This window comes from Taudactylus pleione, unplaced genomic scaffold (genome assembly GCF_031769625.1).
Source record: "Taudactylus pleione unplaced genomic scaffold, aTauple2 ptg000199l, whole genome shotgun sequence".
NCBI classification, from domain to species: domain Eukaryota; kingdom Metazoa; phylum Chordata; class Amphibia; order Anura; family Myobatrachidae; genus Taudactylus; species Taudactylus pleione.
Window position 1 is genome coordinate 5,961,995 of NW_028284601.1, and position 72,089 is coordinate 6,034,083.

At 43.6% G+C, this 72,089-nt stretch overlaps 1 protein-coding gene across 4 annotated transcripts; it reads right to left on the bottom strand.

Moving 5' to 3' along the window:
- Window positions 1–28,462: 28,462 nt before the first annotated feature.
- CRX (cone-rod homeobox) lies at window positions 28,463–40,622 on the bottom strand. 4 transcript variants are annotated; one of them, XM_088477177.1, is made up of 5 exons: window positions 40,488–40,622; window positions 37,292–37,346; window positions 32,845–32,973; window positions 31,549–31,700; window positions 28,463–30,278 (listed from the first exon to the last, which is right to left on the bottom strand). In XM_088477177.1, the coding sequence occupies exons 3-5, from the start codon at window positions 32,939–32,941 to the stop codon at window positions 29,655–29,657; spliced, it is 873 nt and encodes a 290-aa protein (XP_088333303.1). In that variant the 5' UTR covers window positions 32,942–32,973; window positions 37,292–37,346; window positions 40,488–40,622; the 3' UTR covers window positions 28,463–29,654. The 4 variants fall into 4 exon arrangements, with proteins under 4 accessions (XP_088333303.1, XP_088333301.1, XP_088333302.1 ...); XM_088477175.1 differs by having other exon boundaries at window positions 32,845–33,062; XM_088477176.1 differs by lacking the exon at window positions 40,488–40,622 and adding an exon at window positions 39,442–39,489 and having other exon boundaries at window positions 32,845–33,062.
- Between the last annotated feature and the right edge of the window lie 31,467 nt (window positions 40,623–72,089).

Sequence of the window (72,089 nt, forward strand, 5' to 3'; positions counted from 1 at the left end):
AATGATAATCTGCTTTTGATTGGATGGCTGCCCCTGCCATTTTTTCAGTTAGCTGTCATTTCAGACAGTGCATCCAATTCCTCCATTTCTGAATTTCCTCAGTGGCTGTCATTGCCCGAATCAGCATAGGGAATAGCTACATACACAAATAGAAGATGGGGACTCTGGGCATGATTCAGAGCCGCTCGCTCTGACAGAACGCTCGCTCTGAATCAGGGCCGGGCTTTTTTTTTTTTTGAGCGGCCTCTTGGCCGCTCGCATACCTGTGGGTGACCACCCACAACTAATGCGAGTGGCCAGGATGATGGTCGCGATGGTCAAGACCATCGCGACCATCGGGCTTGCGACGAGACCCTTGTGGTAGGGTCTCACCAATCGCAAGCCCCAGAGAGCTTTCGGCTCTAACAGAACCGGAAGCTCTCCACTGGCATCACTTGTGATGTCAGTGGGGCCGCCCCAAACGGCAGGCGTTCTCATGGGAACGCCTCCATTTGGGCAGCCACCCCCCCAGCCCGCCCACCAAACGGGGCGAGCTGTCGATGTTTGGTGCGAGACCCGGAGCGACGGATTGCCCGTCGCTAGCCGGGTCTCACACATGCGCATGACGGAGCCGGCTCCGTTGTGCGCATGCGCTGTGGGCCACCATTGACCCAGTTGCGAGCGCTCAGCGCTTGCGACCGGGTCTGAATCAACATGTTCTCAACATGCAGCAACATTGTTTCCACAAATTAAGAACACACAGGGTTATTTTTGTGGGAAAATAGGTTCAGGAACTGTGGGTGGAGCTATACAAAAAAAACTTATAAGGCACTATAAAAGGAACTTTAAAATAAAACTTATCTTATGGGAAATACATTTTGGCCCAGGACATTACGTCATAGTTAATGAGAGGTTCAGGAACTGAGGACCTGACTCACACCCGCTCGCTAGGATGCGTTCGCCAGCCGATTGTTTCATTCTGCGCATGCATACGTATCACAATGCGCGTGTGCGAACCAGTACTAGCCATTGGGAAGCATTTCCACACTGCGCATAGACAGCTCGGCTAAATGAGCGACAGGAAAAGTCGTTTGTGGGTGGTGACAGCGGCTGGCTGCTAGGAACAGGGGAGTGGGGGTGCAAACGCCGGCGTGCCTGAGCGTCTTAACGCCGTTTCAGAGGGGTACATAATTAAGAGGCAGCGTCATAGTACACGTCACTTGGTTGTATTTCACACTAAAGCACTCGCAGTGCTTGCGGCAGGGTCAACCACAAGTGCTGCGATCGCATCTGATGGTACCGATGGTTGCATACACTTCCTGGAGATGACGTGCACAAGTGGGCGTCTTAAGGCAGGCTGATGGGTGTCTGCATACACAATGCGATCGCACACTAAGACATAGTGGGCGTGTTAGTGCCTTGCCGTGCGATTGCCTGCCTTGCAGAATTTGCATACGCATCTAGCGTGCGAACGCATCTAGCGGCTGAGTTCCTGCTGAAAAATAGCACTAAGAATACAACATTAAAACTGGATACACATTGCACAATGCAATGTAACGCTACATAGTACGCGCCGTACAAACTGCTTGATACATTGTACGATGGCGCAATGTGTTGTCAAATGCTGCATGTAAAACCACTGCATCGTTCAGTGTGTCGTCCCATCGGCTGTGCAGAAGAGCAGATGGGATAATACGACCGTCGCTAATGACAGATCGGACGTACACACCTCACGATTCGCACAATATATTGTTCTGATCCACGGCAGAACAATATATGGTACGATATAACGTATAGTGTGTAACCGGCTTAACAGAGGTTGCCAGAGTGTTTTATCTGAGGAGGGGGCTGTGTGCAAACCCCATCCCCCCTCCTGGAAGAAATGAACGCCTACACATTCGCTGAAGTATCTGTCATTGTGCCAGAACCGACTGCGCAAGTGCGTTATGGTGCCGGCACCACTTTTCTGGTGATGTTCAGAAATATGATGAGAAAATGTAAAGGGTGCTGTGGTTTCCAATGTTATATTGGAATGAATGTAAAATGTGAATTACAATAGGTGGGTTAATGTGAGAGCTGTGCCTCTAACACACAAGCTCATTCTCTCTCACATCAAGCCTCTGAGATAGCAGCATGTCCAGGTGTCCCTGAAGTTCATGCAGGTGTAGCCGTGTGCAGTTACTTGTGTTGTAATAAATGGGATTGAAAGCTAGTGTGTGCCCGGAGTCTATTGCGCATGCGCAGATCGCAGAGTCTATTGCGCATGCGCAGATTTTCCCGGTGATTTACTCACTGCGCATGCGCAAAACACCGTAAAAATGTCCGCCGCGGCCATTTTCCTGTGTTTGAGTAGCGCTGGGAGATCCGACGCGGGACCTCGGAGAGGTAAATTTTACATAATATGAGTGCAGGGTGTGCACACCCTGCACCCATTAGAGATACGCCCCTGTCTCCCCTAGTGCCTAACCCTAACCTCTCCCCAGGGGTGCCTAAACCTAACCCCCCTCCCCGCACTCTAAACTTAAGTCTCCCGGGGGGTGCCTAACCCTAACCTCCCCCCTAGTGCCTAACCCTAACACCCCCTTTCCCTAGCATAACCCTAACCTACCCCGGAGGGGTGCCTAATCCTAACTCCCCCCGGGGGTCCCTAAACCTAACCCCCCATCCCCGGGCTAAGTGCATACTTAACCAGCATGAGGACGATCGGTCTGGTGTCCTTCGGCGTTCCGGCGTCAGGATTAACATAGGCGTCGGTATTTCGATGCCTAGGTTAAATCCCTTGCCGGGATGACACTGTCGGGATTGAGACCGGCGGACATGCGGCCGCCGGTCTCATAACTACATCCCGTAATAAATGGCTGCAGACCATCTGTTTTCATGGAAATAAATGTGGTTTGACTTTATTTACATTTTCCAACTTCACACTCCAGCACGGCTCACTTAGGGCCCAATTCAGCGGTGGACGCAGCTCATCTGCGCTGGTGGATCCGATCACTCACTCACTGTGACGCGCCACCCGGGGCTCCTTCATCTGCGAATGAATTTGCAGCTCTAGAGCACATCCAGGAGACGCGGTACTGACATGCCTACGTTTTTTTCAAGCTACCCCATCCCATTATTTCCCCCAACCGCTTGTCACCTGTCACTGGCTTTGTGAATATATCCTAGCTGTGACTGTCAGCGCTAATTCATCGCTGCGCAGTGGCAAAAAAACAAAAAACGCTCCACAGCGTTGCAACATTGATATTGCGCCTATCTCTGAATCAACCTATAGGTTGCCAATTTTACTAAGGCAGGGACCTATGTGACTGATATATTCATATATACTCTGCGGCGTAATATGCGTGCTACATAAATAACGGTTTATAAATAAATAAGTTACTGCCAGCAGCTTTTACATGGCACACAGATGTCTGTGAGCACTGCTCTTGAGCTTCCTTCCAATAACACACTTTAAATCAGGCTTAGCCTTGCCACCATGGTGCCCCTCCCTGGGGATTATAGAACCAGCGTCTTGCTACACCTCCTCAAGGTTTCCCTGTTCATGGCTCCATCTGTCCCTGGGGATAATAAAAGATTACATATCCCAATCTGTCCGCCTGCCCTACACTAGTTTTAAACTTGCTGACAGGTTCAAAGATTAGATGCACCTCCTCCCCACCTGTCCACTCTCCTCCCTGCCACTCTGGGGTAGAAGAAATGATATCGCCGATATATATACATTGTATCACTAGATTGAAACACTTGGTGGCCCATGATCGCATTGCATTATGGGATCATAGCGCTGGCATGTATTAAATAGCGCACGCAGTGCCAGGGGCTCCTTGCGTTGTGCTCGGAGTGAAGTGACTGCATCGGTCTCTTCACTCTTCTATCGGGACCACTCCACATGGGCGGTCTACGTACCACGTAGGTGCGGCGGCCATTGCCACGAGGGTTCCAGAGAAGCCCTCATCCGGTATAAATTGCAATGTGTAGCCCATAGGCTAGAGCAGCACAATGCCATCTTCAGATGCCGTTAGCTTTGGCCATACTTGCCTACTTTTGTAATAGCATTTCAGGGAGATTGTGAAAGCAACACCTATGAGCGCGGTGGTAAAGTGGACGTGTACTGCTACGTGTCATAACATTGACCTACATCTACATGTAAATGAGCCCCAAAGCAGTTAGTAAGATTTACTTGTTGATGAAAACACACTGACACTTTCAGAAAATGCATATAGCCATAGGGATCATTGTGCCTGATTCACTACGGATTGCAACTGCGAATGCAATAGCGATTATGCACGCAGTTCAACTACAATAGTATGCTAGTCCACTGCGATCACTATGCCGTCGCAGTACTACATAAGGACGCCCACTTTACCTTACACACATCCATAATGTTTAGCAAGACTGCAAAAACATCGGTACAATGGAGTACCATCGCAGCCTCACGCACACTTGCACAAGCTCTGACCCTACTCAGGACTTGCTAACTTCCTCGCACGCTGTGAGGCCTCAGGCTGTGTATGGCATCGCAGTGCCTAATTTATGCACACCCCTGCAACGGCGTTAAAATGCACTGGCACGCCTGCTTTTCTCCGACCACCTAACCCCACGCCCGCGGCACCACCCACGAACGGCACTTCCTGTCAATCACTCAGCGATGGGTCTGCGTAGTCACTGCAATCGCAGTCCCGATCACAGTGGCCAGTTCACGCATGCGCAGAACGCAACAATCGGCTGATTGCGTACGTATTAGCAACTGCGATCCAAGCTGAATCAGGATCATTGTGCCTTATAATCAATGCAGGGAAATTATACCAATGGTCCCATTTGAATGTACATATCTCTGTTGCTTTCTTTTATGTGACAGCTTCATAATGTGGGTAAGATGCAATCAGGGAGATTGCTGGACCCTTCAGGGAGTCAGGGAGGTTAGTACTATTTTAGGGAGTCTCCTTGACAATCAGGGAGAGTTGGAAAGTATGGCTTTGTCTGGGGGCACTGTATTAGGGGCACTACTGGGGGCACTGCAAATGGGGGGACTACTACTAGGGCCACTGTATAAGGGGCATTACTGGGGGCATGCATAGGGGGGACTACTACTAGGGCATTGTATAAGCGGCACTGCATAGGGGGACCACTACTGGGGGCACTGTATAAGGGGCACTACTGGGGGCATGCATAGGGGGGACTACTACTAGGGCATTGTATAAGGGGCACTACTGGGGGCATGCATAGGGGGGACTACTACTGGGGCCACTTTATAAGGGGCACTACTGTGGGCATGCATAGGGGGGGACTATTACTGGGGGCACTGTATAAGGGGCACTACTGGAGGCACTGCATAGGGGGGACTACTAGGGCCACTGTATAAGGGGCACTGCATAGGGGGGACTACTACTGGGGGCACTTTATAAGGGGCACTACTTGGGGCACTGCATAGGGGGACCACTGCTGGGGGCACTGTATAAGGGGCACTACTTGGGGCACTGCATAGGGGTTCCACTACTGGGGGCACTGTATAAGGGGCACTGCATAGGGGGGACCACTACTGGGGGCATTGCATAGGGGGGACTACTACTTGGGCCAATGCATAGGGGGGCCCAAAGCATATTCTTGCACCTGGGCCCACCACTCTCTAGTTCCGCCACTGCTTTGGGGGCCAGACTGCTTGGTAAATCTGACAGCATCACATCCCCCTTAGAAACCTATGGAGGCTGCGGCTGCTGTCAGAAATGCTGCGATCCCTCCATAGTACATTTTGGGGATACCTAATATATGCGGCTATCCCCCGAAAATGGGTGTTTTCGGGGAATATGCTGCAAACATTCAGTGATAAATAGGCCCCTTGGGCTCTTACTGTTTGGTTTTCTATAGTCTCTTACTAGACATTAATCGGCCATATAAAGCGTGACTATCTCTTATCACCTCTGCTTGGAGTCCACACATCAGACCTGTTATTAGTGATTCAGTTCATGAAGGTCCTGATGATGACAATAACTATATATAGGCCTTATAGTCTCATAAGAAAATGGGCCTCATTCAGAGGTGCATGCTAATGTAGCCTCAGTGACTCGGTGTTTTTCCGCAGCACAACTGCGCCTCTATGCTAATGCCGCCTCCGTACAGAATTTGTACAGAAAAGCCCACCATCCACTAATCCGCCGCTTTGCGTAAAAAGATGCACCATGGGACATAGCACTAGCCCTACGAAGTCGCAGAATGTCCGTCTGAACATGGGCGCAGAAATCAGTGCAATTCTACAAAAAAGCCTCAGTCGCTGACTGCGACATGTCCGTGTCTGGCTAGCCACCCCAAATTCATTCTGAGTCCCCGGCAGTAACCATCTGGGTGCATATGCAATGTGTCTCAGACGAATGCACACACTGAAAACACTATCTGCTTGCGCCCAATGCCGCGCCAGCGTAAGCCTCTGAATCAGACCCAATGTAATTTCCTAAAACTCCTGTGACCTAGTGCAGTTCCAAGAATTCCCCATTCCACATTTACAATCCTGTCTTTCCAGGGCAGCAAATACCTGAACATGATAACTAGTAAGACGACCGTAGATTGGAAAACATGATTTATAATAGCGGTAAACATGCTCCATTTGCTGCAATCAAGGTTTTAATATTCCATATTGAATGTGGACGTGCTGATTGCAGGGGGGGGGGGGGGGGGGGACAGGCCTTCCTCCGCCGCCTGCTCTGCTCATGGAAGAATTTAATTAATTTGAAAAAATAAAAAATGAAGGTTTTCAATAATTTACACAAGAGGAAAAAAAATCAGAACAAACAAACTGTTATTTTTGTATGTTAAAGAGTTTGTCCCTTAATTAAAAGTGGTTACCCAGAATTCCCTGCATATCCCGGGCAGCTGTCATCCTTTATTGCAGAACCTATTTGTCATGTTGCCGGGATAGGTAATCCCTCCTAATTCAGTTACCAATCTGCTGGGGGAGCACAGAACGTAAGAGGATTGGGACATTTGCTAAATTAGATAAGTCAAACTAACATATAGGGGCGGATGGGGTACAGGGGGATCGAGGGCACCAATAGGGTGTAATTCTGACCAGCAACAAGGGGAATACGTGTACATGAGATATGTTTAATTGGTTCCAGTCTGCTGCCTTATAAAAATATTTACCGAATATTCAGATTGTGTATTCATGCAGAAGTTGTGCAGCTCTGCCTTGTAAGACGCTAGTGATAAACATAGGTCTGGTATAACTATTATATAAGATAGGAGGGTGCCTTATTGGAATAAAGTGCACTTTCCTGTGGAACACAGGCAGATCAGGTGTAAAGTGTAGTGATTACTTAGATTTATCACTTTCACTCTACAGCTTCCAGAATCTGGTGATCTCTAGATCTGATTTAGAAGTTTTCTGTAACAACAAGATTAAGAGGTTTTTGGGCTAAAATCTGGGATATGCCAATTAACAATGAGCTCACGTGACTGAGCCTTGAGTTAATTGGTCGATCGCAAAATAAGGAACTATTCATGAATCCGTCTAGAACACAGGTTTTCAAACTCGGTCCTCAGGTCTCCTCACAGAATCGGTGAAATAATTAGCTCCACCTGTGGATCTTTTAAAATGTGTCAGTGAGTAATGAATACACCTGTGCACCTGCTGCAAAACCTGACCTGTGTGTGGGGTCCTGAGGACCGAGTTTGAGAACCACTGGTCTAGAACACAGCATACTTGCCATCTCTCCCTGATTGTCCGGGAGACTCCCTGAAATTGTAGCAATCTCCCTGTCTCCCTGAAGAGTCTAGCAATCTCCCTGATTTCAGTTTACCCCCATTATGTAGCTGCTATATTAAAAAAAAAAACAGAGATATATACATTCAATTGGATCATTAGTATCATGTCCCTGCATTGGTTAAAAGGCACAATGATCCCTATGGCTACATGCATTTTCTGAAAAGTATCAGTTTGTTTTCATCAACAAATAGATTTTACTGACTGCTTTGGGGCTCGTCTACATTTGGATGTAAGTTAATTTATTGGCGCATCTCTCATATGTAGCAGCACAGTCCACTTTACCTCCGTGCTCATAGGTGTTGCTTTTTACAATCTCCCTGAAATGTTTTTTCAAAAGTAGGCAAGTATGGAACACAGGTTCTCAAACTCGGTCCTCAGGACCGCAAACAGTGCATGTTTTCCAGGTCTCCTCACAGAATAACAAGTGAAATAATTAGATCCACCTGTGGATCTTTTAAAATCTGTCAGTGAGTAATGAATACACCTGTGCACCTGCTGGGTAACCTGGAAATCGTGAACTGTGTGGGGTCCTGAGGACCGAGTTTGAGAACCACTGCTCTAGAAGTTTAAGGACCAGAATACTCAAATTTGCCAAAGCATGTATCATTAAAGAAGGACTGTATAAATTTTACATGCTTCAACATTTGCCTGATCGTGATACTCAAACTGACATGAAACAGACAATACGCTGTGATTCTGTGTTGGGAGCAAGTTCAAAAGCAGATGTGCAAACGCATTCTACGCATGCGCATCCCGAAGCATCCACAGTGTCAAGAAACTTCGGGACTGATTCATCAAGGATGCAGTCTCTTATACGCACGCAAACTGGCGGTGAATTCGTACTGCGCATACGTATGCATCGCAGTGCGCGTGCCCGAGACAGACACTGCAATCAGGAAAGAGATCGCAGAGGCTACGCAGACACATGGCAGAGTGATTTCAACGCCGTTGCAGGGGTGTGCATAAATTAGCCACTGCCATACCAGACGCAGCCTGAGGTCTCATCTGAAGTAAGCAACTCCTTGTCACGGCCAGGGTATTTCAGCATGGCGCTAGGCGGGTGTTACCTGTGAGGTCGTTGTGGCGCGGGCTGTCTGGTGGCGGAGCTGGTGTCTGGCGGGGGGCTTTGGCTGCGCGCGTTGTTGTGCGGCCCTGTTGTCACTCTGCGCTGGTGAGGCCTGGCGGCGTCTCCGTTCCGTTTGGCATGGGCGCCGCCATCTTGCCTTCTGGCCATGTGATGCGGCTGGCCAATCCTGTTGAGTCACATGTTCCCTCCGGCCAGTAACAGCACGGCATGGGGTATTTAGGAAGGGTCAGTGCCTTCCTTCTTTGCCAGTGCAACGTGTATCTCAGCCTAGCTGAGAGGGAGTTCTCTGTGCTTATCCTGTTCCTGTGAATTCGCTGTCTGCCAGTCTGCCTGTCAGCTCCTAGCTCCCACCGGACTACCCTGCTTCCTCCATCACCCTTGCCCATACCTGAGTGCCTGAGCCTGCTGACATCCTGCGTTTCAGTTCACTACCTGCAAACCTGGCTTGATTATTTTCAGTTTCACTACCTGCACACCTGGACAGCTCTAATTGTTTCTACCTGGACATTAACCCTTTTGCTCCCACCACAGAACTCTTGTGCACATTTATATATTCCTGGACTTTTATTTACTGCCACATTATATGTCTACTCAAGCACTTATTAAAAATCCTAGTTTTATTTTCAAATCTGCTTCTGTGATTGCTCCTGCTACCACCACGGGTCCACAAACAACCCAGAACATAACACTCCTGAGTTTCCTCTAGGCCGTTTGGGGGCAGGGAGTGTGTGGCGCCGGTCTCCATTCCAGAAAACAGGGGCATATTGCCCCCATTTTCTGGGAGTGTCAAGCCTAGGGTCTGCGTTTTCCGACCCAGACTTCCTGGCCTCGCAAACGGAGCTGCGAGGGACAATCTGAGTAACCTCAGGGTTACCCAGATGGCCGATGGTCTCACAGAAGATCCGATGCTACGTGTTAGTATGCATCACTCTGATCTGTGATACATTCAGGAGGCATCTATCTAAACCAGATGCCTCCTGCTGCATTAGCATATTAGTTGTATAGTATTGCACAGTCGCTAACCTGTGGCTGTGCAATACAGTACAACTCTGGATCCGTGTGAAATAGGACTTTCTGGGCGCAATTGAGCCAGTACTGGATATACCACTAAGCAAGTGAAGCACATGCCTAGGGGCCTCACTAGCTGGAGGTGGCACAGCAGCCACCCTGCATCAGAGTTTTTCAGTGCCCCACTGAGCCACGACTGTTTGGATACAGAACAAAGACTATATCCTACATGGCGCATCAGGGGGAGTCTCAGGTGCAGGCACATGTGCAGAACAGAAGCCTAGAAAATTATGTTAATATTAAGGGGAGTCTCAGATGTGGGCACTTGTGCAGACCAGGAGCCCGAAAAAATTAGTACAGATGGCAGGGGCGTAACTAGGGGTTTTGGCACCCAAGGCAAGGGAATAAATAGTGTCCCCCTTCCCTATCAGTGCCACAGGCCTAATTACACCACAACCTGGTGATCTAGGGAGGGATTAATGGTAGTCTACCTGTCCAGTTCTCAGCCACATAATTCTGGCCAGTACTGGCCAATGGCGCTGCTGCCGGAGCACTTCGGTGTTGAGCCTGGTGTCTTCTGGCCTCTTCCCACGATGTCCACATCCTCAGCCCGCTGGTGCCAAACTGACTTCTCTGGCCAGTGGCGTCTGATGTCAGATGCCGCGGGCATAAGCCGTAATTGGCTCATGGCCAGCACCAAATTCAAATGTCCGCCAGTCCGTGAGCTGCACCCAGTTCACAGCAGGCACCAAGTGTCACCCGCCGCTGGGAACAGTGCAGTGTCATCTCATCAGACTGGAGGACTTCCAGTGCCGGGATCAACATTTGATCCCAGCGTTGGACATTGCCCAGGCCAGTGGGTTCCCCTCTGCCGGGCCTGTCAGATGGCACCCAGGATAAGGTGCCCCACACGCACCCCCTGGTTACGCCACTGACGGATGGTGACATTGACATAGTTAGTAAACCTGACTGCCGTGCACTTCAGTGCTTGCAGAATCAGGTACTCTGGCCCTCATTCAGAGGCGGTCGAAGGATGCAAGCGGTCGCTCAGAAACTGGGCGGCCGCTTGCATCCTGACCGGCCGCCTCTGTTTCGGTCGACTGCTAGGGTGCTTATGACGAGAACCTAGGGTAGGGTCTCACTTGTCGTAAGCCCCAGAGAGCTTCTGGCTCTGTCAGAGCCGGAAGCTCTCCACTGACATCACTAGTGATGTCAGTGGGGCCTCCCCCAAACGGCAGGCGTTCCCATGGGAACGCCTCCTTTTGGGCTGCCATCCCCCCGGCCCGCCTTCCAAACGGGGCGAGCTGTCAATCAACATCGATAGCTCGCCCCCTATGGAAAGAGACCCGCTACGACCGGCGCTGTCAGTCGTAGCGGGTCTCACGCATGCGCACGAAGGAGCCGGCTCCCTCGTGCGCATGCGCACTAGACAAACATCGAGGCTGCCGTGCGGTCGAAGACCGTACAGCCGCCTCTGAATAAAGGCCCTGATTCAGACCCACTCGCGAGCGGCTGTCCGCTCGCAAGTGGGTCGATGGACGACGGAGGGAGCTCCGTCGTGCGCATGCGCGAAACGCGACGAGCGAAGGACTTTCGTTCGCTCGTAGTGTCTGATCAAAGGGGGCGTGCTGTCGATGTTGATTGACAGCACGCCCCCTTTGGTGGGCGTGCCGGGGGCGGCGGCGGAATGAAAACCTGGTAATGTAGGGGAGCCGATGACAATCGACCATTTGCTCACAAACACTGGAAAGCAGACAAAAATGGTCAACCAGACAAATTGGTCAAATTGGTTAAATCATTTGATTTAACCAATCATTTTTGTCCATTTTCCAGTGTTTAAGACCATATGGTCGATTGTCATTGGCTCCCATTCATTACCAGGTTTTCATTCCAACCAGCCAGATTGTAGAGATATCTGACAGATAATTGTAGAGTGTATGCCCAGCATAACACATGGTTTAAATTAGCCACAGAACTTGTATAATTCATGAGAGTTCCGGTTTAAAGTGTGGTAATCCTATAATTGGGTAGGTGGGTGTGTATGTGGGAAGGGGGATGGGGTCTGACTCCTTGGCTGGTGATTAGAATATCAAAGCATTAATTTCTCATTAGCTCGATGTGAATGAAAATGTGCTACTATAAATATTGTAGTTTTATAGGTTTTATTTCATTTGGAAATGTCCCAGAAATACTTATTTGTTTCATGGTCCAAAATAAACAAGTCATCTCTTTTAGTAAATCATTGTATTGCTCCGATTTTGCTCGTATTAAATGTTTTGTGATGTCAAATAAAATGATTTATTTGCACAATGGAATGTGCAATATTATGTTTATGTCTGGCCGATGCCAGTTTTGTTCCTCGTGTGTTTCTGCTGCTTAGATTGTTTTTGTAATCATGTTTTTCTTTTAGCACCTTTTGCTTTTCAGAGCAGTTGCACAATCACCTTAAACCCAGTAATCCAAAGCAGCTGATTTCCCCTTATTCTTATTTTCTCCTGAAAAACAATGTTTACTGCACTAGCCAGGAATCAGGAACATATCTGCGTGGATACTTGGAGCATAATAAGATCTCAAGTTCAACCACCGATCAGTTCTAGACAGAGAGAACAGTCAAAATGGTTTCAAGTTGGTTTTGAGTAATGGGAACGTGTCTAATTAAAACTCAACCTCATTGACAGATAATTCAATACTTACTCGATGTTCGCACTTCTAGGTTTTTTTGTACATAGAAATAGTCTGTCAAAGCCGCCTACGGGTTGGGTACAGGATCCCGGAGGTCAGATTCCCGACATTCAATTTGCTGACTTCACAATCCCAACGGTCAAAATCCCGGCACATATTGGTAAGTATTCTAACCCTTACCCTAACCATCCCCTACCGCAGCCTAACCCTATCCCTCCTCCTAGTGCTTAACCCTAAACCTAACTCCTAACCCTAATACTCACCATTGGGATTCAGGCCAATGGGATTCCAGAGCTGGTATTTTCAGTGGCATCACTATATGGGACGCACCCAGGTGTCACCCTTGGAGGGGTTAACGCCAAAATGTTGTCTCCTCAGTGACAGGAGCCGGGTGCTGCAGTGTGATATTCTCCTGCAGCACTCAGCTCATGTTGCAGAGGAGGAGCCAAAGCTAATTGAATAGGACACACAAGCGGAATCGGTATAACGCCGGACCTAAACCTGGCAGATGAAGTACCGACGCCGTAAGTCCGGCAGATGAAGATCCCGACGGTGCCTGGCAAGAATCCTAACCCTACACTCCCCCCCCCCTAACCCTAACCCTCCCTTAGGGGTGCCTACCCCTTCCCTCCCCCCCAGAGCCTAACCCTAACCTCCCCCCAGGAGTGCCTAAACCTAACCCCCCCTTTCCGCACCCTAAACCTAACCCTTCCGGGGGGGTGCCTAACCCTAACCTCCCCCCGGGGGTGCCTGACCCTAACCCCCCCTTCCCCTAGCCTAATCCTAACCCTCCCGGGGGGGTGCCTAGCCAACAAGTCCGCCCAGGAATACCTAATCCGCCCACCCGCGGCTAACAGATCCCGACGCCCGGTTTACCTACGTTCGGTATGCCGGTTGTTGGGATTTCAGCATGGGGCTGATGACAGGCATCGGTATTTAGACGCCTATCATTAGTCCCATGTTGGGTTTTCACAGTCGGGAAGCCGGGGTTCGGCATTTCGACCGCCGGCTTCCTGACTACATACCACACAAGCTGCTTCTGCTGATTAACATGATATGCAGCATGCCTATATTCTGTGTGCGACTGCGTGTGTATCTGCATGCGAAATGCTGTGTTACAGTGCCACAGCCGCTGACAGTGTAACATAGCATTTTGCATGCAGATATTACCGCAGTTGCACACAGAATATAGGCATACCGCATATCATTTTAATCAGCAGAAGCTGTTTGTGCATCCTATAAACATCACTTTAAGAATAAGACACAATTAAGGGAAAATTGCACGCAAAGACTCTTCACGCTACCGAGTCACACCACTGCATGTTGCGACTAGAAGGGCTGTTTAACGCGCAAGGAAGTAAGATGTATGTGAACACATCTGTATGTTTGTCAGGATCCAATTAACCTACCAGTATGTTTTTGGAGTGTAGGAGGAAATCAGAGGTCCAGGAGAAAACCCACACAAACATGGGAAGAACATACAAATTTCATACAGATGGACAATGGGCCTGATTCAGCACGGATCGCAAGATTGCACACGAACGCACCCGGCCGCTGCAAAATTATGCAAATGAATGCGATCACAGCACTATACCAAGGCACCCACCACCTTATAAAACCACCCACCTCCCATTACAGACATCCGCAAGTCATCGAAAACATCAGTAACATCGGACCCATACGCACAGCCATGGTTGAGCTTGAACTGACTCACAAACGGCAAAACTTCCTGTCGCCAACTAAACCTCTGGCTGCATATGCCGTTGCAGGGGCTTCATTATGCGAGCCACTGTAATGGCGTTCAAACGCTCAGGCACACCTGTGTTCTTTCAACCATCCCCCATCTCAACCCCCAAATGGCACTTCCTGTCAATCAATTCTCGATGGCTCTATGTATCCGCTGCATTTGCTTTCGCGATTGCAGCTGCCGGTTCGCGCACGCGTGATGTGGTGCATACGCTATCCTCATTATCATCTGTACACACTAAGCATCCAGATATCCTCATCATCTTCTGTCCACACTCATCATCCAGCTATCCTCATCATCATCTGTCCACACTAATCATCTAGCTATCCTCAGCATTTGTCCACACTCATTATCCAGTTATCCTCATCAGCTGTCCACACTCATCATCCAGCTATCCTCATCATCATCTGTCCACACTCATCATCCAGCTATCCTCATCATCATCTGTCCACACTCATCATCCAGCTATCCTCATCACCTTCTGCCCAAACTCATCATCCAGCTATCCTCATCATCATCTGTCCACACTCATCATCCAGCTATCCTCATCATGTGTCCACACTCATCATCCAGCTATCCTCATCATCATCTGTCCACACTAATCATCCAGCCATCCTCATCATCATCTGTACACACTCATCATCCAGCTATCCTCATCATTATCTGCCCACACTAATCATCCAGCTATCCTCATCATTATTTGTCCACACTAATCATCCAGCTTTCCTCATCATCATCTGTACACACTCATCTTCCAGCTATCTTCCTCATCATCTGCCCACACTAATCATCCAGCTATCCTCATAATTTGTCCACACTCATCATCCAGCTATTCTCATTATCATCTGTCCACACTCATCATCCAGCTATCCTCATCATCGTCATCTATCCATACTCATCATCCAGCTATCCTCATCATCTGTCCACACTATTCATCCAGCTTATCTCATTATCTTCTGTCCACACTCATCAACCCGCTATTCTCATCTTCTGTACACACTCATCATCCAGCTATCCTTGTTATCTGTCCACACTCATCATCCAGCTTACCGCATAATCTGTCCACCCTCATCATCCAGCTATCCTCATCATCTGTACCCACTCATCATCCAACTATCCTCATCATTTGTCCACACTCATAATCCAGTTATCCTCATCATCTGTCCACACTCATCATCCAGCTATCCTCATTATCTGTCCACACACATCATCCAGCTATCCTCACCATCTGTCCACACTCATCATCCAGCTATCCTCATCATCATCTGAAGACACTATTAAGAGTTTGTACATCTAACACTGATAGCAATTCTCATAGAGAAGCTTAGACTAGCAGTACAAAGGGGAACAACAGTTTCTAACTCTTGGTCGGACCACTCTATTGTCACCGCGTCCTTCAATTCTTTTGATGTTCCGCCCTCTCGACCATCGTGGCGTTTAAATGAAACTTTACTTACCATCCCAAAATTTCTGGAAAAATAAAATCTGTCCTTGAAGACTATTTCTCTTTAAACAATTACCCCACTTGCACTCCCCTGGTGTGGGAGGCGCATTAAACCGTTATTCACGGTCACATTATTAATTACGCTTCCTTTAGAAATAGGGAACGTAGATCCCGAACTATATCTTTGACCAATGAGGTTCAATGCCTTGAAACCGCTCATAAATGTAAGCCCTCCTGCTCTTTATATACCCAACTGACATCTGCCACGACAGCCCTCAACGCCATACACGCTGAAAAGACTGAGCAAGCCTTAAGTTGGCTCAACCAAAATTTCTATGAGAAAAGCAATAAAGCTGACTCCCTATTAGCCAATAGATTGAAAGCCCAGAAGGCCAGGACTGCTATCCCAGCACTAACAGAAAATCGTGGTGCTACAATTATAATCCAATCACTATTAACTAACTATTTAAAAATTATTACAAACACCTTTAAAACCTCCCTCCATCCACTAGCACTAATTTGGACACTTCATTTGCGGATTATCTGGCTTCCTGTAATCTCCCCCAAATCGATGCCACCACCTTCACTGCTCTAAATGATCCTATCACTGCAGAAGAAATCACAACTTACCTCAAAACACAAAAATCCTCAAAGGCTCCCGGCCCCGATGGACTTCCAATGTCCTATTATAAAACTTTTCAAACCTCCTTAATACCCCACCTAACTGTGGTTTTCATTTCTATCATGGAAGACTCCTTCTTCCACCCAGACACGACTAAAGCTACTATTACTGTCATCTCTAAACCAGATAAGGACCCCCTTTTGGTGTCTAACTACCGCCCCATTTCGCTGCTCAATAATGGCCTAAAACTTTTTGCTAAAGTAATCGCAAATAGAATGAATCCTCTCTTTCCCTCACTAATCCACCCTGACCAGGTGGGCTTTGTCCCGTCCAGCACTTGACAATATTAGACGCACAATTGATCTAATTCACTATATCAACGCCCATAAAATTCCTTCTCTGGTGCTTGCTATGGACGCGGAGAAGGCCTTTGACAGGGTTTCCTGGCCTTTCCTTTTCCAAACTATGCGCCAATTCGGGTTTCAGGGAAAGTTTCTACAAGCTATTCAAGCCCTTTACTTCAACCCATCCCCTGCAGTTTTAGCAGGAGGTTTGCTCTCTGACTCCTTTTCTATAGCCAATAAGACTAGACAGGGATGCCCTTTGTCGCCCCTTATATTCGCCCTTATGTTTGAGCCACTTGCTAACCGTATTCATAGGCAAATGCAGGGGGGTTTCCGTCTGCCTGGAAGCCACCCTCCCCAGCACACACATGACCACAGTAGAAATAGTAATATAATAGAATTTTGCTAGTGTTGCATTTTGTTCTCAGTATCACAAATGAAATAATTAGCACCACCTGTGGATCTTTTAACATGTATCAGACAGTAATAAATAACTTGTGCACCAACTAGGAGATCTGGAAAACATGCACTATTAGGGATGCACTGCTATAGAGCCAAATATGTACATATATGTCCAGGGCAGTGCTAGGTTCTTCTGCTGCTCCTCCAGGCTCCCGGACTTGCTCCAATAGTTTGGAATGGTGCACACATCTAAAATAAAAACATCCAGCTCAGGAAGGATGGCCATACTGCTGCATCTAATGGCTAATTGTGATCGCTGGTCCTGTATATGCTGGAATTATGATACACAATACACTTTGTATGACGCATAATAAAACTGTTGAGTACTAATTCTGCCCTCTTCATGGACTGGCCACATTCGCTCTAAAATCAAGCATTTGGAAACCCCCCTCTAGAAATCCTGCGTTTGCCACTGGTATTCGGGGCAATCCTGACATCAGCGGAGTTCAGATTAAACACTCTCAATATACCATTTTCCTATTTGCGGACGACATACTTTTCACGGTGACGAACCCACTCACATCCCTGCCGAATCTATTTCGAGAACTCTCTATATATGGCACTTTATCTGGTTACAAAGTTAACCACACCAATTCCGAAGCTCTTCCTCTCCATTTATCTAGTAGTATGAGGTCGCTGTTGAAGTCAAACTTTAACTTTATCTGGAAAAGAGATTCCCTTAAATATCTGGGGGTTTTCATCACCAAATCCTATGAAACCCTTTATAAAACTAACCCCCCCCCCATCAGTTCGATCCAAAAAGATATGCAACAATGGCAAACATATTTTCTCTAATGGGTGGGTCGCATCAACGCCGTGAAAATGAACATTCTACCCAAATTGCTATACCTCTTCCAAACACTCCCTGTTCCTTTTCCCTCCCACACTCTCAATACCCTTCAAACCACACTCTGTAAATTTGTTTGGAATTACCGAAAACCCCGGATTCATAGAGATATACTAGCCAAGCGTTCCTGGGAAGGGGGCCTGGGGCTGCCCATTCTGCATCGATACTATAACGCTACCCGGTTGAGTCAGATGACTGCATAGCATTCACCTCGCCATACCAAGAGGTGGTCAATTTGGAAAGTGATCTAGTAGATCTACATTCAGTTTCTTATCTACCCTGGCTGCCCAGTAAACATAGGCCTAGATCTGTTTTTCAAACTCCCACTATAGCACTGACACTTAGTAATTGGGATTCACTCAAGAAGAAACTAAATCTTTTTTCACACCCTTCTCCACTAACCCCCATTGGCATTTCCCCCAGGTCTTTCTCATGCCATGGCCAGTCCCTGGATCGCAGCAGGCATCACTAGGTTTCATCATATACTTGATGCATTCTCCCCTAGGTCCTTCGTGGACCTCCAACTCAAATACATGATCCCTTCAATAAGCTTCATTATCAATATCTACAAATCTGCCATTTTGCCACCTCAACCCCCGCCTGCCCGCCCTCCTCCCAACCCCACTCCTATAGAGAGATTAAGCCTCTACAGACCTAATGAAAAGGGAGCTATCTCGCACTGATATCATTCCATATTGGCGTTGGAGTCCCCCCCACTTGAAACACATGAACAGGCTTGGGAACTAGATCTTGGCCTCTCCCTCGGGGAAGAAGTGTGGGATCCATTCGTCTATCCATTTCAGAATGTTCCATTAGCGTAGCCATCCACGAGAATTCCTGTAAGGTATATACTAGATGGTACCTGGTACTGGAACGTCTTCATCAGATTAATCCCAGCTCCTCTAATTCTTGTTGGAGAGGTTGCGGTCAATTGGGTAAATTTTTCCATACATGGTGGACGTGTCCGCTGGTTGTCCCATTTTGGAACACGGTCCGTACTCTAGTATCCCAAATTATCACCACCCCGATCTCTCCCGCTCCATCTAATCTTCTACTGTGTGCTCCGATTGACTCCATCCCTAACACTTCCAATAAATTGGTTCTCCATATCTCCTGCGCAGCCAAAAACCAAATTGCCCGCAATTGGAAAGTACCATGTACTCCAAGCTGACAGGAGCTTCTGAATAGAATCTGGTTTATAGCAAAAATGGAATATATCACCAGTCTACAGAACAATAATATCCGGAAGTTCCAAACTATATTGGACCCATGGTATACCTTTCAAAACTCAACTGCTCCAGGCCTTGGTTAGCTCCACCCTGACCCTCCCCTCTACAACCATATAAAATCATATCTTTATCTTCCTTTCTCCTCTATCTATCCCTCCCTTTTTTTAATTCCTTTTCTTCTTTTTTCTTTTTCTTTAATCATGTCTTCTTCCCTGACTCGCTTCCACCTATTCTCCCCGTCTACCCTCTTCTTTTCCCGACCTCCTCTACCATCGTCCTCTCCCTTTCCCTTCCCCTTTCTGAACTCCCTTAAACTCCAACTTTGTTGGTCCCTTTCCCTGACTCACCCGTGAATGAATATAGCTCATCAAATGATTTAATCCCTCTTTTTTTTTTACTTATTTTATTTTTCCTCCTTTTTAGGTTCACATCACATTCTCCAGTCGATCCATTTTAATTTGTCAGACAACTGACCGTGATTGTTTCCTTTTGATATGTCATATACTTGTATTGTAAATTATGACAATTGCTTAACTCACTGTATCGCTAAGGGGAACAACAAATGTACAGTATATATACATTTTCTAGAAATGAACAGGATTTCTAGAGGGGGGTTTCCAAGTGCTTGATTTTAGAGAGAGTGTGGCAAGCCCATGAATAGGGCACAATTAGCACTTAAAAAACTATGGCTTGCCTCAAAGTGCAGTGTATGTAGTACTAGCTGAAATGCTTGGCGTTGCCCGGGTTTAAATCTTCAAGTTATTAAGTTATCAATGAGATGGATGTAACTGTCAACATTTTAAAAATAATTAGCAGCTCTTCCAACACACCCATGAGGAAAGTTCTGCCCGGTGTACTTTAACGTGAGGTTCAACCGGGACCCCATCTACTCCATTAGGTATCCCAGACCAATTGCCACCCCTCCGTGAAGTTTTCATAAAAGTCATCCAGTGGAAGGCCTAGAACAGGCTCCCTGGGTCAAAGTTCTGCCCATTTTATACCAACGGGAGGTCCGAAAGGGACCTCAAACCCCTAGTAAGTCTTTTGGGATCCAGTGTTACAATTCTGTGAAGTTTTTGTCCAAATCCACCCAGTGGAAGGCTCAGAGCAGGCTCCCCAGGTCAAAGTTCTGCCCAGCGTATACCAACAGGAGGTCCAACCAGTGCTGTGATATCTTGTAACTGCCCAGACCCGCATCAGTTGTAATCTGATATCTCGTTTGCCAGGCTGCTCATGAAAAGGCAACGTGTATTACCAGTGTTCAAACGGGGCATGATAGATGGTACCTGACAGATGGGGCATTTCATTTCCGAAGTTGTGCAGGCATTCAACATTCCTCGATCTACAGTGTAACGTGTGTACCAGCAATACCTCGTGGAAGGCATTGCCATCCACCGTGGACAGCGCAGTGGCCGACCACAGGTGCTTAACGATCGTGACCAGTGGCGCTTGGCCAGAATTGTCTGTGGCAACAGACAAACAACACTGTCTCAAATCACATCACATTCAATGCAGGAAAGCCCGGCGGATGTAATACCGACGCCGGAAGGCAGAAGAATGAAGATCCCGACAGGATAAGTATTTAAGCTATTCCTAACCCTTTCCCCCCTAACCCTCCCTTAGGGGTGCCCAACTCTAACCCCCCCCTAGTGCCTAACACTAACCTCTCCCCAGGGGTGCCTAAACCTAACCCCCCCCCCTCCCCGCACCCTAAACCTAACCCTCCTGGGGGATGCCTAACCCTAACTTCCCCCCGGAGGTGCCTAACCCTAAACCCCCCTTCCTTTAGCCCAACCCTCCCTGGAGGGTGCCTAGCCCTAAGTTCCCCGGGAGCCCCTAAACCTAACCTTCCCCCCCTCCCTGCAGCGATCCACTTCCGACGCCTGGCTTACCTTCGTTTGGTATGCCGTGGGTCGGGATTTCGCAGTGGAGATAATGATAGGCGTAGGGATTTCGACGTCTATCTTTAGTCCCATGCCGGGATTTCAGAGTCGGGAAGCCGGCGGTCTGCACTTCCTGACCGCATACCCCAGATACATATCCAGCAGGTCAGTGTAGCGTTCTTTAGCTTCCATGGGATACATCGCTTCATGTAGAGTAGTCCAATGTGTCATGGTTCCAGTTTTTTCGGGCTGATGGTAGAGTTCAGGTGTGGCGCAGACTCAGGATTTCGACATTGTCATTGTCGATTGCCTGACTTCATTCCCCTTGTATGTATGTACTTTATTGTGCTCCACACAGCGCCATATGTTTTTTTTTTTTTTGCTGTACTACTCGTCCCCCAATCAGTATTTACCATATTGTGATTCCCCACCCCCCATACATTGCTCACTGTGCTTCCCAGCCCCATTATTTTTCTTACGTTGGGCCTCTTGTTATTATTCTCTCTCCTCTCAGCTTCACAGACAGACACGACAGCCTCTGTGAGGCGTAAGCAAAAAAAATAAAAGTAAGCAATGTTTTACTAGGATCCAGCGAAGTGTCATTTTGCACTGACCTCACGGCCCCTATATGTCAGTATGTGTCCCACTGCTTGTTTAAGTGCTTTTAGTATTACATAAACGAGAACTGCAGTAGACTTTGCTATAGCTAAACAAAATGATAGGCTGTAGTGCTGCAGCCAGGAGCGGACTGGGCGATTGGGAGCAGGGTGACAGATACCCCTGGGCCAATGCTGGTTCAGGGGTACCCCAGGCCTCCCTTTCTCACAGACAGGGCCGTAGAGAGGATTGGATGGCCGCTGATTCAGAACAGCCTCTGTATTGCTGGCCTGGAGCGCTGGGCACCTGCCGCAATTAAATACACAATGGACGACCCATGGAAGTGCGCAGGGTCGTGCATAGTGGGTACACACTGGCTGATGCGGACGATATGTCGGCCGATCAGCAGGATCGGGTGACGTATCATCTAGTTTGTATCCACCTTTCCTTTACCTGACTCCCCATTCTTCTCACCCTCTTCTTTACCTCCTTCATTTCTGTCACCTGTCTAATTCTATTATCCCCTCACTATAACAGCCTCAGTAATTATATCTCACCCCCATGTACCTTCCTCATTTCCATCATCTAGTTTATATCTCCTTCATGCCTGCCCCCTCCAACTTCACCCTGTCCACTGGCTACTGCCCTCTATTCCCCAGACACAACCTTCCCCCCTCCCTCAGTCACTACTGGTGTAAACAAACACACACACACACACACACACACACACACACACTTACCTCCAGGGGCGCCTCGGCAATGCACACAAAAAAACAAGCTACCTTAAAAAAAGAAGCCCAAAAACAAGCAACAAGAAACCATAAAAAAACAAGCAACTCTCGAGAAAAAGAAGCCCAATTCTGCTTGTTATAAGCGGACTTGGCAACTATGGCGCTGGGAGAGCTGGCAGGGTGCCTCTGCGCGTGCGTTCACAAAAAGGGCGCGTGGCCGGTCATGGAGGGGGAGTGTCATTGTGACACGCCTCCAACTTGTCACACTTGGGGGCGTGCCCAGCACTTACTGAGGTGCTGGGCTTCCCCAAAGCTCTCTCTTCATGGTAAATAGATGCCAAGCGCATGCACGCGGCGTCTGTTCACTTGGCAGGGGATCGTTCACCGCAACTTTTCACACCCACGGGACACTGAGTGGGGTAGGCTCAGGGCATGCTGTTTTAGCAGGGCACTGCTATAAGGGCAGGGCGCATTTTGCCATTTTAAAATCGGGCAGGGAATACTAACTCTCTGCGTTGTGTGGTACGCTGGTGGCATCCGGCCCCTGCTGTCCGCGGACACCATCTTTTATTCCTTGCTTCGCCGACTGCACCATGGACCTGATTCTTAGATGTACGTTATTGCCAGCACAGCATGCGATCCCATTCACAGGCGCTGTACGAAAATATGCAGACGCTGAGAAATGTACTGAGACGCCCACCTGGGTTTTGCAAGTCCAAGCATCTGCATACAAAGAGGCAGCATTGGTGGCAGATCGTTTGATGTTAGCAGTCCTGAGTAACTCTATGGCGGCGCGGAATGGCCACATGTACTGAGATACCAGAGCCACTTCACTGTGTACGGGATCGCAGATGCAGGCCGTAACACACGCCTGCGTTCTTTGCTGACACTCTCTGTTTACCATCCCCAAACGCTATTTGACGGTCAATCTCGCTGCGAGTAAATGGTCGCTGCAACAAACTATGGTAATGTACCACGATGCATGCGCCGTGCAACTTAGTTGCGTGTGCAGTTTCCGAGCACAAGGACGCCTGCTGCTGCCTTCTCATATCCGTCCAATGTCGCTCTCCTGCATAAACATCGGTAACATCGAAGCACATTGGCCAGTCACGCAGCAGGTAAGGAAAGTCTCACCAGCCGCAAACACTGCTGACAGCTCTCAGGCTGTGAATGCAATTGCAATGGCTAATTTATGCACGTCCATGAAACGGTGTTCAAACGGTCAGACACGTCTTCGGTTTTCTGACCACCACCCCGTTACCACCCCTGCTAACTACCTGTCACTCACTTTGCGAATTGATCCACTGCACAAGCGTAATCGCCAGAGCCCGTAACTAATCTGGTAATCGCTGCGCGTGCATGGTGTGACTTACGCACATGCGCAATGGCAAACAATCGTTCATTCTACGTACAGAGAAGAGGAGCCATATGCAGAAGGAACCTGTGACCCTGGACCGACCCAGCTGCCTCCAGCCATAGTCAGCCAAATAAAAGTGTGTTAAACTAGTGGGTGATGGCAAAAAACTTATTATATTGGAAAAAAACCATGGATTAAGCAAAATAATGCCTATAGAGAAGAGGATTGTAAATGAAAATATGGACTGGCGAACTCGGCAAAAACCACACCATAGGGGATGCAGTGCGTCTGGGGCCATGGATTTATCATTACTGGCGGCAACCGCTGCGCAAGCATCTCAGAGCTTGGTAAATCTAACAGCATCGCATTCCCCATAGAAACCTATGGAGGTTGCGGCTGCTGACGGACAAGGAGGGATATCTGCTACGATGTCTCCATGATACATCTAGGGGATACTTAATATTTGTGGGTAAAGAAGAAGCATACATCTAGGGGATACTTAATATTTGTGTGTAAAGAGGAAGCATACATCTAGGGGATACTTAATATTTGTGGGTATCCCCTGAAAACGGCTGTTTTCGGGGATAATGCTGCAAATATTTAATGATAAATAGGTCCCAGTATGAGGTTGATTGCAGCAGCCAGAGAAAAGTCAGTAACTGAAGACTTCCCAAGAGTGTCAGCTCTTGTACTAAATATTAATGGTGCTAATATTAAGGGGTATATTTACTAAAGTGTGGGTTTTTATCCATAGCAACCAATCAGATTGTAGCTACACTCTATGGGGGGTGCGGGGAGCTCCCCGTAACTTTCAGGACAGTAGGCAAGCATAGCCACTAGTGATCAAATTACCATGGAAAATGTTAGAAATTAGTGCCCAACCTTACTAAGCAACAACTTCTGAGCCACTTTTATATATATACTTTTTCTTTTTATATACTTATAAACATGTCTCTTAAATAAAATGTTAGCATTTTTCTCATTGTTTCCTGATCATCTGTGTATTAGTGATGCTGGGTACACACTAGCTAGCCGCAGACCAAAGTGACGATTGGTAAGCGCATATACACTTACCAATCGTCCGACCGATTTGTCCGCCCAGCTGACACTCAACGCCGGGTCCCTGCAGCATGTGTACGGGCGAGCAGCAGGCCGCCGTACACACCAGTAGATGTACCGACAAGCACGGAAACAGGGGATACAAAGGGGACACTTGTAGCGGGCCCAGAGATTCCAAAGGGAATATCGGGAACCCAGTTCATGTGTCCCCCTTGTCTCTGCAGGGCACAGAGACACTACACGGGCAGTCAGAAGGAGTCGGAGTAAGGCCTGGAGCAATAATGTTTTTTTCTTTGGGTGCCGGTGCCGCGCGTGACGTCAGGCCGCTGGGGCAGAGGAGCCAGGCCAGAGCCGCAGGAGAAGAGGAACACCGCAGCAGGTAAGTGGTGGTTGGGGGGGAGAGCCACGGTATGGATGGTGGTTGGGGAGGGAGAAGAGCTGAAGATGAAGATGGTGGGAGAGGAGAGCTGGGATATCGGGCTGGAGATGAAGATGCTTTTGTGGCTGTGAGACACGGGCTGGGGGCTGTGAGACAGGAGCTGTGAGGCACAGGGGCTGGGGGCTGTGAGGCACAGAGGCTAGGGGTTGTGAGGCACAGGGACTGGGGGTTGTGAGGCACGGGCTGAGGGTTGTGAGCCATGGGCTTAGACACAAGCCAAGGTCTTGGGGCAGGAGAGACACAGGAGCTGGGTTTGGGGTTGTGAGGCATAGGGGCTGAGGGTTGTGAGACACCAGCTGGGTTTGGTCCTGAGAGACACAGGGGCTGGGTTTGGGGCTGAGAGACACAGGGGCTGGGTTTGGAGCTGAGAGAGATGGGCTGGGCTTGGGGCTGAGAGACGCAAGGGGCTGTGTTTGGGGCTGAGAGATGCAAGGGGCTGTGTGTGGGGCTGAGAGAGGCAGGGGATGGGCTTGGGGCTGAGAAATGCAGTGGATGGGTTTGGGGCTGAGAGATGCAGGGTTTGTGGAATGAAGCTGAGAAACACAGGGTCTGGGGAATGAAGCTGAGACATGCAGGGTCTGGGGAATGAAGCTGAGACACTCAGAGTCTGGGGAATGAAGCTGAGACATGCAGGGTCTGGGGAATGAAGCTGAGAGACACAGTGGAGGTGATAAAGCTAAGAGAAACAGGGTGGGGGGATCTAGCTGAGAGACATGGGTGGGGAATGAAGCTGAGAGACAGAGGAGATGAGTGGATGGCTGAAGATGGAGAGACATAGGGGTAAGAGACTGGAGACACATGGATGTGCTGGAGAGATGAGGGTTGAGGCTGGTGCAGCCCAGGTGAGGATGAGGCTGGAGAGACAAAGGTGGTTAAGGTTGAGAGACACAGTTGTGGATGATGCTGAGAGAAAGTTGGTGATGAGCCAATGGCTGACGTGCATGTACCTCCTGGGAAGGGTTAGGGGGCCCCAAAAAACAAGAGTGTGACGGGCCCCAAGATTTCTGTTGCCGGCCATGTTTACCGATATATCTGCAGATATATCGGCCATCTGCTCTGCTGCAAAGCCGATGTGATATGTCTGTGAACAAGATCATTCACAGACATATCGGGGCTAAACAACCACCGATGCGCTCGTGATATATCGGCCATTTGATTGCTTGACCCGAGAGCAGGGTGTTGGCACATATTTTGGCCCCACATATGTGGCTGGCCATATCAGCCGAGATCTGACTGTTCTGGCATTGCAAAGGCTCTAAATCAATTGCCGATTATGTGGTCAACTGAAGTTCAGCTTTATGGTCTCTCTTGTTCCATCAATATATGTAGTCCAGTGGTTCCCAAACTGTGTGTCGTGGCACCCTGGGGTGCCTCAGGACACTTACAGGTGTGCCTCAGGTTGGTGGTCCAGCACCAAATCAAAATATTTTTTGGTCAATGTAATGTAAATATGTGGGCAAACAGAACTGTAAATCTGTCCACCACCATATAACTGAACTTAAGCATAACAGGTAAGCACAATTTACTTCACTTTACTACATTTTTTTTCTGAATTTCTCAATAACAAACAAACTTAGGGGTGCCATGAAAACATTGCTGATACTCTAGGGCGCCGTGATTCAAAAAAGTTTGTGAACCACTGAGCTAGTCTAAGACTACCTAAGCTACCGACATAAGTTGGGTCCTGATAATACTAAGCATTTATTAGTGTTGTAGCATGAAAACAGCTACACTCCAACAATAACACAATAAAATCCTTTTTTGTCACAGAAAAAGCTGTCAAGTATATGCTGTTTTAATATGAATTTAAATTACACACAACTTGATAGTCGTGTCCATTAAAACTATGTACATGCATTGCTTTGGTCATCTCTTGATGAGTGATTTGTACTATTAAATTTGTAGCCGATTTTTACATAAATTGGACTATATAGGATTCAAGTTGGCTGACTGTAAACATTGGAATTCCTAATCTTTCATCACCAAAAACAAAACACTTTTATTTTTTAATGAGTTGTTTGAAAATGTCAGTTATGGGTTCACAAATCACTTTATAAGTGTTCACTTCTTGCTATTTGCTGCTTCTGAAATAAATCCATCCTGTCCCTATTATATTAAAATAAATAAATAATATTTTTATCATGGAGAAAATACAAAACGTAAAAAATTACAAAAATGCCCTATACATTACTATTCTTTATTTCTTTTTCATAAATCTTAGAAAGAGATGTACGTATGTTATTTTATAATTTGTTCTGACTGTACTAGACTGTTGCACCATGAATGGGAAAGCAAGGTACAGCAGATACATTTGAATCTAGGTACACACTATACAACATACAGTATTGGCCACTGTGTAACGTATATTCCCAATATCAATCAATTCATTGTTTGATGAATTGTGTGGCCACATCTTTCCATCTGATATTTAGCACATCAGATGGGACGATGCTATGTACGACGCGGTACGCTAACATTATTACTGTAACGATATATTGTGCTGCCGTATAGTGGATTGTGCCGTGTGTACAATATATTGCTACTTCGTATTTGTCCATCCCAAGACTGCCGGATCATTCAGGTGTGTACCCAGGTTAAGGGCGGTATTCAATTAGCCCCGAACATTATTAAGGTGCTAACGGATCCACGGGGCTATCCAATGAGCCCTGAAAGACGACACTTATCGTGTATTTTTTTTTCAGGACCTGACGTGTCCTGAGAAATAATCCCTGGAAAGTGTCTTGTTTTCTTCGCTGCGATGGCGAAATCACATATATTCGTGAACTTATCACGGATCCTATGTGTTTTCGGCCGAAAAATCCTATTTGTATGGCTGAACAAAGATTTTACTAGGATTAAACAAATCATAAAAAACAGTTATTATCGGCAAAAAAATCCCCATTTTCTCGCCACCCAAAATATATTGGGGCTAATTGGATAAACCCCTAAGTGTCAGTCTTGCAAAAACTCTTCCTGGAATGTTTTTCTCCTGGGGGAATCATTTAATGAATTATTTTGATATTGTCTGTATATCAAATGATTACAAAACTAATTAGAGCAAATCACAATTTAGCTATCACATAGTTGTTCTTTTCAGGAGAAACAAGAACGGCATAAATATTTTAGTAAGGTTTTTTTTATGTACTTTATATTCATCAGAATTAACCAAATATGCAAGAAACAAAGGAAGTGGTTTGGTATATTTTAATGATATCCAACACAGTTTTTTTGTTTTTCAATTAACAATAATATAATATATCTATGGGAACAAACTCCTCTCTTAACAAATATTAGCGGCAGCAGACACACAAGCTATCACATAGCACTATATTATTTAACACAATAGAAAAAAAAAAGTTGGAACGTGGAGACACATTTCTGATTTAAGATTAAGAATTACGACAAGCCGTAACATTTTTTTAGATGGGCCACGAGCTTTTATAAAATAAATTAAACTGCATTTAAAATATAATACACAAATATGCCAAGGTTTACATAGCTGTAATGTTATAATTTTTCTAACAATGCTTGAATTTTACCACTCGGGAAAGATATTTGAGAGCAGGCATAGTCTGTAATGAGCTGGGAGCTATTATTTGCTATGTCAGAATGTCTACATACATTAATGCAATACACCTTATAGAATGGTGTTTATGTATGTAAATGTATGGTTAGATATATGACAAGATCAGATATTGCTGCTTTAAGTTTATTTCAACACTTTATAATTAAAAGACATTTTAATGTGAAGAATTGATATCAAATTTGACACCCATTAATTCAAGTTGCAATGGCTAATATGGAAAATATTCTGAGTCAAATTCAGGATATAAATGTTTTTTAAGCTTCCTCGTTTTATTAGTGTGGAAAGTACCAGAGTAAGCACATTTATGGAATCAATGCATTTAGATCACAGTAATTTTACTACACTCCTAAAGCTTTGGAGAACCATTTCCTTCACCTGCATATAATGTAAACTTTGACCATCGTGTCTAGTAATTGAATAATTGTTCGTCTGTTATTAAAAAAAAATTATACAATTTAATAGAACATTTTCTGCTCTTTAACATGATGAATAATCAAAAGCAAAGCCAAGAACTAGGCTTGGGTTTATGGTATAGAGAATGACTGTAATTTATGGTTATCTTAATTGAAAGTGCTTTTATAACCCAGATTGGGCATTTTATTTTTCCTTAAACAAAAATTAACCTGGAACAATCGTGTTAATTTCTGGCTGCAAAATTTCAGGACTCTACCAGCAGTTTCTTTTGCCAAAAAAAAGAGACAATGACATAGTGAAGTTTGTGTATTTTAGTATCTTCCCACTGTTGTAACGATGATTGGTCAATTGAGGTTGGTGAAGAGCCAACTTCGACCTGCTTTACAAGACTTGAAATTTCCATGAACTTTGGTCCTTATAGTCAAGGCAGTCAGTGGCATTGAAATTAAGCTTCCAAGAGGCAGTTTGGTCCTTGTAGTCTAAGCAATCCACCGAGGTGAAGCCGAGACTGGAAGCACCATATCCCTGGGCAGAGAGAGATGCTGGTGACTGGCTCAGGTGACTACCCATTGTGGAAGTGGCGATGGGGCTCAGTGTGGCACCTGGAGCTGTGAGCTGGGGGTGCATGGGAGATAGGTAGGAGCTACAGTCAAGGCCAGTGAAGTAAGACGAGGATCCTCCATAGCTCTGGGTATAGGCTGGGGCCTGACTGTAGGTCATAGGATATCCAGCAGATCTCTGCATGCAAGGGGTGGTACCAGCAGAAAGGGGATCTTGGATGGGAGATATCGAAGCTGGACTCCAGATGGAGACTGTTGCACTAGCTGTAGAACTGGGGGTCACTGCTGTGCCAGGTGGTGGAGGACTGTATTGGCCATTAGTACTGGCCTCTGAGTTAGTCTCTCTTGCAGGTGATGTCTTTTTCTTAGCTGGGCGAGGTTTGGCCTGTCCACTGCTCTGCTGCTGCTGTTGGCGACATTTGGCCCGTCTATTCTTAAACCAAACCTTTAGAGATAAAGTAATAGAATATAGTCATGAAAAATTCAGAGGGCACTGTTACTGAAACGGTTTAAATAAAATAATGCAGACCGAGTACAATGAGATTGCGCTCACTTAATTGTGACTAAGGCAGGCCCACACTGAGATGCAGATTTGCCATCTCAGTTGCAGGTGCCAGAGGGGTCATGCAAATGCATGGCAAAGTCAGCCACCAGCACTAGCTAACACTGCTTATTGGCTGATTGCAGATTCACCTCTGAAGCCAATATTAGTTACTTCATTGCTCAACTGGTTTCTTCACTGCTTAATTATAAAGTGCAACAGAACATGCGGGCACTATCTAAGAAAATGTTGATGATAATAGTAATTGCATGTGCATACTGTATATTACATGATTTTGTCAGTGTATATATCATTGTTCTAGATTATACATGTTATTATTTTCTTTTATTTAATTAAATCTTAATATCAATAAATGTTAGAAACTTTTCCTATGCTTTTGACCTGATTGGGTGTCAATAGATCTGATTTACAGCTGACGTGAAACTGACGCATGAGCTACTTGTGCAGAGCTGTACTCATCTTGCAATTACTTCAGTTTAGCATAATAGCATAATTTCTTTAGTGAGCGCATTCTACGCCTGCATTTTGCAAGCTACTGTGTTGAGCCCCTAAGAGTGCAGTGCTAAGTACTGCACCTCAGATCGTGAGCAAAGTAACACAACTACACAATAAACCTTTACATTCCCCCTACATTATATAGATCAGACTATTATTTAATTTCCATGTTATGGGCTTCCTTGTAATAACTAAGAAAGTTTCTCCCTTTCTTTCAAGAACTTGAAGAAGAGCAGACTGTGTAGAACAAAGGGTTTCTACATTATTTTTTTATACCAGTGATTCTCAGCCTCACAACAGGTCATGTTTTGTAGATTTCTGTCTGTGGAAGCAGGTGAGATAATAAATGACTGACCTGGCAAAAAAAAAAAGATTAATTCACCTGTGCATGATTAAAGAAATCCACAATGACCTACTGAGGACTGTATTTGAGAACCCCAGCTATATACACATATTTCAAATGTATCCCACATTTCAGCTAAATTCTAAACATGTTTGGTGTTATATGACTCCAATCTGCTCTGTAGGATTTTCAAGTTTTGCAGCAGGAGTAGCTACCAGAGTTATTACAGAAATCCCACAACTTCTATGGTGCTTATTACAGCATCAGCATTGATTTGTATTCTCTAGTTAATAGAAAGGGCTACCAGCTATTTACCTGCACCCGGGATTCTGGCAGATTTATCTTTAAGGCCACTTCCTCCCTCATGAAGATGTCAGGATAACGTGTTTTAGCAAACAGGGCCTCCAAAATATCCAATTGTGCCCTGGTAAATGTTGTTCTTTCTCTTCTCTGTTTCCGCGGTGTGTCTGAGATTAGTAAGGAAGAAAACCAGAGGTTAGTGTAAACAAGGCAACTTGACAAATAGTTATTTTATTTCTGGTCTTCAGTTACCAGAAACAGCCACTTTCCCAGAAGAAAGCGGTGCCATGATTGCTACCTATGTAAGTGAGTGCCGTAGTAAAAATGGCGAACTTTGCAAGATAATTTTTCCCAGTCCCACTCTTATCCTTGTGCCTGAATATTAAAATGTAATTATATGCCATCATTTATTTACCTAGACTTTCTGCATTTTATGAATGTACTTATATCTCCAGATATAATGCCAAACAAAGCAGTGTTATGTGTACTGTGTCTGCTTTTGGCAAATTTAATCTGTTTTACGATGGTATATTAGTTCATAATATGGATAAAGCTATTTTAATATGAATTTAAATCCAGCAACTTGAATGTTCAAGTAAAAAAGAGATTTGCTTTTTAAAATTAACAAAATGCAACATTAACTCTAGTTGTATGATTTTTCAAACTGAAATGTTATTTATTTGTGAATTAATTTGAAAAAATAATATAATGTTTTAAATTTTGCAGAAACAATAAAATAAAAATAACCTGGACTCATAGTGTATTGACTTGACTGACACCATCTGTACACTGCTTTTGCTTCAATAAAAAAAAAAAACTTTATATATTAAAAAATAAAAAAATAAAAAATGTTGCATTATATTTGTTACTGGTCCACATTATGTATAACCCATGAAGACGGTGAATGCTTTCATACATACAATGAAATATGTTTTATTTCTAGATACTGCAAAAATATATATTGTTATTCATTTTTATCCACTATAATACATAGTTGTTGTTTTTTTTTTTAAATGGTATATCTACACCAGCTATTACAATAGCAGTGTTGTTAATATTCACATCTGTTTGTTTTTTTGTTATGTTTTGTTTTTTTTAGTCTCCAAATAAAGAATGCCAAAGTTCTAGTTCATGTAAATTATTTTAGTGCAATTTTTGCTTCTAACTCTAGCTGTATAAATAAAATGCTAACATTTTAAGTGGTTTTCTATTTTCATATCTAGCTGTTTAACAGCTTGAAGTTTCACAAACCTACCCAAACCAAACACAATAAAAAATAAACGTAGCAAAATATAATAAAACTGAACTTACTTGGGTATCCCACAGCAGAGTGTAGTAAATCCATCCCAGTTCCAGCTAATGTCAGCCCATTGACTGCATAGTGTGGTTGTTTTATGTAGGACATCATTGCAAAGCTTGGGGTTCCGAGGCCTGAGCTGCCTTGGTGGGTGAAAAGGATAAACACTTCTTTTAGATGCTTTCACTTTACAGATATCTTCCTCAGGTTTGCAAATTTATTTTAGATAATCCTGAAAATAAACGTCAAGAGTTGAAATTGTATTCCGCTATATTGGGTCCAGAAAGCAGACACTATATCCTATGTCCAAGACTGAGCGTACTGAGCCCAGGTGAGACCAATGTTTGGTTTAATAGCTCCCCCTCCAGACCACTAACTAATTAAGTGAAAGATGGTCAGGAACTCTCCGCCCACTCCCCCACCTCTCCCATTACTCCCTGACACACTTCCCCTTAAATTTTGGGTGGAGACTTAACAAGAACTTTAAACACTAGTAGAGTTTAATAAAACATTTTCTAATTCCATCTCCACCACACTATCAGGTATCGTTAGCAATATGTTTTAGGTACCACACTATATTTTAAAAATCTGTGTTAAAAATATATTCTAAGTGTGCAACTGTATTTTCAGTGCTATTTCACAATTTCCCATCTGAAAGACCAGTATTGGGAGAAGTGAAGATTCATTGCTATTTGAAATGACAATTTTAGAGCTTCAGATGCTTACATAAATTGCACAGCAAAGTTAGCTATTCCTTTGGGCATAATGAGACTTTTATAGAAAAATTCCTATTGTCCTTACTGCATTTTAAATGTTATAGGGTTACCCGCACAAACACTATGTGTCCAATGAAGGCACAACTATTGTTAGGAAATTCCTCCTTCTTACAGTATGTTCCCCAGGGGGGTAATGACACAGAACAATGGTTCCACATAGAGATTTGAGTGATACAAAAGGATTTATTTAACATGGAGAAAATGGGTAAGGTGTCCCCAGCTAATATCCTATTACACCTTTTTGTTTGGGTGTCAATGACAATCACCGAGGGTGTGTTAATACTGTGCTAATTGGGTAAACACAGATAAGGGATCTGTTGGCCTACTTCATCAGAATCACATCTGGAAGAGAATATTCTGAATTATTCTCTTTACCCCCCTCCAGGCGGCAACCCCAGGGGATCTGTAACTGTTTCAGCCAGTGAGATATAACAGTAGAATACCTCTATAGAACTAGCAGTTAATAGGACTCCAATAAACTACTCAACTGCAGTATTATAGCAATGATACTTAGTAATTGGCTCAAACCGCAATTACTGGTCAGTGAGGGTATTCCCTTATGGGATCTATAGTAATGTAGCTTCTCTTTTTATCTTCTCCCCTTTAGCTTTGATAGTTATTGCAATCTATATACAATATGATGTTTATATTCATATAGTTTCCAAACCATGTTTACTATATGGGAATCTAAAGAGGTCTACATAACATTATTAGGAATAGTTGTCAACTATTAAGTGTTGTTAATTATATATTTTGAGAACTGTATTATCCAGAATGTTTTTAATTTATTAGTGGGCTTTGCAACATTTTAGTGATTTCTCTGCTCTAGAACCTTTGTTTTATAACTTCTATTGCTAATTGACTACATAGATACATATATAAATACATACATGTAGCAATTCATTACATTAAAAAAATGTTTAATATCAGGTATCAAGACAAGAGAAGGTTTATTTTTTTAGCTGCTGTACACACACGAACACAAACAACTTTTTTATGGCTTTAAATGAAGTTTTATAAGAAATAAAATATCTTGACTGACCGACTAAGCCATGATATTGAGGAATAATATTTTATTACCCACAAGGGTCCAGGTAGTGACAGAAAGGAATGGTTGTATTAGTAACGACCCTTGTGGATTACATAAAGACGTTAACAGTTCAGTTCTTTTTGCGTTCTATACAAATAAGGTAATATCAGATAGACTCTTTCAATGGTAATTCATTAAGATGATCCTAAATCACACCTCCATACTATTTATGTATAGATGAAGCATCAAAGCAAATTGCCCTTGGCTAACAATTGATTCAACAATCCAAATAATGTAATTAACGCAAAGTACAACTTTCAATCCATTCTTTGTCTCTGACTCTTCCTGTCTGTCTGGCACCTGGTTCATCAGTGTCCCCATAGTTTGTACCATAAAATGTGTTGTTTGATTTAAACTTTTCATTTCGTATTAGATTTTTATTCCAGTATAAATTGTAGTTCAGTATTAGGAAATGTTAAGTTATGAAGGCTATACTGTACATTTCTAGATTGTGGCCTTGTCACATTTCTAGGCTGGTCTCCTCAGAGTGTAAAGAACATTTCCTAAAGTTATAAATAATAAAACAATAAGTACTATAGTGCCTGTAATATACTTCTAAAATTTAATTTTTTTATTTGAATCCTGCAGTACTATAGCTTACTGTTTGTAACGTTCCAATCACGAAGACAACCACACTATATACCACAGCTCGTGCATTTTGCATGGGATCCTGGCTGTCTTAGTCTTTCTCTCTTTCTCTCTCTCTCTCTCTCTCTCTCTCTCTCTCTCATATGCCTCAGTTTGGTTTTCACCCCCTCACTTTTGTTTTATAGAATTACCATATGAAAGACTGTGGCTATAGCTGTACCTGTTCCATTCCACATATCTGAGTGATCACTATTAGTGTGACTGTGAAGTTGGCCAGCCAGCCCAGGTAATGTTTCTTGAGATAAGTACACTGTCATTAACACCTACACTTAGGTAATTACTTCCCACTCAGGAACAAGGTTTTGACTGAGAGGATTCAAACTTCAGATTGCAGTGCACCAAAATATGTTTAACCTAAGTTTATATACATGCTTTTAATAATACATACAATATATGTAGCCAACATTATATGCACATTATATGTACATACTGCTTTGGTAAAACATGCAAATCATGTGTATGGATGTGCATGGCTAGAGAATAGAGATGGAAGGGTTTCTTCACATTTTAACCAATACATTTAGTATAAAAGTGGATTTTGAACACCTGTAGCCCCCCCTGAACTTGCCTATACCACTGTCCAGAAAAATATTGTTTGTAATTATTGTACACAGCTAACTTATGAATTATTACATGAATTACAAATGTTCCAGTTATATATGTTCCCCAAAACCTGTTCGAGCAGGGTCATCTTTACATTCTGTTCTATCTCATTGTATGTAAAATGTGTTTAAACTGAGATTCCCCTCAATATGTATGCAATAAAATAATAATTAATGATAAGAATATATATATGTGTATATATATATATATATATATATATATATATATATCATTTATATAAGTCAGTATTGGAGTATGGTGTCAAATATATTTTTTACGCAGAAGTATGTTTATGATTAAGACATATATGATTAATATGTGTTGTCATTCAAAAAATAATGAATAATAATAGTTGATGTTTTGCCGAATTTTGGTAGTATGTAAAGTTATGTTATAAATTTGCATCTTAATATTACAGAAAATAAATGTTTGGTCAAAATAAATATTACATTTAAAGACAAAAGGGCCATGATGAAAGGTAAGTATGTGCATTTTTTTCTTATTGAAACATGTATGTTTTATTTTTAGGTTTAACTCATGGGCTTAGGAGAATTCTTTTTGGAGAAAATAATCTTACATATAATATGTATTTATTTTTATAACTTTTATTTGAGTAATTACAGTACACATGAAAATACAATCCAAAGCAATGATGTATTGTAAATACAATAATGGAAAAGAGAAACAAGTAATTCAATAAGGTTTTTTACATATATTTTTTTGTGGTCTATATTTTTTTTCTGTGTTTTGTTTTATCTGTGTGTTTTTTTAGTTGGAATATTTTGTTGAAAACTATTTTTTTTTCTTTTGTCTATTTTGTTTTTTTCTTAATAGCTTTATTTCCTTAACAACAATTCTTTGAGATTTTAAATCATCATTTTGTAATGGATTTGAAAATGTCTATTTTTACCCCTCACATACATGTATATCATTATTATATTAGTATTTCTTTAAACATTTTTCTATGCTCAGATTATAAATTGGAGTTTCAGGCACACTTTTGTGGTTTGTACTTCAGTTATTTGATTTAATTATAACCAGGAAATTTAAAAGGATACTGTAAATAAATAGTCACTTAAAGTTAGTACACATTCCACAAGTTATCACTCTGTATTTACAACAGATTACTTTGGCTGTCTCTGAAAGAGGTGGAGTGAAATACAGACAAAAGACCATCCCAAATTATTAGTGCTAAGCACTTGGTCCCTGATAATTAGAGTGAAATGCCCAACCCCAGCTGTTACAGCAATAGCCTTCTGTCTGTGTGTCTGTCTGTCCTTTTAACATCTTTTGATAGTCCATTATATCTATATAAACAGTTTAGTCTGGATAGATTTTACATACCTTACACCACTTCTCCAGTGGACAGTATAATACTCAGTCTTGGTGGGGCTTTTTTCTGAAACAAAGCACAACATCACGATCATGTTTATAAACTGCAATAAATGTACCAGGAGACCTAAGTACCAGCATGAGCCTGCTCAGTGCGGGGCATAGGAGTCACCTGCACTATGGGTCTCGCAGAGTTAACGGGTTGAGTAACACAAATCACATTGGGATTAATATAGCCACATAATGGAGCTTTGTCATGAGGTTTAGGGCAAATTAACCCTTCATCTAATTTACAGGCTCACTTTTTATCTGTACAATGTTTATACAGATATATATATATATATATATATATATACACACACACTATAATATATCTGCTGCGCTTTACTATAGTGTGTGACTGTGTGTGTGTATATATATATATAATATATATATACATATATATATATATATATCTTTCTGTTCTTGAAAAAAATTTCAAATAGAGGACTTTCTCTGACACATATTTTGGGAGTCACTGTGTGAGCCGCCTTTTCACCAAGATTTTATATAATATATATATATATATATATATATATATATATATACATTTGTGACCGTACGAATTTGTTAACGAGACATTGAAACATTGGTAACAACCTGCTGCCTGTTTTGTCTCCTTTTGCATTGAGTGCCAGCATCTGCTTCCTGATATTTATATATCAATGCAATATATATATCAACGCAATGCAATATGCAATATATATATTTAGTATATATATATTTATATATATATATATAGTTAATTTTATATAATATATATATATATATATATATATTGCGTGGCGCTTTACAATTTGGAACAAACAGTGATAAAACAAAACTTGGCAATAACAGACAAAGAGGTAAAGGGCTCGACTCACAAACTTTCAAACTATATGGAATATATAGATAGATAGATAGATAGATAGATAGATAGATAGATAGATAGATAGATAGATAGATAGATATGCCTCTTATTTAATTTTCATTTTGTGTGCTGAATCCAAGATTTCACTGCTAAATTGTGACATGAAGTATCTTTGTCTAGGCATTAGAGATAATCAGCCCTGTGATTAAGATAACATCCTCACTTCATTACCATCCTCTAACTATAGGCTTCATGTTCCAGGTGTATTTCTCTACCTAGTTGTATGCTCTGAAGATAAATCTCACTCTACTCTTGTTCAGTTAGTGATTAGAGATCTCCTAGATATAACTCCCATTTACCTTTGTAAGGTAGATTGGCAAAGCCATTAAACTATGTTGCTTTTACATTTTATGTCCCTGTATTAGATGGAACATTTTTCTCAGTCCATTTTTCCACAGTATACACAGTTTGTACTGTCGCTTTAGTGCTGTATATAGTTTGGCACCATGTATATACCTAGAGACCAATCGGTAGAGCTCCCTGTTTATTAGTGGGAAGTATCTACAAATAAAGGAGCACAGAGGTATTAAACTTAAGCCTAGCAAATCTCCCCAGATGATTGTTAGCCTGCAGAGTGTGCCATAGTGTAACTGCACTTCCTTCTGTTTATATGGTTTGTGTATTGTATATCCATCTATCAGATTGTTACCCCATTGGCAAGATCGATATCTACATTCTTTTACTTTCCATACATCCATTACAAAAGAAAGCTCTGTTGGATTTCCTCTGCTCTTTGTGAGTGTCCATTATATTTATTATTAATTATCCTTGTTGGCATAAAGTGCCGAATGAAAACAATACTTAAATACAATAATACAATGCTGGAACTAGTCATATGCTTAATAATCAACATCACCTTGATAAATGTTAACTAAAGACATAAAAGGGCAATAATTTGCATCTCCAATCTAATTATCCAAAATTAATATAGATATATATATCTCTTTCTCTCTATATGTGTGTGTATATATATATATATATATATATATATATATATATGTGCGCGTGAGTGTGTGCATATATATATATATATATAATTATATATATATATATATATATATATAATACAATTAATAATATACACAAAATCAACTTGATGAATTATAAACAGGAGAACCCAGCAAGAGGTTCAGTCACTTCTGCCCCATATTTGAATGTGTCTCACGCAGGTATATAGTTCAGTTGCAGCAAAAACAATGAGGTTGTCACTTACATACAGTCAACTTGTTCTCAGCATATTTTAAAAGGATCTGAAAGTGAGACTGGTGCTGCCCTCTCACTGGGGAGATGGACGCAGACAAACTGCCGGGTTCTATCAGAGCACATGGTGGAATACAGTGAAATTCCCTTAGTGGGAGGGTATTTTAATGACAGATTTTGGTACCACAGGCAATTTTGTCTAAGAGAAAAACACACTGGATCTTTTGCTGGAAACATGTTAGGACTTTGGTGCCTATGAGTTAAAAATCCAAAAATTCCAATAAAAATTTATGACGATAGCACAGGACAAGTTGAAGCAATGGAAAAAAATATTCTGTCTGTAATTTACAATTAATGTATATATGTACATGTGTGTGTGCTTTACTATATATAGTGTGTGTGTGTGTGTGTGTATGTTTCAAAATAACATAACATAAATATAAACAAATTACCAACTAGCATAATTACTATAATTACGTAAATGTCTAACTCTACTGAAAAGTTTGCAATCTAAGTTATAAAGCTGCCAAGAAGAAATTAGGTAACTAAATTTATTGCTGTAAGTGACTTCATTCAGTTAATAAATAAGAAACTGCAATGTTCCAAGTTTAAATATGTCTAAAAACTCTTTGAATAAATATCTAAATAATATATAGAAATCTATCTATCTATCTATCTATCTATCTATCTATCTATCTATCTATCTATCCATCCATCCATCTATCCATCCTATATATCCTAATTCAGTTTCAGTCGTTTGAAGTCCAAGTGCAAGTCTTCCAAATTCCTTCTTGCAGGGCACTGAGGACTATGTGATAGTCAGTGTGAAAAGAGATGTATCTGGATAAAGAGACCCTTGTGTTGTGTTTATTTCCCGTGCTGTTGACCCCAACATAAAGAAGTTAATCTAGATCAGAGGAGCAGAGCTGTATTATCGGGGTAAGGACTTTAAATCATTAGTCATAATTTTATCAGGATGGCTAAACCTCTCTGTTTTAAATCTGGATCAGATATCCTGCGGATAGAAAACTGAAAGAGGAATGAGATTCGGAGCCTTACCTCGGAACAGAGCAGACAGGGAGCACGGACAGCAGGTACAGATGGATGTCTTGCTCAGGATGCCACTGAAGGAAGCTGCAAGTTGAGGGCATCAGTACAAAGTAAGGATCACCAAAGATAGTTGGGTCACCATCTTTAAGCCGGAGGGGTGGTGATGTCATGGAGCATTGTGTGGATTTCACTGGTTAATATGAGGAGTGTGGCAGTGGGTTGGGGGTGAGAAGGAGGTGGACTGGTTAGGGGGAGGGCGAGAGGTCTAGTATGGAGGTGACATTGCTACAATGCCCACCCTGGCGCGTGTGCTGTGTGTGTTGACTTAATCCCGAGATGACATGCCGGGACCAATTAGTGTTTATCTCCCCAGACAGGATGCTGACACTTAGTCTCCCTTGTGGGGCCTTGGGCAGATGTCCCTGTGGACAGATCTGGTCCCATTTCTGGTAGGACATTGGGGGGCAGGTGGTGGCTTCTTGGAACGGGTGGATGCCCATATGGTCCAGATAGACGTCGCTGTAGAATATATTTAGCATTGTTTGGAATCAGTGTTATATTGACCTTCCTTCATATACTCTTCCAGTTATTAATATAATAATATCTGTCACTTGTTCTATGTGTGGTTATGATATCTGTATATAGTTATTGTGTGTACATTACAAGTCCTGTATGTGTCAGTTTATTGCATGTAAGTTATCAGTGTTTAAATATCATATACAATATATGTACTTTTTATGCGGGATGTTTTACTATAACCATATTATTTTAGGGGTAAAGCTTGGTGGTCCGCAGATCGGATTGATATATCGTACACATCGTGTAGTATGTGCGCCCGTTCTGTCATTCACAATGGTTGTTCATCACATCGTCTCATCTGCTGTTCTGCAAAGCAGATAAAATGATGCGATGATCGACACCGTGACGTTACATGCAGCATGTAACCATACATCGCGCTGTCATACACCGGACCATGCAGTGTGTACGGCGTGCGCGATGTATTGTTACATTGCGTCCTTACGTCCCTGGGTCACACATCATATTGTATGTACCCAACTTTAGACTCTGCAGAGCAGATTTTAGCAGCAGACTGCCAATATAGATCAGACTATGGGTTATACTGCAGGCTAGCATTTACAGCACTGTTAGCTCATAGTGAACATTGATGATGATATTGGCCACCAATAATAACACATTGTAATTGGTGGTTACATGCAGGCACTTGTTCTTTCTGTGGAATGGGTATGTAATGCCGGCTGTCGGGATGCCTCCTGTCAAAATACCGGCAGCGGCATCCCGATGGTTGGTATCCCGACAGGGATACCAACCCTCCCTTCTTCCCCTAACCCTCCCTTATTGTAGCCTGTCCCTACCCACCCCGCACACCCTAACCCTCCCTGTTAGTGCCTATACCTAAGTCTCCCTGCTTCATACTTATACCTAACCCTCCCCCCTTAGTGCCTAACCCTAACCCCCCTATTGGTGCCTAATCTTAACCCTAGCCTACCCTAACGTCCCCCCACAAAACCTAACCCCGCTACACTGCCTAGACCTAAACCCCCCCCTTCCCCCCCGTGCAGCTAACAGCTAAGGGCGCCCCAGACTTACATTGTTCGGGCTGGCGTCCTTCTGGATTCCGGCGTCGGGATTAAGATAGGCGTATTTCGCCGCCTATCTTAAGTCCCATGTCGGAGTTTCAGCGTCGGGATTCATACCGGTGGCATGCCGTCCGCTGTTCTGATAACTATGGGCCTGATTCAGAGCTGCTCGCAAAAAGCAAGCGCTTGCTCTGAATCAGGGCGGCCGCTTTTTAAAAAACAAACATCGGGCTTGCGATGAGACCCTTGTGGTAGAGTCTCGTTCCCGAAAGCCCCAGTAAGCTTTCTGCTCTAATAGAGCAGGAAGCTCACTACTGACATCACTTCCTTTGGGAACGCCTCCGTTTGGCCAGCCACCCCCCCTCCCCGCCTACAAAACAGGGCGAGCTGTCAGTTAACATCGACAGCCGCCCCGTTTGTGTCGAGCCCCGGAGCAAGTGAATTTCTCACTCGACCCGCATATCGCTTGCGAGCGGGTATGAATCAGGCCCTATATCCCCTCTCTGCAACAAGTAGAAACAAAGGTTGTCTCACGTGTAACACAAAATGTATACCCTGTATGTACTGATTGACCCTGCTTATCAAATAGTCATAAGGAGTCATTTACTAACAATGCATTTCGGTATAAACCATAGCAACTATTCAGAGACGTGATTTCAGTGCCTAACTTGCACCGGTAGAAGCTGTTTCTATGCTGGGGCTGATACTGATTTGGGCGCAAAGCAGAAATAGCAAGTAACTTAGCACCTGGATAAACCATGCTGCAATCCAAGGGGTGCAAACACATTTATTTTTGCATGCATGAAAAATACTGGCTGCTTTTGTATGTAGCTCACAAATTCTGGACAGCTTTATTTTTACACTGCAATTTAGAATTGAGTTTGGACACCCCCTCCCAAATCTAAATCTCTCTGCACGTTACATTACATACAGTATGCCCCACCTGCAATGTAGCATGGTTTTTACCAAGGTGCAAAGTTAGTATTTGTGTTTTACTTTACTCCTAACTCAGAATCAGACCCTCTCTGTTCTCTTCTCAGTCCGCCTATTTGCCAGAAACTTCTTACTGTAGTAATACAAGGTAATAGTAGCCAGGTGATGCATTGGCATATTCCTGAGACGGAATCGGTATGATTTACCGCCGGACCCGACAGCGGCATCCTGGCAGAGGAGGAAATCCCGATCGTCCAAGGTAAGTATTGTCTAACCTAATTCTACCCCCTAACCCTAACCTTCCCCAACAGTGCCTAACCCTAATCCCCCTCTAAGTGCCTAAACCTAACCCCCCCTTCCCTGGCGCCTAAACCGAAGTCCGCCGGGGGGGTGCCTAACCCGAACCTCGCCCCGGGGGTGCCTAACCCTAACCTCCCCTTTCCCCAGCCTAAACCCTAACCTCCTGGGGGGTGCCTAACCCTAAGTCCCCCCCCTGGGAACCCTAAACCTAACCCTCCCCCCCTGCGGCTATCCGCGCTCGGCGCCCGGCATCCCTTCAATCGGAATGCCGGGTGCCGGTCTCCCGGCGTTGGTAAAATTATAAGCGTCTAGATTTAGACGCCTGTCATTTAACCCTTGCCGGGATGAAGCAGTCGGGAAGCCGGCTATCGGGATTAGGTCCGCCAGCTTCCCGACTGCATATCCCTGAGACTGGCCCTAGAAAATCGGTAAGTTAACCCTTGCAATAACCCCATGGGTAGTAACAGCGGGGCACTTAAGTATCACTCAGCTGCATATTTTATGATTTGCAGCAATCATTGATTCTCTATTGTGGCGATAGTAAATCAGTCTTACCTCTGATTGATTGGTAATAGGCACCCATATGGTAAGACTGATAATCTTTTCTCAAGCAGCAGAATTCTGTAGTTTTCATTGATCCTATAATAATAACTGTGTAATTGCCTTCATACTTTTTCCTAATCTCCAGCATGTGTCGTCTTCTCCTTGTGTGTGTGTGTCGCATCTGTTGGTGAAACGCTTCAGTCCTGTATTGATCTGACTGGAATGTTACTGACATGAAACTTGCCAAACACAGGATAGAAGGAAACAGAACTGAAGAGTGAATTAGCACAGTATCCATTAAGGGCAGATTAGAAGTAATTTGCGATAATTCAGGCCTGCTTTTATATAACTACTGTGACAGTAGGAGCTGCACAATGACGTGTGTGGTATATTATGTCCGTGTTCAGAATGTCGACATGGCCACAGTGTCAATATCTTGCATGTCGACATTCACATTGTCGACACTGTCAAGATGTAATTATGACATTATGGATGTAGACAGCAGCATTTTACCCAAACCCTAACCCTAACGCTCATATCTTCATAGGGACAGATTCAATTAGCCGCAATGTAGGGATGTCCATCGATGATTTTAAATCATTGATGGTTTATGGCCGATGTTGAATACCAGATGGTTTCCCTCCATCGAGGGTAGCTGTATGTTTGATGATTGTTGGATGTCCCGCCTCTTTTACAGGCTGAGCTGTCATTTACATCTTAGCCCCTACCCCGGCTCTCAGTAAGAAGCAGAGCCAGACAGAAATAAAAAAACAACGCTGGTAAAACCATCGATGGCACCAGACTGACTATTTACCGGCCATCGATGGTTGTGTCACCATCACCATCGATGACAACTATCAATGGATACCATACTGATGGCCATTCCTACTGCAGTGTTTACCGCGCAGGGACAGTTAGGATTTAACACCCGGAGCTATTCAGTTTTGGTCAATTTTCCCATGTGGTAAGCTCACGGCTAATTGAATCTGCCCCATAATGTAGAAATGCTCAAAATTGCATGTTGACATTACGAACGTGTCAACATTCTGACCGAATATGTCTACATTCTGAATGTCGTCATAGTAACTATATATCAGACAGGACATATATAAGAGAATATATGCAGAACCAAATTCTATTACACATAAAACAATATAGTTGTTCAAAGTTAGCCCTATTTCAAGATGCAGCCGTTCCAGTTACCGGCGGTCAGAATCCCGCTGCCGGCATACCGACATGGTTAGAATACCGACACTTTGTTGGTCGGTAGCCTAACACTCCCCCTCTTCCTACCCTAACCTTAACCTCCCCACCTAGTGCCTGGACTGGTGCTACAAGTTACACATATAGTAAAGTGCACCAGTAACAGGGGTGTATAGAAAGATTTTATATAAGAGTATATATAGGACTGGTGCTGCAAGTTGCACATACAGTAAAGTGCACCAGTAACAGGTTTGTATAGAAAGATTATATATAAGAGTATATACAGTCAGGTCCATAAATATTGGGACATTGACAGAATTTTCATATTTTGGCCTCTATTCACCACCACAATGGCTTTGAAATGAAACAAACAAGATGTGCTTTAACTGCAGACTTTCAGTATTAATTTGAGGGTAATTACATCTAAATCAGGAGAACGGTGTAGGAATTACAACGGTTTCTATATGTGCCTCCCACTTTTTAAGGGGCCAAAAGTAATGGGACAAACTAAACAATCCTAAATCTAACTTTCACTTTTTAATACTTTGTTGCAAAACCTTTGCAGGCAATTACAGCGTGAAGTCTGGAACGCATAGACATCACCAGACGCTGGGTTTCATCCCTGGTGATGCTCTGCCAGGCCTCTACTGCAAATGTCTTCAGTTCCTGCTAGTTCTTGGGGCATTTTCCCTTCAGTTTTGTCTTCATCAAGTGAAATGCATGCTCAATCGGATTCAGGTCAGGGGATGACTTGGCCATTGCATAACATTCCACTTTTTAGCCTTAAAAAACTCTTTGATTGCTTTTGCAGTATGCTTCGGGTCATTGTCCATCTGCACTGTGAAGCGCCGTCCAATGAGTTCTGAAGCATTTGACTGAATATGAGCATATAATATTGCCCGAAACACTTCAGAATTCATTCTGCTGCTTTTGTCAGCAGTCACATCATCAATAAATACAAGGGGACCAGTTCCATTGGCAGCCATACATGCCCACGCCATGACACTACCACCACCATGCTTCACTGATGAGGTGGTATGTTTTGGATCATGAGCAGTTCCTTTCCTTCTCCACTCTGGTACAAGTTGATCTTTGTCTCATCTGTCCATAGGATGTTGTTCCAGAACTGTAATGGCTTTTTTAGATGTTGTTTGGCAAACTCTAATCTGGTCTTCCTGTTTTTGTGGCTCACCAATGGTTTACATCTTGCTGTGAACCCTCTATATTCACTCTTGTGAAGTCTTCTCTTGATTGTTGACTTTGACACATATACACCTACCTCATGGAGAGTGTTCTTGATTTGGCCAACTGTTGTGAAGGGGTTTTTCTTCACCAGGGAAATAATTCTTCTGTCATCCACCACAGTTGTTTTCCATGATCTAACGGGTCTTTTGGTGTTGCTGAGCTCTCCGGTGCATTCTTTCTTTTTAAGAATGTTCCAAACAGTTGATTTGGTCACACCTAATGTTTTTGCTATCTCTCTGATGGGTTTGTTTTGATTTTTCAGCCTAATGATGGCTTGCTTCACTGATAGTGACAGCTCTTTGGATCTCATATTGAGAGTCGACAGCAACTGATTCCAAATGCAAATGTCACACCTAGAATCAACTCCAGACCTTTTACCTGCTTAATTGATAATGAAATAATGAGGGAATAGCCCACACCTGTCCATGAAATAGCTTTTGAGTTGATAGTCCCATTACTTTTGGCCCCTTAAAAAGTGGGAGGCACATATAGAAACCGTTGTAATTCCTACACCGTTCACCTGATTTGGATGTAATTACCCTCAAATTAAAACTGAAAGTCTGCAGTTAAAGCACGTCTTGTTTGTTTCATTTCAGAGCCATTGTGGTGGTGAATAGAGGCCAAAATATGAAAATTCTGTCAATGTCCCAATATTTATGGACCTGACTATATATATAAGACTGGTGCTGCAAGTTACACATATAGTAAAGTGCACCAAACCAGTAACAGGTGTGAATAGAAAGATTTTATATAAGACTATATATAGGACTGGTGCGGCAAGTTGCACATATAGTAAAGTGCACCAGTAACAGGGGTGTATAGAAAGATTTTATATAAGAGAATATATAGGACTGGTGCTGCAAGTTGCACATATAGTAAAGTGCACCAGTAACAGGTGCGTATAGAAAGATTTTATATAAGAGTATATATAGGACTGGTGCTACAAGTTACACATATAGTAAAGTGCACCAGTAACAGGTGTGTATAGAAAGATTTTATATAAGAGTATATATAGGACTGGTGCTACAAGTTACACATATAGTAAAGTGCACCAGTAACAGGTGTGTATAGAAAGATTTTATAATAGGACTGGTGCTGCAAGTTACACATATAGTAAAGTGCACCAGTAACAGGGGTGTAGTATAGAAAGATTTTATATAAGAGTATATATAGGACTGGTGCTACAAGTTACACATATAGTAAAGTGCACCAGTAACGGGTGTATAGAAAGATTTTATATAAGAGTAAATATAGGACTGGTGCTACAAGTTACACATATAGTAAAGTGCACCAGTAACAGGGGTGTAGTATAGAAATATTTTATATAAGAGTATATATAGGACTGGTGCTGCAAGTTGCACATATAGTAAAGTGCACCAGTAACAGGTGTGTATAGAAAGATTTTATATAAGAGTATATATATATAAGACTGGTGCTGCAAGTTACACATATAGTAAAGTGCACCAGTAACAGGTGTGTATAGAAAGATTTATAATAGGACTGGTGCTGCAAGTTACACATATAGTAAAGTGCACCAGTAACAGGGGTGTAGTATAGAAAGATTTTATATAAGAGTATATATAGGACTGGTGCTACAAGTTACACATATAGTAAAGTGCACCAGTAACTGGTGTATAGAAAGATTTTATATAAGAGTAAATATAGGACTGGTGCTACAAGTTACACATATAGTAAAGTGCACCAGTAACGGGTGTATAGAAAGATTTTATATAAGAGTATATATAGGACTGGTGCTGCAAGTTGCACATACAGTAAAGTGCACCAGTAACAGGTTTGTATAGAAAGATTTTATATAAGAGTATATATATATAAGACTGGTGCTGCAAGTTACACATATAGTAAAGTGCACCAGTAACAGGTGTGTATAGAAAGATTTTATATAAGAGTATATATAGGACTGGTGCGGCAAGTTGCACATATAGTAAAGTGCACCAGTAACAGGGGTGTATAGAAAGATTTTATATAAGAGAATATATAGGACTGGTGCTGCAAGTTGCACATATAGTAAAGTGCACCAGTAACAGGTGCGTATAGAAAGATTTTATATAAGAGTATATATAGGACTGGTGCTACAAGTTACACATATAGTAAAGTGCACCAGTAACAGGGGTGTATAGAAAGATTTTATATAAGAGTATATATAGGACTGGTGCTGCAAGTTGCACATATAGTAAAGTGCACCAGTAACAGGTGTGTATAGAAATATTTTATACTGTATAAGAGTATATATAGGACTGGTGCTGCAAGTTACACATATAGTAAAGTGCACCAGTAACAGGGGTGTATAGAAAGATTTTATATAAGAGTATATATAGGACTGGTGCTGCAAGTTGCACATATAGTAAAGTGCACCAGTAACAGGGGTGTATAGAAAGATTTTATATAAGAGTATATATAGGACTGGTGCTACAAGTTACACATATAGTAAAGTGCACCAGTAACAGGGGTGTATAGAAAGATTTTATATAAGAGTATATATAGGACTGATGCTGCAAGTTGCACATATAGTAAAGTGCACCAGTAACAGGGGTGTATAGAAAGATTTTATATAAGAGTAAATATAGGACTGGTGCTGCAAGTTACACATATAGTAAAGTGCACCAGTAACAGGTGTGTATAGAAAGATTTTACATTAGAGTAAATATAGGATTGGCATTGCAGGTTACACAAGGTCATAGGAATTACATTTTTCATGGGGGGGAGGCTACTATATGGCCTGAAGCCCCTTTTTCTCGTGTTTGGTATCTCGTTTTACAACAGCTGTAACAGTGACTGTTGATATACAAACACTCCTAATCCTATGTTAATTTTCGTCAGTGTTTCTGGGTTAGGCCAACTCCAGTTTCAGTTTATTTTACTATTAAAATGTATTTATAAGTTATTAAATAAATATTATTAATTATTACTATTAACTACCAATTAGTACAATATCTGTTACAAAGATAGATAAATTCAATTGTTATCTTAAAAATGTAAGTTTTTCATAGTCATTAACCTAGTTTTTAATTTTTATTCATATTTTTGTTGACAGCCTAATCCCATTTGATTGTGAGGATTTTTAAATCTATAGTCACTGCCTCTCTGGTTATGGCATGTGCTATACTATCTGGAATGTGCTACGATGTGGCGACAATGAGACTGCTACTAACATTTAAAACCGTCCGCAGGCCGCAATCATTCGCTCGCCATGTTCCATTGTCGTACAACTTACAAGAACAGTCAATGGGAAGAGCAGCTTCCCGCTCTCGTCTGTCTGCTTATGCTTACTGAAAATAACTTAATTTTTTGGTAAACAGAAATAACAACAGTTAGCGAGTTCAAATAAAGCTATTATTGCTTCATCCCCATTTTTATTTCATTCATCCCCATTCACTTTTGTGCAGAGGTTCATAGAGGGGCAAAACACAGTCTTTGCCCACCCAACAGAAATCAGGGGGGGAGCAACTTTCCCCTCTGCTCCTCCGGTTCCTTCAACCCTAGTTACACATATAGTAAAGTGCAGCAGTAACAGGTGCGTATAGAAAGATTTAAAACTGTATAAGAGTAAATATAGGACAGGTGTTGCAGGTTACACATATAGTAAAGTGCACCAGTAACAGGTGCGTATAGAAAGATTTAAAACTGTATAAGAGTAAATATAGGACAGGTGTTGCAGGTTACACATACAGTAAAATGCACCAGTAATAGGTGTGTATAGAAAGATTTTATACTGTATAAGAGTAAATATAGGACAGGTGTTGCAGGTTACACATATAGTAAAGTGCACCAGTAACAGGTGCGTATAGAAAGATTTTATACTGTATAAGAGTAAATATAGGACTGGTGCTGCAGGTTACACATATAGTAAAGTGCAGCAGTAACAGGTGCGTATAGAAAGATTTTATACTGTATAAGAGTAAATATAGGACTGGTGTTGCAGGTTACACATATAGTAAAGTGCACCAGTAAAAGGTGCGTATAGAAAGATTTTATACTGTATAAAAGAACATATAGGACTGGTGTTGCAGGTTACACATATAGTAAAGTGCACCAGTAACAGGTGCGTATAGAAAGATTTTATACTGTATAAGAGTAAATATAGGACTGGTGCTGCAGGTTACACATATAGTAAAGTGCAGCAGTAACAGGTGCGTATAGAAAGATTTTATACTGTATAAGAGTAAATATAGGACTGATGCTGCAGGTTACACATATAGTAAAGTGCACCAGTAACAGGGGTGTATAGAAAGATTTTTATACTGTATAAGAGTAAATATAGGACTGGTGATGCAGGTTACACATATAAAAGTGCACCAGTAACAGGTGCGTATAGAAAGATTTGATACTGTATAAGAGTAAATATAGGACTGGTGCTGCAGGTTACACATATAGTAAAGTGCACCAGTAACAGGTGTGTATAGAAATATGTTATACTGTATAAGAGTAAATATAGGACTGGTGCTGCAGGTTACACATATAAAAGTGCACCAGTAACGGGTGCGTATAGAAAGATTTTATACTGTATAAGAGTAAATATAGGACTGGTGCTGCAGGTTACACATATAGTAAAGTGCACCAGTAACAGGTGTGTATAGAAATATGTTATACTGTATAAGAGTAAATATAGGACTGGTGCTGCAGGTTACACATATAAAAGTGCACCAGTAACAGGTGTGTATAGAAATATGTTATACTGTATAAGAGTAAATATAGGACTGGTGTTGCAGGTTACACATATAGTAAAGTGCACCAGTAAAAGGTGCGTATAGAAAGATTTTATACTGTATAAAAGAAAATATAGGACTGGTGTTGCAGGTTACACATATAGTAAAGTGCACCAGTAACAGGTGTGTATAGAAAGATTTTATACTGTATAAGAGTAAATATAGGACTGGTGCTGCAGGTTACACATATAGTAAAGTGCAGCAGTAACAGGTGTGTATAGAAAGATTTTATACTGTATAAGAGTAAATATAGGACTGGTGTTGCAGGTTACACATATAGTAAAGTACAGCAGTAACAGGTGCGTATAGAAAGATTTTATACTATATAAGAGTAAATATAGGACTGATGCTGCAGGTTACACATATAGTAAAGTGCACCAGTAACAGGTGTGTATAGAAAGATTTTTATACTGTATAAGAGTAAATATAGGACTGGTGATGCAGGTTACACATATAAAAGTGCACCAGTAACAGGTGCGTATAGAAAGATTTTATACTGTATAAGAGTAAATATAGGACTGGTGCTGCAGGTTACACATATAGTAAAGTGCACCAGTAACAGGTGTGTATAGAAATATGTTATACTGTATAAGAGTAAATATAGGACTGGTGCTGCAGGTTACACATATAAAAGTGCACCAGTAACGGGTGCGTATAGAAAGATTTTATACTGTATAAGAGTAAATATAGGACTGGTGTTGCAGGTTACACATATAGTAAAGTGCACCAGTAACAGGTGTGTATAGAAATATGTTATACTGTATAAGAGTAAATATAGGACTGGTGCTGCAGGTTACACATATAAAAGTGCACCAGTAATAGGTGCGTATAGAAAGATTTTATAGTGTATAAGAGTAAATATAGGACTGGTGCTGCAGGTTACACATATAGTAAAGTGCACCAGTAACAGGTGTGTATAGAAATATGTTATACTGTATAAGAGTAAATATAGGACTGGTGCTGCAGGTTACACATATAAAAGTGCACCAGTAACAGGTGCGTATAGAAAGATTTTATACTGTATAAGAGTAAATATAGGACTGGTGCTGCAGGTTACACATATAAAAGTGCACCAGTAACAGGTGCATATAGAAAGATTTTATACTGTATAAGAGTAAATATAGGACTGGTGCTGCAGGTTTCACATATAAAAGTGCACCAGTAACAGGTGCGTATAGAAAGATTTTATACTGTATAAGAGTAAATATAGGACTGGTGCTGCAGGTTACACATATAAAAGTGCACCAGTAACAGGTGTGTACAGAAAGATTTTATACTGTATAAGAGTAAATATAGGACTGGTGTTGCAGGTTACACATATAAAAGTGCACCAGTAACCGGTGCATATAGAAAGATTTTATACTGTATAAGAGTAAATATAGGACTGGTGTTGCAGGTTACACATATAGTAAAGTGCACCAGTAACAGGTGTGTATAGAAATATGTTATACTGTATAAGAGTAAATATAGGACTGGTGCTGCAAGTTACACATATAAAAGTGCACCAGTAACAGGTGCGTATAGAAAGATTTTATAGTGTATAAGAGTAAATATAGGACTGGTGTTGCAGGTTACACATATAGTAAAGTGCACCAGTAACAGGTGTGTATAGAAAGATTTTATACTGTATAAGAGTAAATATAGGACTGGGGCTGCAGGTTACACATATAGTAAAGTGCACCAGTAACAGGTGTGTAGAAAGATTTTATACTGTATAAGAGTAAATATAGGACTGGTGCTGCAGGTTACACATATAGTAAAGTGCACCAGTAACAGGTGTCTTTGGGCAAGAAGCTGCCCTAGCTACTGAGCTTCCACTTGACTGCCGCGATTTGTAGAAATAATATGGCATTTAATCCCTCTCGTATTTCAAGACAAGGGATTTCTAATTAAGAGGACTTACACTGTGTCTCTCTCTCTCCATTTGCCTAATGAGGAGGGAGGACTGCAGATGAAATGCCTGGTGGACGGGTCCCTTAATCCCCTTGTGCATTCTAATTAAGGTTTATAGAGAGAAGGGGGCTGCGGAGCTTGGCCGCCATGTAATTAAAGAGCACGTGGCTGTTATTGGTGCAGGATTAACAAGCACACTATCTCTGTGTTCATTTTCGCCAGGAACAATTATGAAACTGAAGCCTCTTACAGTGATTTTATCTCACCCCAGAGAGTTTGCCATTTAGAGAAAAATTCTCATGACTGTTAAAACCAAAAACCTGATCAACAGAATATAATGGTCACATTATAGCGAGAAACAAACTCAGTTATATGGCACTATAGGGAGGGGTTACACTGAGCAATGGGATGGGGTTATATGGAGTAATACAAAGAGCTATAAGGAAGGTTATATAAAGAGGAGGATCTATAGGCAGGGGTTACATGGAGTAATAGGTTATAGAAAGGTGTAATATAGAGCAATAGCAGTGAGAGGTTGAGCTATATGGCGTAAAAGGAGTAAATAAAGGGGGAGCTTGTATGGGGTATTGTAATGAGTGTTTAAATGGGTGATTACAAATTAAATGGGTGGTATATGGAGTTATAGGAAAAATTGCAGGGAGGTTATATGGAATGATATGGGCTCTATGGAGAAGTTAATAGAGAGGGATATAGAGAAAAAAAAGTTATAAGGGTAGGTTGTATGGAGAAACAAGAGTTACAGGATAGGTCATATGGAACAATAAGAGCTCTATGGAGAAAGATATAGGGAGGGGGTGATATGGGATAATAAAAGTTATAAGGATAGGTTATATGGAGTAATAGGACAAAAGTATAGGTCAGGGTGTAAGAGAAGTGGAGGTGGTACAGGACACAACACAAGTGTATCAGAGGATGAAAATGATCTTTTATTTTTAATTTTATTGTATTATTATTTTTATTTTATTTTTATTATTATTTTACATTTTATTTGTAATTATATCGTTACACACTGTTTCCGATCAGCAATGGGAGGTAAAAGCATGTACAGGCTTTAGCTCACAGCCACCAATTACAAGCATCTACTCGGTCACTGGTGCAATCTCATTCTTCTTTTGATGAACTCTGATTGGCTGTTCACTGAAGGAAGATGGACCAAAGGGCATCCAATGACGGTGTAGGCTGTCTGGGCCAATCCCTGCACCTGAAGTAGAGACATCAGGGTGACACAAAGCGAGGGGCCTGATGGGGAGGTGTTGGACATGGAGGCTATTCTAGTCGGGCACAGAGCTATATTCAGTGTAAAAGTGGCTGTAAAGAATGGAAATATTGTATCCCCTGAACGTGTTACTATGAGTCTGAATCATGGTCAGATGGTATTGCAAGGAAGCAGCTGTGGAATACCAACCAGCAAATATATAAATACTGTAGGATGCATCTAAAGGAATCAGACTCCTCCTGGCAACAATAGTGCTCCAAGTGCAGCGTTCATAGACGCGAGGCCAGGAATCACGATGCAGACCTACGCCTAGGGACCCCCACAAAACGGGGACGAAATGTTTCCTGGAACGCTGCCAAGACACGCCCCCAAACGCTGCAGCATGTCAATGATACTACGGCTTGGGTGATCTGAGAGCAATATCGCAGAAACCCGTTCTACACATGCACAGAATGGGTCCTGTGCATGCGCAGTTCTCTGATCATCGGATAACTGTGTGGGATCCCTTCACCTGTGTCTGACCATGAATCAGGCCATATATTCACTAGACTAACGCCGAGTACACACTATAAGATATATCGTATAAGATCGTTCCCACGGGATCTGAACATTATATACTGTGTGGATCGTATAGTGGGTACGCTTTGTTACTCGTGCAGGGCAGTCGGTCATCACATCGTCCCATCTGCTGTGCTGTAACGATATATCGCGCGGTTGTACACTGAATCGGGCACCGTGTAATATATTGTTACATCGTGTTGCGCCGTTGCTGGGCACCCACATCGTATGGTGTATACCCAGACTTAGGACTCTACAGCAATGATATATGATATTGGTAATGACTAGAGATGTGTGCCGGATCATTTTTGCTGGTTTTGGTTGTAATTCATCGTCCAGTTTTGGTTTTGCCAAAACGCTGTGACTGGTTTGGAATTTTTTCCAAAAATTTACAAAAAAAAAGCTAAAATCACATAATTTGGGCCTTTTTTTGTTCCCAGAGTATTATTAACCTCAATAACATTAATTTACAGTCATTTCCACTCAATTATGACCATCTCACAGCTCACACTATTGTTTGCCAATATAAGCCAAAGGCTGGCTGGCTAAACTAAAAAACAGAGCAGCTGCACAAATACACGGCAGTTATTTCTGTTTAAAAATGTTTTGCATATTAGTAATGTGATCAATCAGCCTTTTTGTTGAGCAGTTCCACAAAACCATAAAAAGAGCATTTGATACCTGCGGGTAGGATCAAGTGCAGGTTACAGTGCGAGTTGGATACAGTGGGCTCTATTTATTAACATTATTTTTACTAAAATAAAGTGAAAAAGGGTGTTTTCACACCCTTTTCACATTATTTTAGTTTCACCTGTAGTTATTACAGGGCAATTGGAGTAGAATTAGTAAAATTCTACTCCAACCCCCAGTATCACTTATTTTTAGTAAAGCAGATCGCATTTCCCATAATTGTAATGGGAAATGTGATCCGACCTAAGTTACTAAAAATAAATTGTAAAAAAATACCGGGGGAAGCCCTGTGATAATAACGCCACCTGGAGGTGGCGTTATCCAGGGTCTCCCCCGGTTACCGGGCTCCCACTCTGCTCTAACGGGGAGAGCAGAGGCGGGAGCCGGTACCTGTAATCAGCTGTGTGGTCTAAGCAGACCGCAAGCTGATTACTGTATAAAAAAGAAAAAAAAAATTAAACATTTTTTTTTTCCTTACCTGCATCCAGTGACCGGTGATCGGGCCTCCGATGATGGCTCCTCTCCGGTCAGCTGGTCTCCCATAGTACACTGGGGCCCGGTCATCAGGTGATCGGGTCCCAGTGCAGTATGGGAGATCACCTGAGGCCAGGAGGATGCAGGTAAGTGTAATGAAGGGAGGGGGGGTCGCGGGGGGGAGGGGGGTGTCGCGGGGGTCCGCGATCGCGGGGGCGGGGCTTAGTGCCGGGGGCGGGGCTTAGCGTCGGTGGGGGGGTAGTAGCGGTGGTCGGTCGGCGCATGCACGGGCTCTTAGTCGCGGTATTTTTTACGAAAATACCTCGACTAGAGTGCGGATGGGATCCGCAGGGACAGAGCTTTATCGCAAGCTCTGTCCCTGCAAGGGATTTATAGTAAATCCCTGTGATATTGCCTGAATTCGCAATGCGAATTCACTCGGTAATATCACACTACAATCCGCATTCAATATGCAGATTGTAGTAAATAGAGCCCAGTGTGAGATACAGTGCGGGTTGGATTCAGTGCAGGTTGGATATACCAATGCTACACATACTGTGACAGAGGGTGCCGGCGTTGTCTTCAGTGCGTGGATGCTGGCAATGTCAGTCGTGCGGATGTGCCGTCGGTGTCGGCCGTGCAGGGGTGACGGCGGTGTCCTCAGTGCGGGAGTGCTGGCGCATCAGCAGTTCGGGGGTGCTGGCAGTGTCAGCAGTTCAGGGGTGGTGGTATACTCAGTGTGGAAGTGCTGGCGATGTCAGCAGTTCAGGGGTGCTGGTGGTGGCAGCAGTGCGAGGGTGGCGGCAGTATTCTCAGTGCGGGAGTACTGGCAGTGTAGGAGTGCCGGCAGTGTTTTCAGTGTGGGAGTGCCAGCAGTGTTGGCAGTGCATGAGTGCCAGTAGTGTTCTGAGTGTGTCGTTGGTGTCGGCAGTGCGGGTGTGGCGGTGGTATCCTCAGTGCTGGAGTGTTGGCGGTATCTGCAGTGCAGGGGTGCCAGCAGTGTTGGCAGTGCATGAGTGTCGGCAGTGCATGACAGCTGGCAGGGTTGCTGGCGGTGTAAGGATCTGAGGCAGAGGGAGCTCCGAGCTGCGGATCGCCACAAATCCCGGAAGTTCGGGCGTGTTCGGATTCAAAGGCATCCAGACCACTCATCTCTAGTAATGACTATGGGGGAGATGTATCAAACAAACAAGAGTGGAGAAGTTGTCCATATCAACCAATCAGCTTCTATCTATCATCTTATAGAATGTACTTGATAAAACTGGCTAGAATCTGATTGGCTGCTATAGGGAACTTCTCCACTAGTCCACTCCTCCACTCTTTAGAAGGTTTGATACATCTCCCTTATATGTGATAACTGGAGAAGTTATACATGAGGATATATAACGTAATAGTGAGGAACTATATGGATTAATAGGTGGATTTACAGAGGACTGTATGCACTATTGTAGAGTTATAGGACATTTTATAGGAAAATAATAGGAGGATTTATAAGGAAACTGAGGAATGGGCTATATGAGTTATAGGGAGTAATAGGAGGAGCTATAGGGAGGTGTTATACACAGTAATTGGAAGAGCTATATAGAGGTGTTATATGCAGTAATAGGAGGAGCTATAGGGAAAGGTTGTGTGACAGAAATGGGTGGGATGTAGTTAAGAGATTCTGGGGGTCATTCAGACCCGGTCGTTAGCGCCGATGCGCTCGGACCGGGTCGATGGCCCCCCACAGAGCATGCGCACGACGGCGCCGTCGCCGTTGTGCGCATGCGTGAGACCCGCTATGACCGACAGCGCCGGTCGTAGCGGGTCTCGATCCAAAGGGGGCAAGCTGTCGATGTTGATTGACAGCTCGCCCCGTTTGGAAGGCGGGCCGGGGGGGTGGGAGCCCAAACGGGGGCGTTCCCATGGGAACGCCTGCCGTTTGGGGGCGGCGCCACTGACATCACTAGTGATGTCAGTGGAGAGCTTCCGGCTCAGACAGAGCCGAAAGCTCTCCGGGGCTTACGAGAAGGGAGACCCTACCCTAGGGTCTCGTCGTAAGCCCCGATGGTCACGATGGTCTTGACCATCGCGACCATCACCTTAGGCGGTCGTAAGGCTGTGGGTGTTAACCCACAGCCTTACCACCGCAAAGGAGGACGTCTTGAGAATTCAAGAGGTCCTCCCCTCATTCAGACCGACCGCACGCTCTGTACGACCGGCTCTGAATGAGGTCCTCTATCCCGACGCCGGAATCCCTTCAAGGGAGTCAAGATAGGCGTCGAAATACTGACGCCTATACTTAACCCCGATGCCGGAATCCAGGAGGACACGGGCCCCGAATGAAGGTTAGCCGGGGTGCCCGTACTGTTATCCGTGGTGGGGGGAGGATATATATATTATATATATATATATATATATATATAAATAACAACCAGGGTAAGTCGGCACTCAATTTGTAAGTCATTCCGTCATGCCTAGGTGCCTCCAGGCTCCAGACAGGAACAAATACAGGCAGGAACAATTTCAGTGGCACTCACAGGGCTTGTAAAGCATAGTAGTCACAGTGTATTAACACCTAACACCAACCAGTATCACTCTGTGACCATAGTGACTACTATGCTTTACAAGCCCTGTGAGTGCCACTGAAATTTTCCTGCCTATATATATATATTTTGGGTAGCGAGGTTAACCTTCTTCAGGACAGACTCCCCAAACCACCATGAAAGGCCCAGCCTACACAGTGTGTAAAGCCTCTCTAAATACCCCCATACATAATTGCTAGCCACACCCTCAGCCAAGTGGGTCAATCCTCATCAAAATATATAATAACAAACCAGCCTACCTATTAGTAAACCTTAGAGAGGCGTCCAGCAATATCGGGGCTTCATAGCAACCCATCAGAAGTGTAAAAACATGTTTTTACACTACAAACAGCCAAATCGCGGCACTTCCGGTTTGCGTTAATACGTTTAATTTGTTTTTGGTTTAGTTTATGTATACCATTATCCTACCCTAGGTGATTTTTTTATGCACATTATGTCCACATTTGTTGGAAAATTTTAATGCATGCTAACCGAAACGTTGACTTGTGACGACTTGTACTATGCAGTAAGGAATAAATAAGCCTCTATACCTTTTGAAAAAGTCCCTGGTGAGTGCACCTTATTTTCTACTGTGGATATATCTTGATGCTACCTTGGATGGAACATTGGGGAAGCACCCCAGGCAGCTGTACATCTTTATTCGTGTGTGCCAACCGACTCCTTGGACTATATATATATATATTTATTTATTTAAATTCAGAAATCCACTGCACTCGCCACTCCCAGATTTGGGGTGCAGACCTGCACTCGCCATTCCCAGGCATGGGGTGCATGTTGCTTGTGACCACATTTCTTAGACGAATAAATACAGAAAACTCAGCACTCACCATTGTTAAATCACTCACAATAATATATAAATAAATCATGGGGTTTTGGTTCATAGATTGATCAATACATTTATTTAAGCAATGTGTTCACAAGCCACTTGCACCCCATGCCTGCGAATGGAGAGTGCAGGTCTGCACCCCAAATCTAGGAGTGGCGAACGCAGTGGATTTCTGACTTTGTTTATTTGGTTAATTTTTAATTAACCTTTTGTGATCATAGCTTTCTCATGCACCCCTGTGCAAGCTCATTTATAATAACCTGCGTCAGCTGCCTTTTTGGTAGTATGATAGAAGCTAAAGGTGGCCATACAAGGTGAGATTCAAAAGTTGGTCAGATCAGTTGTACGATTTCCCTAGAAAATTCTTCCCTTCAGATACAGGACGATTTGTATTTAAAATGCAACTATTTCACATAAGACCATACGATTTGATCAATCACATCACATAATGTGTGTCAATTCCTACACGATCAGTTCAGATCTCTCTGCAAAACCATCTGATCAGCGATCCAACTAGATGACAGCGGTGACGCGCATCGGGGTCGCAGAGGACTCAAAATACAACTATTTTCAAATGATTGGTCTGTCCAACCTGTAGAAACTGCCCAAATTGTGTGATCAATCGTCCCGTGTATGGCCAGCATTAGTTTGGTGACTGCCTTGCCTTTAAAAGCCATTAGTTGACAGTTGAGCTTTAAACCAGTTAACATTTTTTCAGTTTAAACTCTGTGATAGCAGCTACCAGGCTCCCATAAGTATGACAGATAGTGTAGGGCCTGCAGAGAAGTGGGGTCCCGTGATGTGGGCTGCAGGCTTAAATGTATTGATCAATCCATGAATCAAAACCCCATTATTTATTATTTTTGTGAGTGAGTTAACAATGGTGAGTGCTGAGTTTTCGGTTTTTATATTTATATATATATATATATATATATATAGTGAGTTATAAGGAGGTGTTATATGGAGATATATGGGGGCCTATTCATCATCACTTAAATTGTACAAAAGCAGGTGAAAATTTTGTACAATTACAGGTGAAAATGTGCATTAAGTGTTCGGGTCACTCATCACGGAATGGCCCGCTGTCCCCATACACTAGTATCACAGATATCTCCTGCTTACCTTCCTCTGGCGGAATGGCCCGCTGTCCCCATACACTAGTAACACAGATATCTTCTACTTACCTTCCTCTGGCGGAATGGCCCGCTGTCCCCATACACTAGTATCACAGATATCTCCTACTTACCTTCCTCTGGCGGAATGGCCCGCTGTCCCCATACACTAGTATCACAGATATCTCCTGCTTACCTTCCTCTTGCGGAATGGCCCGCTGTCCCCATACACTAGTATCACAAATATCTTCTACTTACCTTCCTTTTGCGGAATGGCCCGCTGTCCCCATACACTAGTATCACAGATATCTCCTGCTTACCTTCCTCTTGCGGAATGGCCCGCTGTCCCCATACACTAGTATGGGGACAGAGCCCCTGATTTAAAGCCGGACGCTCTGACAGAGCGCTCGCTCTGAATCAGGGCCGTCCCTGCTCCTTTTTGGAGCGGCCTCCTGGCCGCTCGCATAGCTGTGGGTGACCACCCACAGCTATAGTGAGCGGCCAAAATGATGGTCGCGATGGTCAAGACCATCGGGCTTGCGACGAGACCCTGCGGTAGGGTCTCGCTGCCGCAAGCCCAGGTCAGCAAGTGAGTGACTGGCACCATGCTCTCTCTCCCGCTATGACCACGCGCCGGCTGCGCAAGCAAGGCCACACTCTATGCTGCTACCGCGCGCTGACTCCAGGTATGCTCACAGAGTTTGGTGCGAAAAGAAGAGTGTCACATGTACGTACCTGTCCCTCCTTCCTCTTGGAGACGGAGCCCACATGTGTGGCGTCTAGCAGCAACAGAGTTGGAGCTCAGCATCGCCCCTTATTCCCTCACACACCACTGGCTGATGGTCGGCGTGGAACAGACGGTTTACCTGAGAGGGAGCGAGGTTGAGTGGCTGATTTGTGTCCTTCTGCTGCTGCAGCCTGGATGGGGAGGAGGTGCTGGCAACATACGAGGAGAGCTGCATATGTGTGCTGCATGTGTGGACACCTTACACGTGTGTGACCCCTGTCAGAGTTAAGTACCAGATAAGTGTGTAACGTGCAAAGTGTGTTCGTAGCTTTTTATAGGCGTGGACACATACCTGCAGCTCTGTCATATGCACGTGAATGTTATAGTCTTTGTTAAGTTTTTCTGAAAATATGGGGGAGGCACCGTTACTTTGCCAGGGGAGCTCGGCCCCCTAGATACACCCCTGGCTGTAGGACAGCAGGAGCTGAGGCGATGACCGTCCGTCCCGGTCTCGCCGTTGCCCGCTGTCAAGCTGAGCTGGCCCTAAGCTTGGAATGCATGCCCCTAGGCATTCCAAATGCCCTAGGCATTTTCCCTAGTTTGTCTATGTCTAAGGCTGGCTCTGAGTAACAGGATGAGTTATACTGAGGAACTAAAGGGAGTAACACGACGTACAGAGCTGGCTCCAGGGGTCGGAGCACCCTGTGCCAGCTCTGCTAATAGTGCCCTATACTCGCATGCGGCAAAGCTGTGCGCATCCAAAATGGGGCGTGGTCTAATTACCATAGGCCATGCCCCCTATGTACCGTTATTTGGAGGCGTCCAGCACTCTGTCACTAGCTGGGCTTCCCCCAGCCCTCTTCTGGCACTGAATGGATGCTGCCTCCATACAGCTACTCCGGGGTCCGCCACTGCCGCACAGCTGCGGCGGTGGGGGTCCCCAACCTCCCGATTTGACCAACCGCCGGCCACTTCGGCCCACGGGTGGAACAGCGGGACAAGTACTGTCACGCTGAAATCGGGATGTTGGGGAGGGGTGCGCCCTGTATGGGGCTGCGCCCCTGTTCGACCGCACTGGTCGAACACCCTGACGACGTACAGGGAGGTGCTATATGAAGTAACAGTAAGAGTTATAGGGAGGTGTTATATGGTGTAATAGGAGGAGTAATGAGGTGTTAAATGGAGAAATGGGAGGAGTTATAGGGAGGTGTTATATGGAGAAATACAGTATGGTGAGTTATAGGAAGGTGTTATATGCATTAATTGGAGGAGTTATAGGAAGGTACACTATGGACAGTAGGAAGTATAGGGAGGTGTTATATGGAGCATAATATAAATAAAGTTTAAATAATTATGCTAAATAAATAAATGTTAATAATTAAAATAATATTAAAAGGTGTTATATGGAGAAATAGGAGGGTATTATGATTTATATAGTGGGGGTATATATAATGCATGTATATTGGGGCAAGTGATATAGTTTAATAACATGTTTTGTTTTTTTTCTTAATAAAGAACTCTGAAAACAAAAAATTTATTAGTTTATTGTTCACTATACATGATTATATCAAATCTTAATAAATACATTTAGAATTGAGATTGCAAGCTCTAAAGCCTAAAAATGCAGTCACTCAAAACAAATATAAAGGACGGCCAACTAATGAAGTGCCTCCTTGTTAGCTGCTGCCCCAGTTTAAGGCAGAATTTATCTTTACGGACAGATGGGGCTAATCTGTTTCCTTAATTAAAAGCGCGTGTGCTTTGGTTTCTGGGATTAGGGGACGGGGAACATGTTCCTGTTACCGATTTCACCAAAAGCATCAGTGTTATGGCAAGTTAACCCACTGCTTTCCACAGAGACTTCTGACAGAGAGTAACCGGTCTATCAGACACAAGAGTACGAGAGATGTACTGACAGTGAAACACAAGTTGAAATACTGTTGTTTCAACACATAGAATCTGGAGTTGTACATTTTAAATAAAATGATTAAAATCACAATACAAGTTCATTTCATCAAACTGTCATACATAGGATGGACCCTGATTTGGGAAAATAATCCAACTTTGCAAAGGGTGTAATAGGTATTACCGCCAGCCGCATGGCCGATGGTTCAATTCCAGACAGCGGCAGCTCGGCAGGGGTGAAGATCCCGATCGTTAAAGAGGTATGTATTAACTAACCTAATTTTACACCCTAACCCTCCCTTAGGGGTGCCTAACCCTAACCTCCCACCAAAGTGCCTAACCCTAACCCCCCCAAGTGCCTAAAAGTAATTCCCCCTTCCCCGCAGCCTAAACCTAAGTCTCCCTGGGGGGTGCGTAACCCTAACCTCCCCCCAGGGGTGCCTAACCCTAACCCTCCTTCCCCTAGCCTAAACCTAACCATCCCGGGGGGGTGCCTAACCCTAAGTCGCCCCCGGGAGCCCCTAACCTAACCCCCCCCGCGGCTGTCCACGCCCGGCTTACATTCGTTCGGTATGCCGGGCGTCGGGCTCCCGGCGTATGGATAATGCATCGAGTTTTCGGCGCCTGTCATTAGTACCTTGCCAGGATTAGACAGTCGGGAAGCCGGCAGTCGGCATTTATACCATCGGCTTCCTGACTACATCCCTTTGCAAAGTATGTACAGGGATATCAGTGGTTGCAGGTAAATGGATAGGTTGCAGTCTTAGCAATATTGGTTCAGCCCACAAATGGCAGCTTCCTCTGGATCTCATTCATGGTGTGCACTAGAACTGCCGTGTAAGGGAGCCTAGATTGTTCATCCAGCGCACATAAAGGTGTAAACCTACTTGCCAGGGGCGTATTAAGAGAGAGGAGGGGGCTTGTGCGCATTCCCCATCCGGAGCCCCCTCCTCTCTCCCTGGCAGCTGGCAGCTGACTGACTGCAGCAGTAGACTCTGGGCACTAGTCTGTGCCCAGAGTCTACCGCACATGCGCAGGTCATCGGAAAAATGGCGCGCCCGACATTTTCCCAGTGATTTCCGTACTGCGCACATGCAAAACGCAGGGAAAATGGCAGCGGTGGCCATTTTCCAGGCGTTTTGTGTAGAACTGCTACAGATGACACTGGAGAGGTCAGTATTAGAAAATATGGATGCAGGGTGTGCGGTGGGGGCCCCCCTGGACCCAGGGGCCTATGTGTACTGCACACCCTGCACCCATTATAGATACGCCCCTGCTACTAGCTGCTGTTAGGTGATGCATCAGCAAATTATAAGCTCACTTAGATGTGTAATGGGAAATAAAATCTCAAGAGATGTGGGAAAATGTGTGCATCACATTAAGGGGGATATGGCATCAAGTAGGATAAAGAGTGAAGATGTAGGCAAGAAGAGAAGTTTTCCATAGCAGCCAATCAGCTTCAAGGTAGCATTTATCAAGTACATTCTATAAAATGATAGGTAAAAACTCATTGGTTGTCATGGGAAACTTCTCAACTCATCAGACTACTTGATACCTCTCCCCCTTTATGCCCAACATCCCACCACTTTGAACCACCACTTACATTAAACCAAACATAACCGTTTTTCTCTTAAAATACGACTCAGTTCAGCCTCATTTAAGACTTAAGTTTATGATGGAATGGGTGGTGGGCATTAGGACTGTATTTGGGCTCTATTTATTATATAGCAAAGAATTCTATTACCAGCCACAAAAACTTCAGTCGTTTTTATGCCGCTCTATCCATCAAGTGCACCACCAGCGGGAACTTACGCTGGGTAAACACTTGGCGATGTGTACCCAGCACGACATCGCCAGCGACGGGACCCGGCATGTGGCATACACACTTGCCAATGCTGGGTCCAACCGAGGGAGGTATGTGTCATGCCGCATTCTGCAGCATGGCATCATGAGGTTAGGTTTAGGCTATATATACTCTTATATAAAATCTTTCTATACACCCCTGTTACTGGTGCACTTTACTATATGTGCAACTTGCAGCACCAGTCCTATATATACTCTTATACAGTATAAAATCTTTCTATACACACCTGTTACTGGTGCACTTTACTATATGTGCAACTTGCAGCACCAGTCCTATATATACTCTTATATAAAATCTTTCTATACACCCCTGTTACTGGTGCACTTTACTATATGTGCAACTTGCAGCACCAGTCCTATATATACTCTTATATAAAATCTTTCTATACACCCCTGTTACTGGTGCACTTTACTATATGTGCAACTTGTAGCACCAGTCCTATATATACTCTTATATAAAATCTTTCTATTCACACCTGTTACTGGTTTGGTGCACTTTACTATATGTGTAACTTGCAGCACCAGTCTTATATATATATACTCTTATATAAAATCTTTCTATACAAACATGTTACTGGTGCACTTTACTGTATGTGCAACTTGCAGCACCAGTCCTATATATACTCTTATATAAAATCTTTCTATACACACCTGTTACTGGTGCACTTTACTATATGTGTAACTTGTAGCACCAGTCCTATATTTACTCTTATATAAAATCTTTCTATACACCCGTTACTGGTGCACTTTACTATATGTGTAACTTGTAGCACCAGTCCTATATATACTCTAATATAAAATATTTCTATACTACACCCCTGTTACTGGTGCACTTTACTATATGTGTAACTTGCAGCACCAGTCCTATTATAAAATCTTTCTATACACACCTGTTACTGGTGCACTTTACTATATGTGTAACTTGCAGCACCAGTCTTATATATATATACTCTTATATAAAATCTTTCTATACACCCCTGTTACTGGTGCACTTTACTATATGTGCAACTTGCAGCACCAGTCCTATATATACTCTTATATAAAATATTTCTATACTACACCCCTGTTACTGGTGCACTTTACTATATGTGTAACTTGTAGCACCAGTCCTATATTTACTCTTATATAAAATCTTTCTATACACCCGTTACTGGTGCACTTTACTATATGTGTAACTTGTAGCACCAGTCCTATATATACTCTTATATAAAATCTTTCTATACTACACCCCTGTTACTGGTGCACTTTACTATATGTGTAACTTGCAGCACCAGTCCTATATTTACTCTTATATAAAATCTTTCTATACACACCTGTTACTGGTGCACTTTACTATATGTGTAACTTGCAGCACCAGTCTTATATATATATATATATACTCTTATATAAAATCTTTCTATACAAACCTGCTACTGGTGCACTTTACTGTATGTGCAACTTGCAGCACCTGTCCTATATATACTCTTATATAAAATCTTTCTATACACCCCTGTTACTGGTGCACTTTACTATATGTGTAACTTGTAGCACCAGTCTTATATATACTCTTATATAAAATCTTTCTATACACCCCTGTTACTGGTGCACTTTACTATATGTGTAACTTGTAGCACCAGTCCTATATATACTCTTATATAAAATCTTTCTATACACCCCTGTTACTGGTGCACTTTACTATATGTGTAACTTGCAGCACCAGTCCTATATATACTCTTATATAAAATCTTTCTATACACCCCTGTTACTGGTGCACTTTACTATATGTGTAACTTGTAGCACCAGTCCTATATTTACTCTTATATAAAATCTTTCTATACACTCGTTACTGGTGCACTTTACTATATGTGTAACTTGTAGCACCAGTCCTATATATACTCTAATATAAAATATTTCTATACTACACCCCTGTTACTGGTGCACTTTACTATATGTGTAACTTGCAGCACCAGTCCTATTATAAAATCTTTCTATACACACCTGTTACTGGTGCACTTTACTATATGTGTAACTTGCAGCACCAGTCTTATATATATATACTCTTATATAAAATCTTTCTATACAAACCTGTTACTGGTGCACTTTACTGTATGTGCAACTTGCAGCACCAGTCCTATATATACTCTTATATAAAATCTTTCTATACACACCTGTTACTGGTGCATTTTACTATATGTGTAACTTGTAGCACCAGTCCTATATTTACTCTTATATAAAATCTTTCTATACACCCGTTACTGGTGCACTTTACTATATGTGTAACTTGTAGCACCAGTCCTATATATACTCTTATATAAAATCTTTCTATACACACCTGTTACTGGTGCACTTTACTATATGTGTAACTTGCAGCACCAGTCTTATATATATATATACTCTTATATAAAATCTTTCTATACACACCTGTTACTGGTCTGGTGTACTGTACAATATCCAAAACTTGTAGCACCAGTTCTCTATTTAATATTCAACCCTCATATCTTCTTCATACCAATCATCATGGTTAAAAAGCCGTAAGGGCTTTAATCGGATTGACACGTAGATGTCTTATTTACTTGATAACTGTTTGTTTTGTAATCTGTAGTTATTGAGTACCAGATACAACAATAACAGCAGTTAACGTAATTGAGATAATCGAACAGCGGTACATTATGTAACAAATAAAGAACTCCGATTAATAGACAGCTATTCATCCTTCTGTAGAGCACTAGCTATCTCATTGTTATGCATACCCTAATGACTGTCTTTTGCCTGAAATCACATTTATTTTATTTACTCTGTATTGCAGGTCTACGTGTTACCTGTCCTGTTCTATTGTACACTGGCATCTGTTGCCTATTTGTCAGCATATAAATATATTGTTACTTGACTAAATACAGGTCTACCTTGTAAATGAGTTTGCTCAATGTTATGAATGAAATATAACGTAATTGATTGGCTGATCATATGAAAGGCTGGTAGTACATGTAAGATCCTTATGTCTATTACTCTAGTGGAGCACCAGAATGCAGTTTTCTGTATTACACTTATAAAGGATGTCTATAGGGACTTGTTCTTCCGACACCTTACTGTATGAATCAGCCCTTTGCGTACAGTGACAATTTTCCCTATGATATGTAGAGAAGGGAATGTAGTTATGTGACTGACGCCTGTCATTATCCCAGCGCCGGAACCCCGACCCTCGCCATCCTGATCCTCGCAGATAGGGTAAGTATTCACTTAGCCTGGGGATAGGGGGGGTTAGGTTTAGGGCACCCTGGGGGAACTTAGGGTTAGGTGCCTCCCCGGGGAAGGTTAGGGTTAGGCTAGGGGAAGGTTTAGGTACTAGGGGGGGTTAGGGTTAGGCACCCCCCGGGAGGGTTAGGTTAAGGGAGCGGGGAGGGGGGGGTTAGGTTTAGGCACTACCAGGGGGAGGTTAGGGTTAGGCACCCCAAAGGGAGGGTTAGGGTTTGGCACCCCTAAGAGAAGGTTAGGGGGGGGGAGTTAGGGTTACTTACCTCCGCTGTCGGGATTCCGTCCTGCCGAGCTAGCCTTGTCGGGATTTGAACGGGTGGCTAAACAGCCGCCAGCGTAATAATCCCATTCGCTATACAAGTACCACATATAAAGACCTATCAGTGGCAGGTCAGCACTACCATTAGACAAACCTAGGCGATTGGTTAGGGTGTTAATACTTTGAAGGAGTGACATACAGATGTGTCCTCACTTACTGCACATCGGTGTGACTGAGATGCTCCGATAGGAGTAGCTTACCATATTTTTCTTAAAATGTTGTATCTTAGTTGCATCGCAGACGCAGAGAAAAAACGCTCGCAATGTATCAGAGACGCTGACTTTACCCGTTTTACACATGTACACAGTCACAAATGAAGCACAACCACACTCGGCGCAAGGAAAACCCGTGGCCGCTCGCATCCAAGCCCTTTTTACACAGATTCAGGCTCTGTCACACACAGATGTACAACATACATGCCTACCCTCCCGATTTTTTTTAACGGGAGGCTCACGATTTTTCTGGTAACCCCCCGCACTCCCGAAAGGGTAGGCACTTCTCCCGCATTCTGCCCACTTCCTAGTGAAGTGGGCAGAATGAGGAGAATTCCCACGGCGATCGCGGGTCTCCGTGTAGGGGGCGGGGCTTAAGATGTAGTCCTACATGAATCACATCATTTGGCCCCGCCTCCTATGTAAATTCTAGCCAATCGCAGCAATTTTACCGTGAGGGAAGGGTAGGGCTTAATGATGCGACTCGTCAGGCCCCGCCCCCGTTGCCACCCTCCTGCTTCTCTTACCCGGGCTTCTCCCGGGAAGAGATATTCAAAGGTAGGCAACTATGCTGTACAAATGTCACATGTTAAATTGATCAGTGCAAGCTAGCAATGTAGTTTTCTTGCTCCCAGTTGTTATATTTAGGACAAGAAAGGACACCTCTGGTATAGACACTCATTCTGTGTTTATAATGCCTCCACAGCACCCCCACACAGAGTGCCAGTCGCTAGTATGAATGAGAACCTGCAAGCATCTTCTTCTATGTAAACCTCCATACCAGGATTATACCATACCTCCCAACTTTTGAAGAGAGCGATGCGGGACCCTTCGCGCTCGTGCGCCTGAAAAGGGGCGAAGCTTTCCAAAAAGGGGCGGAGCCTCACGGGAACCCCCCGTTTTCATCACTATAGGTGGCGTGCTCAGCACTTTCCGAGATGCTGGCCAGCCCCCCAGGCTCTCCCTACGCTAGTGAACGAATGTGCACGGCATCTGTTCACCTCCTGCACACCCGCTGCTCTGCTATGCAGAGCAGCGGATGTGCTCTCCCCAACTTCCCGCCCACCGCGGGACACTGTGGCCCGCGGGTGGGACAGTCCCAGAAAACGGGACTGTCCCGCTGCGGGACAGTTGGGAGTTATGTTATACCGGGAGTGTGGCGCTTTCCTATGATGTCACAGCCAAGCACCACACTCCAGTCCCAGGGGGATGGGATGTTGCCCTATCTCCTGATTGTAAAATTAAGCAGTGGGGGTGCAAGATAGCGGTGGCTCCACCTCCAATGGGAGTGGGGGAGGTATCGCCGGCTATGGTTACTGGTAAACCCTATTGTAGAAGCCACAGCTTGCATACTTGTAATAAATAGACCTTTCTATGTACACCTTACTGGTACACTTTTCTTATAGTGCAGCCTTTGCATTACATTGATATCCTAATTCAGCAAAGTATAGTATGACAGTGTTAATGGGAATGCTTAACAAGATCTAATACCATGCTTGCCGACATTTTGGCTGCCCCTTCCGGGAGGGAGCAGCCAGATCGGCATAGCAGGGGGGCGTGGCCGGAATAGGGGGGCACGGCCGGACATCTTACCCGATATTTGTGGGCGGAGCGGAGGTGTGTCCACACGGTAGAGTCATATTGGCCCCGCCCCTGCTGCACAATGCTAAAATGAAGCGATTCAGCTTGAATCGTGTAATAATCGGCCTCCCCCGCTGTGGGGGTTTCTCTTGTAACCGCGGGAGGGGTCGGTGGCCAACGGGAGGCTTGCCTGCCTTTCCGGGGGACCGGGAGCAGCACCCGATTTTCGAATCGGTAGGGTAGGTAAGAATGTCTAATACGCTATTGTTAATGTCCAGCAAAATCTAATATGGTAGTGGCACTGCCCATTGTTGATATGCAAGTAATAATGGTAAATGTAATTTGACAGCGACAGTACCCAACAAAATCTACAGTGGCAGTGAAACATAATACTGCCCATTAAAATGCCTGCCAGTAAGATAATACGAAGTAAAATGCCCGTAAGTAGCAGTAATGCATAATAGGATGCCCAGAGGGAGATTTATCAAATCTTTGAGAGAGTTATTAAGCAGTGAAAAGAATTGTGAAGTGGATCAGTGGGGAAGTTACCCATAGCAACCAATCAGCTTCTACCTGTCATTTTATAAAATGTACTTGATAATTGTCATCTTAAAGCTGATTGGTCGTTAGAGCTAACTTCTGCACTGGCCCACTTCTCTACTCTTTTCACTGCTTGATACATGAACCCCAAAGTACCAACCAATCAGCTTCTGTCAATTCACAGGCTGTGTTTGAGAAATGACAGAAGCTGATTGATTGGTACATTAAGGGAGATATATCAAACCTTGGAGAGAGGTAAAGTGTAATTTTACAGGCTGTGCTTGAAAAATGAAAGTTAGAAGCTGATTGGTTGCTACTTTGGGCCTCATTCAGAGGCGGTCGGAGGATGCAAGCGGTCGCTCAGAAACTGGGCGGCCACTTGCATCCTGACCGCCCGCCTCTGTTGCGGTCGTTAGGCTGTGGGTTAACACACACACAGCTCTAACGACCGCTTGGGTGATGGTCGCGATGGTCATTGACCATCGCGACCATCGGGGCTTACGACGAGACCCTAGGGTAGGGTCTCACTTGTCGTAAGCCCCGGAGAGCTTCTGGCTCTGTCAGAGCCGGAAGCTCTCCACTGACATCACTAGTGATGTTAGTGGGGCCTCCCCCAAACGGCAGGGGGCTGCCACCCCCCCGGCCCACCTTCCAAACGGGGAGAGCTGTCAATCAACATCGACAGCTCGCCCCCTTTGGAAAGAGACCCGCTACGACCAGCGCTGTCAGTCGTAGCGGGGCTCACGCATGCGCACGAAGGAGCCGGCTCCCTCGTGCGCATGCGCACTAGACAAACTTCGAGGCGGCCGTGCGGTCGTAGACCGTACGGCCGCCTCTGAATACAGCCCTTTATCTCTATCCACTTTATCTCTCTCCATGATTTCATAAATCTCCCCACCATTCATCTTCAATAATCACAAACGAATGCCTAGTGCAGGGCCGTTTCTAGGGGCGGCTGAGCCATGCAATCGCACGGGGCGCTCCGACCCCTGCTACCACTGGCCACCAAATATGCCGCCCCCAACCGTCCAGAAGGAAGCCCGGCTAAGCAGATCTGCCTGCCGGTGCTCTGCTTGGCAGATGGTGTGTGAGTTAGATGCAGGTATGACACGGCTGCATCATGACAGCCTCACAGACCTGCACTCGTGCCAGGCCCCGCCACTGTGCATGATTAAAAGCACACATCTGCAGGTGGACCCTGCAGCATGGCTCCAAAGTTGGTCACATGCAACCGGTGTATATTGTACAGATGAGGACTGCTGCTACCTGTGAATCTCCGGCGAGCGGGCGAATGTGACTACCCATTGTTACT

What these genes read in the sequence shown, in the direction of transcription:
- CRX (XM_088477177.1), bottom strand. Translation starts at nt 32,941, where the DNA reads ATGATGTCCTACATAAAACAACCACACTATGCAGTCAATGGGCTGACA. An exon ending in CTCTGCTGTGGGATACCCAA is followed by an intron (nt 31,701 to 32,844) that starts GTAAGTTCAGTT and finishes TACTAATCTCAG; the next exon opens with ACACACCGCGGAAACAGAGA. An exon ending in TGCCAGAATCCCGGGTGCAG is followed by an intron (nt 30,279 to 31,548) that starts GTAAATAGCTGG and finishes TTATCTCTAAAG; the next exon opens with GTTTGGTTTAAGAATAGACG.